Raw genomic sequence first — 72,089 nt, 5'->3', positions numbered from 1 at the left:
GAGGGAGAAGAAGGGCGGGCGCGACATTAATCTGGGGAAGATAGCAGGAGCTGAAGCTGGCGCGGCGCAACGTTGGCGTGAAGCGGAGCGCGGACGGCGGCTGATACGTCTCCAACGTATCTATAATTTTTGATTGCTCCATGCTATATTATCTACTGTTTTGGACCTTATTGGGCTTTATTATCCACTTTTATATTATTTTTGGGATTAACCTATTAACCGGAGGCCCAGCCCAGAATTGCTGTTTTTTTTGCCTATTTTAGGGTTTCAAAGAAAAGGAATATCAAACAGAGTCCAAACGGAATGAAACCTTCGGGAACGTGATTTTCTCACCGAACATGATCCAGGAGACTTGGACACTATGTCAAGCAACCAACAGGGAGGCCACGAGGTAGGGGCGCGCTTACCCCCCAGGCGCGCCCTCCACCCTCGTGGGCCCCCTGTTGCTCCACCGACATACTTCTTCCTCCTATATATACCTACATACCCCCAAACGATCAGATACGGAGCCAAAACCCTAATACCACCGCCGTAACTTTCTGTATCCACGTGATCCCATCTTGGGGCCTGTTCCGGAGCTCCACCGGAGGGGGCATCGATCACGCAGGGCTTCTACATCAACACCATAGCCTCTCCGATGAAGTGTGAGTAGTTTACCTCAGACCTACGGGTCCATAGTTATTAGCTAGATGGCTTCTTCTCTCTTTTTGGATCTCAATACAAAGCTCTCCCCCTCTGTTGTGGAGATCTATTCGATGTAATCTTCTTTTGCGGTGTGTTTGTTGAGATCGATGAATTGTGGGTTTATGATCAAGTTTATCTATGAACAATATTTGAATCTTATATGAATTCTTTTATGTATGATTGGTTATCTTTGCAAGTCTCTTCGAATTATCAGTTTGGTTTGGCCTACTAGATTGATCTTTCTTGCAATGGGAAAAGTGCTTAGCTTTGGGTTCAATCTTGCGGTGTCCTTTCCCAGTGACAGTAGGGGCAGCAAGGCACGTATTGTATTGTTGCCATCAAGGATAACAAGATGGGGTTTTTATCATATTGCATGAATTTATCCCTCTACATCATGTCATCTTGCTTAAGGCGTTACTCTGTTCTTATGAACTTAATACTCTAGATGCATGCTGGATAGCGGTCGATGTGTGGAGTAATAGTAGTAGATCCAGGCAGGAGTCGGTCTACTTGTCTTGGACGTGATGCCTATATACATGATCATACCTAGATATTCTCATAATTATGCTCAATTCTGTCAATTGCTCAACAGTAATTCGTTGACCCACCGTAAAATACCTATGCTCTTGAGAGAAGCCACTAGTGAAACCTATGGCCCCCGGGTCTATCTTCATCATATTATCTTCCAATACTTAGTTATTTTCATTGCTTTTATTTTACTTTGCATCTTTATCATAAAAATACCAAAAATATTATCTTATCATATCTATCAGATCTCACTCTCGTAAGTGACCATGTAGGGATTGACAACCCCTTATCACGTTGGTTGCGAGGATTTATTTGTTTTGTGTAGGTGCGAGGGACTCGCGCGTAGCCTCCTACTGGATTGATACCTTGGTTCTCAAAAACTGAGGGAAATACTTAAGCTACTTTGCTCCACCACCCTTTCCTCTTCAAGGGAAAACCAACGCAAGTGCTCAAGAGGTAGCAAGAAGGATTTCTGGCGCCGCTGCCGGGGAGGTCTACACAAAAGTCAACATACCAAGTACCCATCACATACCCTTATCTCCCGCATTACATTATTTGCCATTTGCCTCTCGTTTTCCTCTCCCCCACTTCACCCTTGCCATTTTATTCTCCCTCTCTCTCTCTCTATCCTCCCTCTCTTTCTCTATTTGCCTCTTTTGCCCATTTCTTGTTTACTTGTGTGTTGGATTGCTTGCTTGTCACGCTGGCTCAAGATAATACTAAATTGTGTGACTTTACCAATAGCAACAACAGTGATTTTATTAGCACTCCAATTGCCCCTCTTACAGATGCTGAATCTTGTGAAATTAATGTTGCCTTGCTGAATCTTGTCATGAAAGATCCGTTTTCCAGCCTTCCTAGTGAAGATGCCACTACCCATCTAAATAGCTTCGTTGATTTGTGTGATATGCAAAAGAAGAAAGATGTGGATAATGATATTGTTAAATTGAAGCTATTTCCTTTTTCGCTTAGAGATCGTGCTAAAGCTTGGTTTTCGTCTTTGCCTAAAAATAGTATTGATTCATGGAATAAGTGCAAAGATGCTTTTATCTCTAAGTATTTTCCTCCTGCTAAGATCATCTCTCTTAGAAACGATATTATGAATTTTAAGCAACTTGATCATGAACATGTTGCACAAGCTTGGGAGAGGATGAAATTAATTGTACATAATTGCCCTACTCATGGTTTGAATTTGTGGATGATTATACGAAATTTTATGCCGGATTGAATTTTGCTTCTAGAAATCTTTTAGATTCGGCCGCAGGAGGAACTTTTATGGAAATCACTTTAGGAGAAGCTACTAAACTCCTAGATAATATTATGGTTAATTATTCTCAATGGCACACTGAAAGATCTACTAATAAGAAAGTGCATGCGATAGAAGAAATTAATGTTTTGAGTGGAAAGATGGATGAACTTATGAAATTATTTGCTAATAAGAGTGTTTCTTCTGATCCTAATGATATGCCTTTGTCTACTTTGATTGAGAATAATAATGAATCTATGGATGTGAATTTTGTTGGTAGGAACAATTTTGGTAACAACGCGTATAGAGGAAATTTTAACCCTAGGCCTTATCCTAGTAATCCCTCTAATAATTATGGTAATTCCTACAACAATTCTTATGGAAATTATAATAAGATGCCCTCTGATTTTTAATCTAATATTAAATAATTTATTACTTCGCAAAAGAATTTCAATGCTTTGATTGAAGAAAAATTGCTTAAGATTGATGAGTTGGCTAGGAACGTTGTTAGAATTTCTCTTGATATTGATTCTTTGAAACTTAGATCTGTTCCACCTAAGCATGATATCAATGAGTCTCTCAAAGCCATGATAATTTCCATTGATGAGTGCAAAGAAAGAACCGCTAGGATGTGTGCTAAGAAAGATTCCTTTATAAGAGCGTGTTCTTCTAGTTTCCATGATAATAAAGATGAAGATCTAAAAGTTATTGATGTGTCCCCTATTAAATATTTGTTTTGCAATATTAATCTTGATAATGACGGGACTGAATATGATCCACCCTTACCTAGAAGGCGTTCCAAGAATTCAGAGTTTTTAGATCTTGATGCTAAAATTGATAAAAGTGGGACTAAAGAGATCAAAACTTTAAATATTGATGAACCTACTATTTTGGATTTCAAGGAATTTAATTATGATAATTGCTCTTTTATAGATTGTATTTCCTTGTTGCAATCCGTGCTAAATTCTCCTCATGTATAGTCAAAATAAAGCTTTTACCGAACATATCGTTGATGCTTTGATGCAATCTTATGAAGAAAAACTCGAGTTGGAAGTCTCTATCCCTAGAAAACTTTATGATGAGTGGGAACCTACTATTAAAATTAAAATTAAATATCATGAATTCTATGCTTTGTGTGATTTGGGTGCTTGTGTTTCCACGATTCCAAAGACTTTATGTGATTTGTTAGGATTCTGTGATTTTGATGATTTCTCTCTAAACTTGCACCTTGCGGATTCCACTATTAAGAAACATATGGGAAGAATTAATGATGTTCTTATTGTTGCAAATAGGAATTATGTGCCCGTAGATTTTATCGTTCTTGATATAGATTGCAATCCTTCATGTCCTATTATTCTTGGTAGACCTTTCCTTAGAACGATTGGTGCAATTATTGATATGAAGGAAGGAAATATTAGATTCCAAAATCCGTTAAGGAAAGGAATGGAACACTTTCCTAGAAAGAAAATTAAATTACCTTTTGAATCTATTATGAGAGCCACTTATGGATTGCCTACCAAAGAAGGCAATACCTAGATCTATCCTTGCTTTTTATACCTAGCTAGGGGCGTTAAACGATAGCGCTTGTTGGGAGGCAACCCAATTTTATTTTTATTCCTTATTTTTTTTCTCCTGTTTAGTAATAAATAATTTATCTAGCCTCTGTTTTGGTTGTGTTTTTTGTGCTTAATTAGTGTTTGTGCCAAGTAGAACCGTTGGGAAGACTTGGGGAAAGTCTTGTTAATCCGGCTGTAAAAAACAGAAACTTTAGCGCTCACGAGAACTGCTTCCATTTTTATTTGGAAAGTGATATTTACTTAATTATTTTTGAAGATGATTAATAGATATATTCCTCACGTCCAGAAATTTATTTTAGAATTTTTGGGGTTCCATATCTTGCGCTAGCTACAGATTACTAGAGATTGTTCTGTTTTTGACAGATTCTGTTTTTCGTGTGTTGTTTGCTTATTTTGATGAATCTATGGCTAGTAAAATAGTTTATAAACCATAGAGAAGTTGGAATACAGTAGGTTTAACACCAATATAAATAAAGAATGAGTTAATTACAGTACCTTGAAGTGGTCTTTTGTTTTCTTTCGCTAACGGAGCTCACGAGATTTTCTACTTTAAGTTTTGTGTTGTGAAGTTTTCAAGTTTGGGGTAAAGATTTGATGGATTATGGAACAAGGAGTGGAAACATCCTAAGCTTGGGGATGCCCATGGCACCCCCAAGATAATCTAAGGACACCTAAAATCCAAAGCTTGGGGATGCCCCGGAAGGCATCCCCTCTTTCGTCTACTTCTATCGGTAACTTTACTTGGAGCTATATTTTTATTCACCACATGATATGTGTTTTGCTTGGAGCATCTTGTATGATTTGAATCTGTATTTGTTAGTTTACCACAATCATCCTTGCTGTACACACCTTTTGAGAGAGACACACATGATTCGGAAATTACTAGAATACTCTATGTGCTTCACTTATATCTTTTGAGTTATATAGTTTTGCTCTAGTGCTTCACTTATATCTTTTAGAGCAGAGTGGTGGATTTGTTTTATAGAAACTATTTAGATCTCTCATGCTTCACTTAGATTATTTTGAGAGTCTTAAATAGCATGGTAATTTGCTTAAATAATCCTAATATGCTAGGTATACAAGATTAACAATAAAATTCTCTTATGAGTGTGTTGAATACTATGAGAAGTTTGATACTTGATAATTGTTTTGAGATATGGAGATGGTGATATTAGAGTCATGCTAGTTGAGTAGTTGTGAATTAGAGAAATACTTGTGTTAAAGTTTTTGATTCCCGTAGCATGCACGTATGGTGAACCGTTATGTGATGAAGTCGGAACATGATTTATTTATTGATTGTCTTCCTTATGAGTGGCGGTCCGGGATGAGCGATGGTCTTTTCCTACCAATCTATCCCCCTAGGAGCATGCGCGTAATACTTTGCTTTGATAACTTGTAGGTTTTTGCAATAAGTATATGAGTTCTTTATGACTAATGTTGAGTCCAAGGATCATACGCACTCTCACCCTTCCACCGTTGCTAGCCTCTGTAATACCGCGCACCTTTCGCCGGTATCATACACCCACCATATACCTTCCTCAAAACAGCCACCATACCTACCTATCATGGCATTTCCATAGCCATTCCGAGATATATTGCCATGCAACTTTCCACCGTCCCGCTTCATCATTGTCATATTGCTTTGCATGATCATGTAGTTGACATCGTATTTGTGGCAAAGCCACCGTGCATAATTCTTTCATACATGTCGCTCATGAGTCATTGCATATCCCGGTACACCGCCGGAGGCATTCACATAGAGTCATGTCTTGTTCTAAGTATCGAGTTGTAATTCTTGAGTTGTAAGAAAATAAAAGTGTGATGATCATCATTATTAGAGCATTGTCCCAAGTGAGGAAATGATGATGGAGACTATGATTCCCCCATAAGTCGGGATGAGACTCCGGACGAAAAAAAAGAGGCCATAAAAAAAGAGAAAATGCCCAAATAGAAAAAATGAGAGAAAAGGGAGAAGGGACAATGCTACTATCCTTTTACCACACTTGTGCATCAAAGTAGCACCATGATCTTCATGATAGAGAGTCTCCTATGTTGTCACTTTCATATACTAGTGGGAATATTTCATTATAGAACTTGGCTTGTATATTCCAATGACGGGTTTCCTCAAAATGCCCTAGGTCTTCGTGAGCAAGCGAGTTAGATGCACACCCACTTAGTTTCTTTTTGAGCTTTCATATACTTATAGCTCTAGTGCATCCGTTGCATGGCAATCCCTACTCACTCACATTGATATCTATTGATGGGCATCTCCATAGCCCGTTGATACTCCTAGTTGATGTGAGACTATCTTCTCCTTTTTGTCTCCTCCACAACCACCACTCTATTCCACCTAAAAGTGCTATGTCCATGGCTCACGCTCATGTATTGCGTGAACATTGAAAAAGTTTTGAGAATATCAAAAGTATGAAACAATTGCTTGGCTTGTCATCGGGGTTGTGCATGATTTAAATACTTTGTGTGGTGAAGATAGAGCATAGCCAGACTATATGATTTTGTAGGGATAACTTTCTTTGGCCAAGTTATTTTGAAGAGACATAATTGCTTACTTAGTATGCTTGAAGTATTATTATTTTTATGTCAATATTAAACTTTTGTCTTGAATCTTTTGGATCTGAATATTCATGCCACAATTAAGAAGAATTACATTGAAAATATGCCAAGTAGCATTCCACATCAAAAATTCTGTTTTTATCATTAACCTACTCGAGGACGAGCAGGAATTAAGCTTGGATATGCTTGATACGTCTCCAACGTATCTATAATTTTTTATTGCTCCATGCTATATTATCTACTGTTTTGGACCTTATTGGGCTTTATTATCCACTTTTATATTATTTTTGGGACTAACCTATTAACCAGAGGCCCAGCCCAGAATTGTTGTTTTTTGCCTATTTTAGGGTTTCGAAGAAAAGGAATATCAAACGGAGTCCAAACGGAATAAAACCTTCGGGAACATGATTTTCTCACCGAACATGATCCAGAAGACTTGGACCCTACGTCAAGCAACCAACAGGGAGGCCACGAGGTAGGGGGCGCGCCTACCCCCTCCCCCCAGGCGCGCCCTCCACCCTCGTGGGCCCCCTGTTCCTCCACCGACGTACTTCTTCCTCCTATATATACCTACGTACCCCCAAACGATCAGATACGGAGCCAAAACCTTAATTCCACCGTCGTAACTTTCTGTATCCACGAGATCCCATCTTGGGGCCTGTTCCGGAGCTCCGCCGGAGGGGGCATCGATCATGGAGGGCTTCTACATCAACACCATAGCCTCTCCGATGAAGTGTGAGTAGTTTACCTCAGACCTACAGGTCCATAGTTATTAGCTAGATGGCTTCTTCTCTCTTTTTGGATCTCAATACAAAGTTCTCCCCCTCTCTTGTGGAGATCTATTCGATGTAATCTTCTTTTGCGGTGTGTTTGTTGAGACCGATGAATTGTGGGTTTATGATCAAGTTTATCTATGAACAATATTTGAATCTTCTCTGAATTCTTTTATGTATGATTGGTTATCTTTGCAAGTCTCTTCGAATTATCAGTTTGGTTTGGCCTACTAGATTGATCTTTCTTGCAATGGGAGAAGTGCTTAGCTTTGGGTTCAATCTTGCGGTGTCCTTTCCCAGTGATAGTAGGGGCAGCAAGGAACGTATTGTATTGTTGCCATCGAGGATAACAAGATGGGGGTTTTATCATATTGCATGAATTTATCCCTCTACATCATGTCATCTTGCTTAAGGTGTTGCTCTGTTCTTGTGAACTTAATACTCTAGATGCATGCTGGATAGCGGTCGATGTGTGGAGTAATAGTAGTAGATGCAGGCAGGAGTTGGTTTACTTGTCTTGGATGTGATGCCTATATACATGATCATACCTAGATATTCTCATAACTATGCTCAATTCTGTCAATTGCTCAACAGTAATTCGTTCACCCACCGCAAAATACCTATGCTCTTGAGAGAAGCCACTAGTGAAACCTATGGCCCCCGGGTCTATCTTCATCATATTATCTTCCAATACTTAGTTATTTTCATTGCTTTTATTTTACTTTGCATCTTTATCATAAAAATACCAAAAATATTATCTTATCATATCTATCAAATCTCACTCTCGTAAGTGTCCGTGTAGGGATTGACAACCCCTTATCGTGTTGGCTGCAAGGATTTATTTATTTTGTGTAGGTGCGAGGGACTCGCGCGTAGCCTCCTACTGGATTGATACCTTGGTTCTCAAAAACTGAGGGAAATACTGACGCTACTTTTCTACACCACCCTTTCCTCTTCAAGGTAAAACCAACGCAAGTGCTCAAGAGGTAGCAGCGGCAGAGATCGACATCGTCCAGCTTCAAAGCTAAGCTCCTCGAGCTCATCTAGGGCGGGGCATAAGAACCACTCGTTGAACTTGGCTTGGACCTAGCAGTTGGTACTGAACATGTGGATGTCAAGGCGTCTAGCTGGCCCAGGGTGCGATGAAAGGATCTTGGAGACTGCGGCCATGCGTTTGCAATCCCCGTCGCAGAGGCAGCTGTCAACGGTGAGGTTGAGGAAGACGCGGCGCCAAAGGGGGCACCACCGCCGGGAGAGCAGGGTGGTCCGCACGGCAGATTTGGTGGGGATGAGGTCGATGATGATGAGCAGCATGTCGTCGGGGAGGTTGCTGATGAAGTCCAGGCTCGCCGGATGCGGTTTTGGCTCGAGCCGCCTCCACTTGTTGGCTGCCTCGCCGTCCATCTCAACCGGCGGCGACGCCGGTGTACACGTGTGCTGGTGTGTGTTGTGTGCTGGCCTGTTGGGTGTGCGCGAGTGTGTCCTTCTGTGCATGCCGTCGAGCAGTGGTGAATTGTGAGTGAGTGCGTCCTTCACGCGGAAGAAGTGTGTCCTCAATGCGCCCTCAATTTACTAGCGTGTGGGGTGCTACCCCGAGTGGTTTCAACTTTGTTACTTCACCGCGTGTCAGATGGGCCTCTAGTTTACTTATTTTCACCCACTTCCACATGGGCCAGCACATGAAGATAGAGAACACGAGCTGACAAGGCGGCATGTGGACTGGTTGACCGGTCAACTAAACAATATATGGAGCTATACGCTAACACAATGAGCGTATAATACGTCAGTATAGAGAGTTCGAGTGAGAGGGGAGGCCCATGAGAAATAGCAGAGAGAGAGAAAGAGCTACTCCCTCCGTTCGATAATGTAGTGCCAACATTTTTTTAAAGTCAAACTTTTGAAACTTTGACCAAGTTTATAAAGAAATTACTTATATCTACAATACCAAAGATAAATGATAGTATGAAGTAAGTACATGTTGTGATGAATCTAATGATCGTTTCAGATGTAAATGTTTTTCTCCACATATACCTGGTCAAACTTTTATGAGGTTTGACTTTTCAAAACATCCATATGCTTATGGACGTGAGAGAGTCGCTAACTAGAGAGAGAGAGAGAAAAATAGAAAGAGTGAGTGAAAAAAGTGTGTGTGCGTGTGTGAAAGAGACATGGACAACACACGATAAAAGTAGAGAAAAGGCGTGTGTGTCTTATGCAAACATATCACACATGCATCTTCGACAACGGAAGCAAGGCGAGGAGATAGTGTGTGGTTGTGTGCAACCGAGAGAGAAAGATCCCTAGCACGTGGCCAAGAGGGGTCTGACAAACAAGGGAGAGAGGTCGAGAGAGACGTACGGAGAAAATGCAGACATGGGGAGGAGAGAGTGTATGTTAGTCATAGAGAGATACCCTGGAGAACGTTATGGGACTAAATGGGTGGGAGATCGAGTGACAAGGTGTGTGCGCGATAGAAGATACCCTAAGAGATATCAAGATAGACGTATGGATGGAAGGAGACAATACGTGTGTTCCAGATGGCTTGTGAGAGATAATCATACTTAGGGGGAGTGCGTGCGCCTATGATGGAATGAGGGATTATGGTACTTAGGGGGTGCGTGTCACATAGAGAGAGAACAAGGGTGGAGAGTGTTGGATGGGTCTATATGTAGCGCGAGCGAGACATGTGTATGTGTGAACCAGGGAGATATAAAGTTTGAGAAAGATAGAGGAGCCCCGATAATGCTGAGTGGTGCGTCGGATAGCTAAGAGGGGGAAAGAGATATTCCATCCGCTCGATAATGCAGTGCATGTAAAAAATTTAGAAGTCGAACTTTGGAAACTTTGATCAGGTTTATGCAAATGTTATTTATATCTACAATAGCAAAGATACATCATACAAAACTACATCTCATGATGAATCTAATGGTATATGTTTGTCGTTCTAGATGTAAATGTTTTTCTCCACGTACATGATCCAACTTTGTGATGTTTGACTTTTCAATAAATCTATATGCTATGGACCGAAGAGAGTGCCTAAGTCGAGAGAGATCAAGTGCATGTGAATGAGAATGAGTGAGTGTGCAAAAAGAGTATGTGTGTGAAAGAGAAAGGGACAACAAACGATAAATTAGAGAAAGAATGTGTGTTTTCGTTTCTTATGCAAACATATCACGCATGCATCTCCGAGATAGAAAAGCGAGGTGAGGAGATACACGAAGATAGCTAGTGCGTGATTGTTTGCAACGGAGAGAGACACCCCTATAGCACATGTCAAATAGAGGTCTGGCCAACAAGGAACAAAGGTCGAGAGGGACACATGGAGAACATGGACGCATGGGGAGGGAGGGAGAGGGTGTGTTTGCGATAGAGAGATCCCCTCGAGATCGTGAGGGGACTATATGGTTGGGAGATCGAGGGAGGTGCGTGCGCGATAGAAAGATGCCCCGAGAGAAATCGAGGACCATGCACATGTTTGTGATGGAGACTAAGATTAGCTAGTCATACACATATAGGGGGGACTGCGTGTGCCTACATTTGAGTGAGAGGCCATCATACTTGGCTAGGCATGAGAATGTGTGTGTGTGTGTGTGCATGTGAGATGGAGAGAGAATGAGGGAGAGAGATAGATTTTTAGATGGGTCTATCGAGTGCGAGTGAGATATGCATGTGTATGTGTGACCCAGGTAGATGGAGAGTTTGAGAGAGAGAGGGAAGAGCTCCGAGACGACAGAGTGGTGCGTGAGAGAGTTACGGGCAACGAGCCAAGGAATTTGTGTGCGTACGATGAGTGCACCCAAGATATTTAGCTTGGACTAGAGAATCATACATAGTGTGCGAGAGAGACCTAAAGATGGAGTATATATGCATGTGAACTAGAAAGACCCCCCCCCACACACACACAAAGAGAGAGACACACAGAGAGAGAGGGATATGGACCAAAAAGGTTTGTGTGTTGGATGCGTGCGACAGAATTGAAGATTGTCTCAGAGAGAGAGAGAGAGAGAGAGAGCAGGAGTCCGGAAGAGGGGGAGGTCGTGTTTTAATAAAAGATTGATATAAACCATGTTTTGATATATACTTGCATTCAAATATTTAAATTAGAGAACATGTTGTCTACAATCCACACATGAACGGAGATATGCGTATATCAAACAAGTTCATTAATTTGACTTCCAACATGTTCATGGAGTACTATAATACTGTACAACATGCTACTCGATTGAGGTGTTCAATTTTGGATTTAGTTCACTATTTTGACCTGGTGAACGAGCTATTTCATTGAATCGAGATATTTCATTTTGGGTTTGATTCACGTTTTTGAGTGAGTCAACTATTTGTCATATAGTAAATCACTAGAAACGAGCATGTAAAAACACATTACTCCCGAGCATCATCTCTCCATCTAAAAAAGAAGTGGCAAGCTAATATTTCAAAATTTGAATCGAATCGACTTGGTAAGGTAGACGTGGATGCTCGTTCTCCCAAAATTTGAACGAACCGTTAAACATGCTTTGCTCGGTGGAATTCGCCTGGGCAAATAAATGGGAGACGTGGAATTACCGGCCTATGTGGGACACGCATCAATTGACCCCTTGTACATTGAGGGTAGGTTCGTAACTTCATCCAAGCGCGCCTTCTCCTCGGCCGAAATGACATGTGCCGAAAATTCATAAACCATGGTCGTCAAAACACCCTCTCCTCGCCCGAAATAGCTCGCGCCCACTATTTCAAAATACGCTCCCCTCGCCCGAAATCGCTCGCGCGCACTATATTTTAAAACATGCCCTCCTCGCCCGAAATTGCTCGCGCCCACTATATTTCACAACACGCCCTCCTCGCCCAAAATCGCCCGCGCCCACTATTTGGGAGAAGCAAAATTACTCTACTATCCCCGACCCTCAGTACACAGACCCAAGCCGAGAAGCCTAAAGGCAGGGGTAGAACTGTAACTCCCCCCCACATTTCAGACAAATGCGTCCGTAAGACATGGTTCCCCCTCCCAATTCCCCATTCATACCTCGTGGGCGCCAAATCACCTTGTCCCCGGAAGCTCCCTTCTCCCGAGTCGCGAAACCTCAGCCCCTCCTCCCTGGCGCCCCCACCGCACCAAATTCACAGTCGCCCTCCTCTCTAATACCGAAGACGCTGCCCATTTACCGTCGTGCACTGGGTCGTGTGCCTCTTACTCCATGCTGCCGGAGCTGCCTCGACGACGGCCGCGTGAACCGTACCGGAGTCGATTCACCCCCGCCGTTGTTCACGGTGCCGGAGCGGCTCCAACTTTGGACCCGTCCAGAGCCCCGACGCTGCTTCCCCGTAGCCATCGACCATCGCGACATCTCTGCTTCCCTGCCGCCGGTAGCCACTGCAACCGCGCCGGCCTCACCGACTAGGCAGCTGGAGCTGCCTACTTCACTGGGCCACCAGATAGGTCGCACCCTCATCTCAAATCACTTTATTTAGGCGTCAGTTGTCTGAATTTTTATTCTGGGCCAATCGATTCCCAATGGGAAGCAGCACCCCTCGAGCCGGCGGAGCTCCTAGGCTACTGGTTGGCTGGTGTCTAATGCAGGGGTGCGGGGGCGCAAGTCCGCCGCGGAAGCAGCGCTTAGATGGCTATCTTAGAGTTGCGTGGGTTGAAGGTAATGCCGCCGCCGGATCTGGATGACGGCGAGTCTTTGTGGATTGGCCTGGGGGCAACGCAACCACGGTAGTGCAGTGGGGCAAGGAGCGGAGTTTTGGTCGGGGCCATAGACGGCGGAGGCAGGCTGCTTTGCCGGTGGTCGCTGGCTCTTCGGGGAAGATTTCAAACAGTGTCAGCCGGGAGGCACAAGACGGCCATCAAGCCATCCGGCGTAGATCGGACAGTACCAAAATAAAATAAAATCATGTGACCCCAATTTAGTCTTCAGCCAACAGACGTGTGACCGCTCTCGTACCATGTTGTTGATCTCTTAGGGTATTTCTTCAGATCAGGGAGATGTGTCGTTCTTAACATTATGCGTTTTTTGCATCTTCAGCCACACCGTCTTCTGACTCACCACAGCTGCTCCAACAAGGGAAGCATACACCAGAAGGGAGCTATAGTCCCCACTCAATAGTTCCCTGCATCGAATGTGAGTGCTCGACATGGACAGCCACAACAACTACAGGGCCATCGAAAAGTCAGCACATGATGCTCACTCCTATGGATGGCGGCCAGATAGGTTGTACCCTCATCTTACTTGTGTGCAACATTTATGACTTTGTTATTCATCTAAGCATGGAAAATAGATTATCACATTTCACTGTATATTCATGTTGATCTCTTACGGGTCTTTTTCAGGAGTTAACGGTGTTCCATAGTTCAGCTAAGAGACTTGTTCTTTAGGGAACGTTGTTCCATAGTTATCATCCATCAGCCAATGCTATCCCACATGCTGGTGATTATAGTATTATACCACTTCTAGTATAACCTATGTTGTTCCTTAATACTTTTGTGTGCCATCAAGTTAATCTCGAGTACAAACGATACATATTATGTATCTTTCATCTGTGTTCTCCCTTTAGTTTTTGAGACCTATTGCTGCTAGTTAACCCTAGTCCTACTATTTATGTCGTCTCCTACAGGCACTCATTACATAAATCTAACTACTAGTTGTCTTCCATGCATGTCAGATATAATTGCACACACTGATTTATCGACAAGAACCTCATGGAGCAATGTAACGGCCAACAAACTTGACATCAATGATACCCAATATGATGGAACATGTAAAGGCAGTTCTTCACAAGACTTGCAGAAAGATGATGAATCCTATTCACCCCATAAGGTCCTTGCTCTAACTTGGCCCTTGATATGGGTACATCATGCATATAATGTCCTGGAGTGCATCTACTCTGTTGCAATGCCTTGTGCTTAGCCTGCTGATCATGCATGTAAATATGGCATGCCTTCCTGTTTTTCAGTATCTATTCCATTCATGATAACATGTTTTCAAATTCAAGTACTGTCATTCTACTCTATCGCAATGCCATCTGCTTAGTTTGGACATCATGCTTCTCAATATCTTATGCATTGTTATTCATCAGTATGTACTTCATCTGTCTTTCATACCATGTTTTTTACATTGAAGTGATGTTCTAGTGGTCTCTTGCAATGCCATCTTAGTTTCCCAATCATACACGCATATGTTGCCTTAGTGTTTTTCTGTATGTATTCCGCTAGCATACAATTTTACATTCAAGTAGTGTTTTTTACACTGTTGTCCTGTCGTATCCCTAGCTCTTACATCATACTCCCTTCGCCCGGATTACAAGTCGCGGAAATGGATAAAACTGAATGTACCTAGAACTGAAATATGCCTAGAACCATCCATTTATTTCCGAATAGAGGGAATACATGTCAATATGTCATGCCTTTCTATTCTTCGGTACCTATTCCATCTCTGTTGTAGCATGTTTTATAATTGAAGCACCATTCTTCTATATAAAGCATGCAAGGGGAATACGTCTATGTTAGAATCTGAAGGGTTACAAACCAGGTCTTTGCAAAAGATCTAAACGCCAGGAGATAATAAACCAACTCCAGTTTTCACAGATACTGCTCCAGCACAGAGAAACCCAACTCCCACTGATTATAAGCAGATTCCAGTCACCAAAGAACTAGTCCGCTCCAGTCCAGCAAAAATATGTCAACTCCATTCTAAGAAGTGTGTGTGTATCCTCGCATCATGAAATTTTATAGCATTCTGATCATATTTTCTACATGTTTCTTACACATATCTCTTTTAGAAAATAAGGTTAAACAATAGAAGACTTCCTCCATTGGGATCGTATTCGAGAAAAATATCTTGCGGGAATTCTCTATGCTCCAATGCTGATGTAACTACCTATTGTATATCACTATATTTTTACATCATCATGTATTTTGTTAATCTGCGTGAATCCAACCTTTATCTGATCTAAAATTAGTTGTAGCAAAATGTTAAAGGCGCCAATGTTGATTTTTGTAAGGAAAACTGCCTTGTAGTTTTGCATACTGAGCTGCATGAGTGTACTATCTCATATCATGCACATTACTGAATTTTAGTGCTGCTCTGGTTGCCCATTCATTCATTTTGTCAATGTTGCTTTCGTATTACCTTACCTGGCTGGTGATAGTTGTGCCATATTGTGTTAATTTGATGTAGGCTAGTTCCCCAAACGTTCTTTGTGTCAACGTTGCTTTCCTATTATCTGACCTAGCCAATGATATCAATGCTAGTGTGTTAATTTGGTGCAGGCTGCTGAAGATAAGAAGACAAACTCTGAAAACAGCAAGGCAACCCCATTGTTTCTTTCCAATAAATCTAGGCCAGGTAATATGGCAATAACTCATGATTAATTTGTTCGGTTCCCCTCCTAATTTATGTTATGATGCAGTGGTCGAGACACTCTCCACTATCAATAATACAAGCCTGCCAAAATCGCCATCTGAATCTGTTCAGTTTCCTCTGTCTCGAATGCAACAGAAAAAATTTATGTTTGTGAACCAATTAATGGCTGAAGCAATGATGGAAATGGTGGAGGAATCAGAGGTGCACATTCGTGCGCAACAACAACTGATCAATGTTTTCAGAGACAGTGTAGCAAAGCAGCAAGAACTTGCCCACATGCTTATGGGCATCATCCGCGCTGAGGTTGCAGATTGTGACGTTGTAGATCGTTAGGTTATGTTCATTTATTTGCACTGGCATCAATGTTTGATTGCCTAGTGGATGTAATTTCCTGTAGTATATGCTGGATGTGCAACGTTTTTCCTTGTATGCCATACCTTTGCTTGATCGGTTTTGGTTCTGTGCATAATTGCTCGTCGTAATGGGCTCAAATTATCTAATTGGGCCTAAAGACATGTACGAACTTTAGTAGGCCCATTAAGTTAATGGGTCGTTACCAGGCCGAAAGTTAATGGTCGGCCCTCTTACCTCCCGAGTCGTTAACAGGCCGACATCGAAGCGGGCGACAGGTGGGCCCATTTGATTTCACGGGCCGTTAACAGGCCGTTACTAAGGTTGGGCTACATATGGCCCAACTATACTGTTTGCCTTTAGCAGGCCGAAAGAGACAGCGGGCTCGTACTGGACCATGAAGAGCATGTGCCGCTAAGAGGCCAAAAGGTAGGTCGTATAGTAAATGGCCCAACTGTGTTGTGGGCCTTTAGCAGGCCGAAAGAGAAACTGGGCTGGTATTGGACCATGAAGAGAATGGGCCGTTAAAAGGCCAAAACTTAGGTCTGACTACAAATGGCCCAACTCATTTATGGGTCCTCAACAGGCTGAAAGACACACCGGGCCGGGAATTGTCCCAACACTTAAACGGGTCACTAAAAGGCCAAAACTAAGGTCCGACTACAAATGGCCCAACTCATTCATGGACCGTCAACAGGCTGAAAACACACCGGGCCAGAAATTGGCCCAACACTTAAATGGGTCGCTAAAAGGCCGAAAGATGTACATCCTGAAAATTGACCCATCCCTTGAATGGGCCGTTAACAGGCCGAAATCACATCAGGCCGATATTGAGCCCAAATATATAGCGGGCTGTTAACGGGCTCGAACTGACGATGGGCTGCAATGGTGTCAAATCTTTAACGGGCCGTTGATGGGCCAAATTGGCACATCTCGTATGGGCCATGGGCTTAAATGGACCTAACACAAGTAGGCCTTATATGGGCCGGCCTGCTAATTTTTACTGGGGTGGCCTTTTTCACCGGAATGGGCCACTGTTGGGCCGTGCCACGTGTCGACCTATCATAGGCGCCTCCTGTCCAATGAGTGGATGACATCTGTCCTAAAGATGAGCCAACACGTGTTTCCTCCGACCAATGAGAATTTTACACGTGGAAAATCCTCATTGGTCCTGGCTGTTAACAGGTTATCGGATCCGAAACCGAACCCGATAGCTTAACGGCGAATCGTTACGGTGGATGCCACGTGTCGGTCACCCTTGACAAAAGCACTTTCATGACGCGCCATTTATCGTCATGGAAGTGGACACTTCTGTGATGATAATTTTGGTAATGTCATGAAACACTTCTATGACAGCACAGGTGACTATCTTGATTCTGTCATAAAATCATCATGGATGTACATGCATGACAGAAAACGTGACCTGCTGTGACAAACACGTATCATCACGGAAGTGTCTTTTTTTGTAGTGCATGCTAAGCGGGTTATTCTCACGATGGGTGTTTACTCTCTTGTCATTACACGAGAGAGGCTGGTAATTGGTATGCTCAGTCCTATAATCTAAAAAGGGAAAATATAATGAAACAAACTCTCCCGGAAAGTTGATTGTATGGAGGGCACCCGAGCATTCGGCTAGCCATGGCTTGTGTTTTTATGGTTGAGGGGGAGTAAACTTTACCTTTCTGCTTGGGAGCATGGAAGATATTGAAAATCCTCGGTTATAACATTGACAGGAAAAAGCACACCTCTCAAAATGTATTCATCTCTGTTTTAAGCTTCGAGATCTCACACCTCTGCAAATCTCTGCTTCCCTATGCGAAGGGCCTATCTTTTTTACTTTTATGTTATTTACTTTTATTGTTGAGTCATCACCTTCTTATTCAAGCATCAATTTGGAGAGCACTATTGTCATTTCTATTCATTGAGTATACTTAATGTCGGGTGTGACATGACTGGATCTCTTCTACCATGAATTACAATGTTTAGTCGTTGCTTGAACTTCAGAGGTGCTCAGCATTTATGTGTGTTGCGGTCTCACAAAGGGCTAGTGAGATACCATGTTATCATATTATATCATGATTGTTTTGACAAATTATTAGCATCCGAGATATGTTCTCATTGCTCACTAGTTGGTTATGTTATTGTCATTAGTAAATATGAGACCTAAGTATTATCCTTCACATGATTAGTTCATAATCTTTGCTGAAAACTTGAACACTAGTTAAGCATATATACAACAACGAGAACAAAAGAGTTTGTAAAAGTTTTTCTTTATCACTTTCAGTTTGTCAACTGAATTGTTTGAGGAAAAGCAATGAGTTAAGCTTGGGAGAGTTGATATGTCCCAAACGTATCTACTTTTCCAAACACTTCTGCTTTTGTTTTGGACTCTAATTTGCACGATTTGAATGGAACTAATCAGATTGACGTTGTTTTCGTCAGAATTGCAATGGTGTTATTTTTGTACAAAAATAAAAGTTCTCAGATTGGGCTGAAATTTTATGGAGATTATTTCCAGAATATATAAAAAATATTGGCGAAGAGAACTACTGGAGGGGGCCACCCAGGAGCCACAAGCTCAGGGGGCGCACCCTGTGAGCTAGTGGATCCCACGAGCCTCTGTTTACCCTAAGACCAATTATATAAGTATCGTCTCATGGAGAAAAAATCAGAGAGAAGGAATCATCGCGTTTTACGATACGGAGCCGCCGCCGTCTCCCGTTCTTCATCGGGAGGGCTGATCTGGAGTCCATTTGGTTCTTCGTATGGCGGAATTCGTCGTCGTCGTCATCAACCCTTCTCCATCAACAATTCCATGATGCTCACCATCAGGAGTGAGTAATTCCTTCGTAGGCTTGCTGGACGGTGATGGAATTGGATGAGATTTGTCATGTAATCGAGTCAATTTGTTAGGGCTTAATCCCTAGTATCCACTATGTTCTGAGATTGATGTTGTGATGACTTTGCTATGCTTAATGTTTGTCATGGGGCCCGAGTGCCATGATTTCAGATCTGAACCCTCTATGTTTTCATGAATATATTTGAGTTCTTGTTCCTATATGCTAGTTATATGCACTTGTTATTGTTCTGATCTGTAGACCCCAAAGTGACAATAGTTGGGATACTCTTTAGGGATGATTGTATTTTGAAGAGTTCATGTATTCACCATATGTTAATGATTTGTTCTGGTTCTCTATTAAAAGGAGGCCTTAATATCCCTTAGTTTCCTTATGGACCCCGCCACAGGAGGGTAGGACAAAAGATGTCATGCAAGTTTTTATTATACGCATGTATGACTATATACGAAATACATGCCTACATTACATTGATGAATTGGAGCTATTGTGTATCGCTCTAGGTTGTGACCGTTATATGATGAATATCATCCAACACAAACATCCATCGTTGATCCAATGCCTACGTTTTTCTCATATTGGTCTTTGCTAAGTTACTTTCATTGTTGCTACTGTTACAATCATCACAAACTGCTACTATTACTGTTACTAGTACTATTGCTACTGTGCTAGTAAACACTTTGCTGCAGAAATATAATTTCTCAGATGTGGTTAAATTGACAACTCAACTGCAAAGGCTCATAAATATTCTTTGACTTCCCTTGTGTTGAATCAATAAAGTTGGGTGAAATACTACCCTCGAAGATTGCTGTGATTGCCTGTACTTGTGGGTTAGCAACTCACAACATGCCGTCCTTTGCACCTTGAGGGAGTTATCCTCCATGCATGCCTCAGGCGAGGAAGACGGCGAGGATGAGAAGGGTGAGTGATCCAAGTCAGAGGGCGACAAGGAGGCAGCGGCCCAGGTCTTCTTTATCGGGTTGTTCGAGCACAATGGCACACTACGAGGATACTATGAGCAGAGATACCCGCCAGCTACCCTCCCTTGCTCCACCCGAGCCATGGAGCCTCCCCTTGCGTCACCTAACTATATGACCTGAGGATTACTCGTGTGATAGTGTTTCTTCTTTTTCCTCCAACTAGTACAAGAATCTCTTGCCTCCAGGTGGGAAGCTCTTTTTATCTTGTTTTTGTGCCTCTGTTGGTTCACGAAGAGCATATGAACTATATGTCATTTTTTGACAAAGAGTGGACTTTATTAGCTCAAATACAACATCAAGGGGATACAAACAGAATGAACACACACCCGTCCTCTGTATAGTTAGGATGCACATAGCCAAACACCGCACGGCCACACAAAAATCACATTGGCAACTTGCAAAGTCAACAAGACCGAAGCCATGCTTTGGTGGAGTAAATTTTAAAACAAAATCTCTTAAGCAATCAAAACAATGATCAACAATCTACAACAACAAACATATCCTCACCAACCATCTCTTGACATCGCCAGTACAGCGAGAAGGATTGTCCAACAACAACGCCTTCAGGAAGGGAACGGAGATCAAGCGTCACCATTGCTGGATCTAACCACCGAAGGCCAGATCATGGCTTTGCACCTTGAAGAAACAGTTCAACAATGCCTTCAACAAAGTAATAAGAAACATCGCCATTTCCAGATATGGCCAATAAGGGCCAAACCTTGGGTTTTCACCCCGGAGCTCGAGACCGATACTTGAGAAGCATCACCAAATCAAATCATCCAGTCGCCACCACCTTCCATGATCCCGACAACTACATGCATAGCACGGTATGACGTGAGATGCCACACAATGAATATCATGCTCGCACAAGCAGCAGTCGAGCCACGACAAGAGCCGGCCGTCACTAATAGCTCTGAACAACAAAGGTCGCTGCCACATTTTGCAATGGAGATTAAAGGAGGAAAGTTGTAAGCAACCCTAAATCCCAATTCAAGATGCTCTGGCAGTCCCGTGCCGTCCACCTGCTCTCCCCTCCTTGTTCGTGGCAACAGTATTAGGCAGTAGAACATACTCGTCGTTGCTTGAATCTAAAGACCCGCGATCCTTGGTCCCATCTTAGTAATCACCTAGTAGCACGTGACCACACCATCACCTATAGGCCCGAGCGAGAACCGCCATATCAGGACGAAGCAGGTCGATGGGTCACCTGCACCCTTTAGATGGGATAGTGGCCACAGATGTTTCACCACCAAAGACTACCGATTTGGCCAGAAGATCCATTGATGTTGCTGCACATCCATGCCATCTACTGTTAGAATAAATCTGAGACGCACAGTCAATCTATCGAAGACCAAGCAATCATACAAGCATGGCACCGAGATTTGTTAACAAGGTTCACCGATATGGCTACATCCCCGGGGCTTGACTACGAGCGCTCCTTCCCATGACACCGCTACAATATCGCACCCCAGCCGTTCGGGTGCTGGCACACGCCGCCGGCTCCCCCTCGTGCATGTGCTATTATGTTGGCATAGGTTATATCGTGTGTCTACCCTCTCATTATATAAGAGGCCTAGGATAGTAGTGTCCTATTAGGACACGACTCTCTATCCTATCTACACACCGTACGACTCATGGTCCAACTATAACCTACCTTGTACAAAATATTCGACACAATTCTAACATCTACATCAAGCCGTCCATAGATTACACTCTGGATCAACTCAGCCAAATGCCGGATTGGGACTGATCCACGTCGCTGCACCACCGAGTGCCCCCTTCCTCGCCGAGCACTGTCAGCTCCCGACGAGCATGGCCGCGGCCACCCCTACCCGGGATGGCGACCCAGGCCCTACCCCAGATCTGGTCAGGGGCAGCACCGAGTTGCTCTCCCTGTCCAAGAGAAGGACGAGATGGCCCTTGGACCTCCTACCCTCGTCCACCCCGCCCCAGGCCGACGAGCAGACTAGTGGCAGTGGAGTACTAATGCTCGGTGACGTCACATCTAGCAAGGGTTGAAGAAGCCCTAGGGTAACTGAGGGTGGATGAAGACGACCCCGCCGCCGCCAGTAGCCGCACGAGGCCTTGCCCGCCGACTCCGGCTGGGAAGAGGGACGGGGAGGAGGGGTCCCTGAGGTGGAGGCGGAGGCGCCGCACGTGTCGTCCCGGGAGAGCGACGCGGGGGCACGCGGGGGCCATGGTCTTTTTTTTCTTTGTATATCATAGTAGTATGTTGCGAGGATTTGTAATAGATGTTTTGTTGCATCACATAAAGTCGTATATGTATTTTTCTAAATATAAATAGCTGTGTGTGCCATCGTTGCCATTGAAATAAAGAAAAAAAATATGAGGTTGGACTCAGTGATCCTTTTTTTTCACTAGAGTTGAATAGTTGTACATGTATTTTTCTAAATATAAAGGTGACGGGAGAATTGTGATTCAGAGTCGACGGGGGTACCGTTTCTGTTGAAAGAGGTGACGGGAGAATTATGATCCACAGGCGTCCGTTGCCTTTCTTTGTACGAGCGCACTGCAGTGACCACCGCCGAGCGAGTGCGAGTGGCATCGTCGGTTCAGCGGAAAGTGGAACGCACACAAAGGGCGCGCTTTAGTCGTTGTCGTCACTTGTCATTGACGTATGGAAGAACGCCGGTGTCTGGTGGATCGGCGGTGGTGGTCAAGGAGGCCAAGTGAGGTCGTTCGTGTTTGGTGGGATGTTGTTGGCTTTCTTCCTCCGTCGGCTCCCTTTGCGAAGCCGCGGCCGCGACCGCGACGGCGCACCGGCAGGTCGGTAGCGTGCAACCGCGGCAGAGGAAGCGCCCGGCCGTACGTCCGGTGTGGAGGACGAGGTGAGAGAGACTATTGTCGATCGATGACCTTGAGCGCACGCGACGCCCGCGCAGTGCAGTGCAGGGGAGCTACCCGTGGCACACCATCTGAAGAGCAAAATTGGGAAGGAGGCCATGTTTAACGATTTCCTGGTGTGCCAAAATTTTCTGCCTCGTTTGTCGGCGGCTTATTATCGGATCTGGCAACTCGGAAAAAGAAAGGAAATGATTGCAGTGCTGATAAAGGAACAAGTATGTTGCCAACCCTCGACAGAAAAGCTAGAATGTTGGCATGTGCTGTGGTGTGCAGCTTCCTCTCTCTCTCTCTCTCTCTCTCTCTCTCTCTCTCTCTCTCTCTCTCTCGTGTGTGTGTGTGTGTGTGTGCAGCACGGGGCGTATGAACAACTGAAAGCTCCTCAACCATGCACAGGCGTCAGCTGACATTATTTACGTGGAAAAAAAAGGTCATGATGAGGTTGCCGAAAAGCCAGTACCAGTAACATATTACCGCATCATGGCGATGGTGGTAGCAGTTGGTGGCAGTGAGCAAAGCAGATCAGTAGTAGGAAAAGCGTGACAGCCTTGAGCGCTTTCACGCCCGGATACAATACGACTCAAAACAAAGAGAACCTGACCAGATAATTCATTGACCTGTAAAGCAACGTCCCAACGGCATTGCCGGATGGATCATCGATCCATCTATCTCAGTCCAGTTCGTTAGCACCTAATGAACGCTCTGTTGTTCGTGCCTGCAAATGGGAACCAGGTTTGGTAATTGGTGCTACAAGAGTGGTTGGCACTTGATGGATGGTTTCAGCTTTTGTGTGGTTGTTTAACCCAGGTTAAGTTGTAGTACAAGGTTGGATAGATGCGTACGCACAGCACAGAGATGCATAGATAATGAAAACCTGCCAGATGCTAGCATTGTTTTCTCATTCATGAGCGGTGGTTCGACCAAAGACGATGATAGTCACCAGCACAAGAAAAGAGAATGCTGCATCTTTAGGTTAGGTGGTTGACACTACCTTCCTAGAGCATGCAGGCTTAATATTGTACAAAATGCACCACCAACCAACCTAATCCAAGTTCTCACTGACAGCTAGCTCCATGATGCATGCACACACAACCCAACAGGACTCAAGGATACTAGATATTTGATGGAATCGAGTAGAAAAAACGGGTCGGACAAAGTTGAAATAAATTTACTGGGGAAAACCTCAATGAGCAACAGAAAGTTCGTGCATCGTTACCAAGATGTTTAATTTAACGCATCACTACTTGCATATTTCCTTTCCAGATAGTCGGTAGACTGTAGGCCCAAAAAAGGATCCTGAAAAGCATGAAAGCCTCTGTCCCTGAGCCTAAAATCCAGGCTGCCCTACTTATATTAAGCTGAAGAACGTTTACTCCCACGGTTACCAAGCAAGTCAGAACCCAAAAGAGAACCCTCCTATCAACGAGCAAGACCACGGCTCCGGCTGACAGGAGGAAGGTTTTCGAATCTTTTAGTTGGGCATCTTCATCGGGACCAGCATCGAACCAATGCGCAGAACATCACCAATCAAGCAACTTGAGCAGGCTTCACTCATAGGAGGACTGACTGCTCGAGCACAGTGTTCCCCAATGATCTTCTTTTCTTCATAAATCGTCTCTGGAGTTGATGATGATGCACTGTGCACCAAGGCATTGTTAACTTCAGTTGGATTCTCTTCAGGTGCTTTTGATGAGATGTTGGCAGCAGTTTGTGGGCGGTCTTTTTCAACTGGCCCGACTTCAACCTTCTCCCAGGTTAGTTGTCCTCCAGCCGGAGCAGCCGGCATGTTTGAAGCTAGGGGCTGCTGGTATATTATAGCTTTCACCACATCCTCACGAGCCGGTTTTCCATAGCTACGGTTTTCTTTCTGTGCAGATGCCGTGGCAGAATATCTAGCCAGGTTCCCAGATTCTTCCCATGAGCTCTGCTGCATTCCCTTGCCTGCCAGATCGTGCGTCTCCCTGATAATTCTGTCCATCAGTATTCTGTCAGCTTTGGGCTGCCGAGGAACGTAGGCATGGCGCAGAGACAGCTTAGGGACAGGTATGAAACGTGGAGCATCACGCCTAAGCTTGGACATCCTGCATTTTCTGCCTCTTGCTTCTTCCGCCTCATACATTGTGAAGCAATCAAGCAGACATCCATTTGTTTTTGAACCTTTGAAGATCCTGAGCATACTAGTTCCGGGAACATAGTGTACCTGCAAGTAAAACAGTGGGAGGTTGCAGAGTGAGATCAAGGGAAATGGCAGTAAAAGATACGCCCCAAGCTTAAAACAAAGCTATGCATGAATTCTCATTGATGAATACATCATCCAAGAAACGAAGCTATCCAGTCATATTGATTCAGCATCATGCTTTCATTTTCTGTTTGTTTGTGAAAGCAGCGTGCAGGGCCAGTACCGAAATACCCCCTCCGTTCCGAAATAATTGAAGCTCCAAGTTTGACCCAAATCAAACTTCATTAAGTTTGATCAAGTCTATGTAAAAATATATCAACATTTACAACACCGAAGTTGCTTCATTAGATTCATTATGACATATATTTTCATATTATATATACATTTGATATTCTAGAGCTTAGCAGATTTTTCTAAACTTGGTCAAAACTTTAAAAAGCTTGACTTAAGACAAGAACTTCAATTATTTTGGTACGGAGGGAGTAGCAAGCAAACAACAAACTCTACATTAGACCAACACAAACATGTACAGACATGCAGAGTGAATAATCATTATTAAGTTACAGCTGTTTTCTGTGCAAGAAAACTAGTGAGATATCTCAGAAACGTGCCTCTTGTGTATTTTTGCTGGAGGTGACAGGCTTATCTTCATTGTTCCGCAGCAAGATACATTTCAAGGCGACGTTTGGTATATTCTTTATAATGTGCCACCTCACAGGAAAGCTTCCAACCCACCTATCCATGCTCCAAAAGTCCATGTCTTTTTGAAAATCAACAGGACCAACCATCTCAGCAACACCACAGAAATGGTTACTTTCATTGACCTGTTAGGACAATGATTTAGGTTCAGCATTCAAGATCAAAAACAGGAAATAGAATAGAACAGGCCATACACCTTAAATTAACATAAACTCACCGAAAAGAACAGAAAAACTGGACACAAGGTAGAACTGCTTGCAGCTATCATTTGAGCATCTCTAAATGCACTATCCAGCTTCTTGTTTCCCTGAAGACCACTCGACCAGACACCATATTTGATGGATTTGTGAACATTTGCCTCGCCCCAAGACTTGATAACAAAGAATTTTGCATTGGGATACACCACCTCGAAATCGTCTCTGTTATATTGATCAGTCTTAATGATGATTTTCCCCTCTGGATTGCCAATATGCAGCTTTGATGTATAGGATGTGGCAACTATTTCTGACGACGTCGAACCTCTTGGCTGTTTTTCTTTACTTAAGTTCGGCCAACACACTGAACTCAACTTTCCAGTTAAACCATTTACATGGCTTCTTGGCTTTGAGCTTGGTTGGAATTTCTCAGCCATGGCCATCTTACGGAGGTCTGATCCAACATGTGAAGCATTATAGTTGTATGATGGATTAGTCTGCGGCGAGGACTTGACAGGAGGAACTCCCCCATGTAGAGAGTGCCGTGATGCCTAACCATAAGGAGATTTGTCATCAAAGCATGGAAAATTATAAGATGGCTTTTTTTTTGCACATGGAAACGGAGGTTTGGAAGATATGGTCATGGCATCAGAATGTCCAACCGGGGCATGAGTAATACATGCATCCGGTAGTAAGCACATTTCTTCTGCATTTACCGTCATAAATGTAAAAATTATCAACACTTGACTTGCAACTACAAATATATTATGTAACCTCTTCTTATAAATGTTTACTATAGAAGGGCCAAAGAAAACCACTAGCTTGTACAGTTGTACTTACAACATGGAATGACAGGCATAAGGGCGTTAACAGGACCTGGCTATTTAAGTTTAACACTAACATAAATAGAAGGATAACTCAACAATTACAAGTGTGAGGGCATTTGGCATACCTGTAGAGCACGGCGAAGTTTAGCAGGTACCATAGTTCGACTTCCAGCTGCTAGATTTTGCTTCCATGAATCTGTACTATGCAGTTGTACTGTTGATAGCATAGCATGGTTTTCGAATTTCTTTGAAGAAACACTAGTTGATTGTAGAGACGGATTCCATGTAATACCCTTTTTTGGAACAACAGGGAAACTTTGGCCTTGATCAGTGGGGATGAACAGACTATCATTGAACGTAAGAGTTTGCGACGTGCTAGCTGGGCCCCACTGTGCAGCAGGTGGAAGAACATCATAGTGGGGTATAGGAACTGGTTGGTGGCATGCGATGTCAGCAGTCTTAGCAAGATACTCTCGGGATCTAGCAAACCTGCCATCAGCTATGGTACAATGTTCTGAAGGGTAAGGGCCACGGGGAGAATGTGCAATCCCATAGTCAGGGACAACATAATACGAGTATGATGTGCCTTCAGCCTGTTGGCCCTGTCGAGGGACAAGTACATACCTAATCAAACACATTGGAGAACAATTGAATCAAGAACGAAACTAGCATTCTGCACTTCTGCAGTACTAACCAAGTAATGTAGATCTTGATCACCACATCTCCAAATTGCCTGGTGCTCATACAACTCAGCAGGCAGAGTAATTCCTGCAACCAAGAGAATAAAGTCAGGTGATACATTAAGTAATTAACTATGCAACTCAACCAGCAAGACTAATCACTTAATTAAGAAGTCATCAACTATTACCAGTTGGACCATATGGAGTCGGATAGTAAGTTGCGTTAGCAGGAAAGCAGAATTCCTCTCCAAATATGAGCTCAGAGTTTGCCTCAAGATCCATCGAATGCAGTCACTCTGAAAGACGGGCACTGGTGCGATCTACAACTGAAACATCTCACGATCAGTTCATCACCATAATTAGGAAATTAGCTTCTGAACATACAAGGCAACCCATGCAACCAACAGTTCCAACATTCCGAATCATCTATTAGCATCGCTTGGTAATAAAAATTGACCTTTGAACAGTAGTTCTGATCCATCCGTTAAAAGTAAAACAGAACTTAGTTCATTAACTCCAAAACCTGCTAATGTTGCATCATTTCAAAACCATTGGGAAACAAGTGAAAAGCTATACCCGAACAAGCATAGGCACAACCCCCAAACAGCGCGATAGCAGAAATACAAGATCATGGTATTTGCAGCAAGCCCATTTAGTTAGCCATGTAACTACACAAAAACATGGAACAAAGTAACAAACACATGCATCAAACCAGCCAACCAGCAAAGCACACCAAACATTCAGCTATGAATTGGTCATTGCAAAATTGACAGACCCATTTGCCTATCCCTAACAACCACAGTAAAAAATTCCGATCCATCCATTAAAAGTAAAACAGAACTTGCTCCAAAACCTGCTAATGCTGCATCATTTCAAAACCATTGGGAAACAAGTGAAAGGCTATACCCCAAACAAACACAGGGCAAAATCCCATCCCAAAACCCCCCAAACAGTGCGATGACAGAAACAAGATCGTGGTATTTGCAACAAGTCCATTTAGTTAGCTATGCAACTACACAAGCAATTGCAATAATTGTAACCGCCAATCCAGGGCAATTCGAACATGTGTAACTCGCCTATCCGTGGCTAGCTAAACCGCATGCTATCAATCTGAGCCTACGCAGAGCTAAACTCTTCACACCCCCATTTCCTCTATTCCTACAAACCCCAAGAACGAACTCATGGATCGAACCAGCCAACCAGCAAAGCACAGCACACCGAACATTCAGCTTTATTTGTTTGAGCAAACATTGAGCCATGGCTTTGTTATTGCAAAATTGACAGCCCAATTCGCCTCTCTCTCATAAGCCCAATAAAACAATGCCAAGCGAGCGGCAAAAGGAGTCCCTTGATCACAAATGCACCTCCATTTCACCCCAACGGGCAAGCCGAACCAGCACAACGGGCCCAGGCTACGCTACGGCCACCCAAGCAGAGCACGAAACCCTAGATCGTTCGACACCGATCCGCGGAAACTCCCCCAACCCCGGGGCACACGATCCGACCGCACCACCGCGAAACCAAACCTTCTCTACAGCACCGAATGCAGAAACCCCAAAAACCCCTGCCTCCAGCCAGCGAGCAGAAAACCGTACGGCAAAGCAGCGCGGACAAGGGGTTCGAGCCGGGCGAGAGAGCTCGCTCGCCGGCACCGAACCCCCGTCGCACATGATCGGAGCACGCCACCGCGGGACAAAACCCTCGCTGCGCCGTACGTACACCGTACACCCGAAGCGGAAACGGACACGACCAGCCCCAGCAAGCTAGCAGCACGCGGTACGGGTTATACGAGAGAGCTCACCGGCACTGAGGCGGCGTGCACCCGCTGGCCTTCGTCGTCGGCGGCCGAGGCGGAAACCCTAGCGGGCGGGACGGAGGCGGGGGCGGCGAGGAGGAGGAGCGGAAGCGAAAAGCGGGAAAAGGAAGCGTGGGAGGGGAAGAGGCCAGTGCGGTGCGGATGCGGCGGTGCTGTGCAAGTACGCTGGCAGGCGCCATCTGGCTTGTTTCGCTGTCACTGACATGTGGGGCGCCCTCGTGGGACCGCGCTCGGAGCGGGAGAGAGGGGGGCTGGCTGTAGAGGGACTGACGGCGGCCATTCTGTTTCCGACGGAGAGAACGGAGTTATCCGTTTTTGGTCCCGCTCACTGACATGTGGGCGCGTGCGTCCTCAGGGACCCAGATGGTGGTGGCGAACTGGCGATGCGAAGCGTTGGCTGTGGTCTGTGGATGTCCTGGTCCGCTGACACGTGGGCGACAACACATATAAGGGCATCTCCAACACCTTAACATACAACAACTTCAATGGGTTGTATATAGTTTGCCCAATAGAATGTGACATAATAAATAAGGTGTTCTCTTATTCTATATTGGAGCTTGTACAAAGGGTGTTGGTTCATGTACATACAACATTTTTCTTTTTCCTCATTTATTGTATGACACATCATCAAAAATCTTATGTGGCAAAATCTATCAACAATTATCTTACAACCATTGGAGATGCCCTAAAGACAAGTGGTTTGGTTCATCTAGTACTACTACATCCGGCTTTATTAGCCACTCATATTTTGGGTCGAACTTTAATCTTTCGTTAACAGAAAATAAGTTAAATATCACGAAAATAGTAGTATTGGAAATCTTGTTTCGAAGATGAATCCAACAATGTAAGTTTTGCGACATAAAACTTATATGATCAAAAATTAATTAAGCACAAAATACGAAGGGGACAAATACATCAAAGACATAAACAAAAGACATGTATTGATGAAATTCATATCTTAAACTGGATATCTGAAACAAACAACATGAAACCCCTAAGCAAGAGAAGTCTTGCTACCTCAACACCAATATCTCGAACATATTAATACACGGGGCGTCTCCAACGCTGGTTGCTAAAACAGATATTGTATTCGTCCGTGGACGCGTACGGTCACTTTTACGGACAGTGATACGGGAGCCGACCATCCAACCATGTCGGCATACATTTCAAAGAAGATTTTAACAACCCCGGTGAATTACATGCAAACCAGATGTTTTTCATCTATATTGGAGCACATTCATTAGATTTTTGACACATTTCAACTAAACCTTAGCGGACTAACCTAGTCTAAATGATCGTCGACCGCGACAGGGCCCCTTTCCCACAACATGTCTTCCCTGTGTCCAGCAGAAAGCTCACCCGACAGTCGTGAACCCCGGGAAATGAAACTTCAGCAGAAGGGGGGAATAATGGCCTTCGCCTCCGCGAAGTTGTGGACAGGCTCACAGGTTGTGAGGCCCGGCAAGGCGGTGGGCCTTCCAACGACCCAAGCGACAATGGTCGCCCATGTTCCACGGTTCCTTGCTATCGATGACGGCAGTCGTGGACATGTCAGCCTAGTCATCGTGGCGGCGGGGCACGAACGGTAGTTGCGTTGGTGGCGTCCTCGATCTCGTCGTCAAATTCCTTCGTGGTTGCATCGATGCCCGCAAACAAAGCTTCTTTCTCCGCCCGCGGGACGCACAGCCGCCTTCAATCACGGCGGATCTCGTGAGCACCGCGGTAGGACAGAAGCAACGCCCGCTGCTCGTCTAGGAATCCCAGACCGCCCGCTGCTCGTCCAGGAATCCCAGACTGCATGCTACGATAACCATGACGACATTGTCGTTCTCCTGATCGCCGGTGATTTGTTCCTCCGCAAGCCAGTGTTCGTCGAGGAGTCAATAGTTGTCCCTTCGGTCCTCCGATGCTTGTCGTAACGTCGTCTCCCGCTCTTCCGTCATCATGTCGGTGAAATGCATCTGCGCATTGATATGTCTCAACCGTATCTATAATTTTTGATTATTCCATGTTGTTATATTATCATTCTTGGATATTTTACAACCATTTTATAGCAACTTTATATCATTTTTTGGGACTAACCTATTGACATAGTGCCCAATGTCAGTTGCTGTTTTTTTTCTTGTTTTTTTACTTCGCAGAAAATCAATACCAAATGCAACAAAACTTTTTGGAGAATTTTTCTGGACCATAAGACACCTGATGGGCCAAAGAAGTGCCAGAGGGGGGCTCCGAGGGGAGCACAACCCACCAGGGCACGTCCGGGTGGGTTGTGCCCACCTCGTTGGCCTCCCGCACCGCCTCTTCGCCCTATAAATATCCAAATATTTCAGAAACCCCAGGGGAGTCGATGAAACACAATTCCAGCCACCGCAAGTTCCAGAACCACGAGATCCAATCTAAATTCCAGCCGTCTACATCATGTCATCGTTCTTATTGCATTACTATGTTTCCCCATGAACTTAATACACTAGATGCATGATAACCCACAAGTGTAGGGGATCGCAATAGTTTTTGAGGGTAGAGTATTCAACCCAAATTTATTGATTCGACACAATGGGAGCCAAAGAATATTCTCAAGTATTAGCAGCTGAGTTGTCAGTTCAACCACACCTGGATAACTTAATATCTGCAGCAAAGTGTTTAGTAGCAAAGTAATATGACAATAGTGGTAACGGTGGCAAAAGGTAAAGGTGGAAAAAGTAATATTTTTGGGTTTTGTAGTGACTGTAACAGTAGCAACGGAAAAGTAAATAAGCGAAGAACAATATAGAAAAAGCTCGTAGGCATTGGATCGGTGATGGAGAATTATGCCGGATGCGATCGATCATGTAATAGTCATAACCTAAGGTGACACAGAACTAGCTCCAATCAATGTAATGTAGGCATGTATTCTGAATACAGTCATACGTGCTTATGGAAAAGAACTTGCATGACATCTTTTGTCCTACCCTCCCGTGGCAGCGGGGTCCTATTGGAAACTAAGGGATATTAAGGCATCCTTTTAATAGAGTACCGGACCAAAGCATTAACACATAGTGAATACATGAACTCCTCGAACTACGGTCATCAACGGTAAGTATCCCGATTATTGTCACTTCAGGGTTAACGAATCATAACACATAATAGGTGACTATAGACTTGCAAGATAGGATCAAGAATTCTCATATATTGATGAAAACATAATAGGTTCAGATCTGAAATCATGGCACTCGGGCCCTAGTGACAAGCATTAAGCATAGCAAAGTCATAGCAACATCAATCTCAGAACATAGTGGATACTAGGGATCAAACCCTAACAAAACTAACTCAATTACATGATAAATCTCATCCAACCCATCACCGTCCAGCAAGCCTACGATGGAATTACTCACGCACGGCGGTGAGCATCATGAAATTGGTAATGGAGGAAGGTTGATGATGACGATGGCGACGGATTCCCCTCTCCGGAGCCCCGAACGGACTCCAAATCAGCCCTCCCGAGAGAGTTTAGGGCTTGACGGGGGCTCCGTATCGTAAAACGCGATGAATCCTTCTCTCTAATTTTTTTCTCCCCGAAAGTGAATATATGAAGTCAAGGTTGAGGTCGGTGGAGCGTCAGGGGGCCCACGAGGCAGGGGGCGCGCCCAGGGGGGTAGGGCGCGCCCCCCACCCTCGTGGACTGGGTGTGAGCCCCCTGACGTGGATCTTTCTTCCAGTATTTTTTTATATATTCCAAAATAATTCTCTGTTGATTTTCAGGTCATTCCGAGAACTTTTATTTCTGCACAAAAATAACACCATGGCAGTTCTGCTGAAAACAGCGCCAGTCCGGGTTGGTTCCATTCAAATCATGCAAGTTAGAGTCCAAAACAAGGGAAAAAGTTTTTGGAAAAGTAGATACGTCGGAGACGTATCAACTCCCCCAAGCTTAAACGTTTGCTTGTCCTCAAGCAATTCAGTTGATAAACTGAAAGTGATAAAGAAAAACTTTTACAAACTCTGTTTGCTCTTGTTGTTGTAAATATGTAAAGTCAGCATTAAGGTTTTCAGCAAAGATTATGAACTAACCATATTCACAATAACACTTAGGTCTCATGTTTACTCATATCAATGACATAATCAGCTAGCGAGCAATAATAACAAATCTCGGATGACAACACTTTCTCAAAATAATCATGATATGATATGACAAGATGGTATCTCGCTAGCCCTTTGAGACCGCAAAACATAAATGCAGAGCACCTTTAAAGATCAAGAACTGACTAGACATTGTAATTCATAGTAAAAGAGATCCAGTCAAGTCATACTTAGTGTAAACTAATAGTAATGGATGCAAATGACAGCGGTGCTCTCCAACTAGTGCTTTTTAATAAGAGGATGATAACTCAACATAAAAGTAAATGGATAGGCCCTTCGCAGAGGGGAGCAGGGATTTGTAGAGGTGCCAGAGCTCGGTTTTGAAATAGATATGAATAATATTTTGAGCGGTATACTTTCATTGTCAACATAACAACCGAGAGATCTCGATATCTTCCATGCTACACACATTATAGGCGGTTCTCAAATAAAATGGTAAAGTTTATACCCCCCTCCACCAACAAGCATCAATCCATGACTTGCTCGAAACAATGAGTGCCTCCAACTAACAAGAGTCCCGGGGGAGTTTTGTTTGCAGTTATTTTGATTTGATTTGCATAAAGCATGGGACTGGGCATCACGGTGACCAGCCATTTTCTCGTGAGTGAGGAGCGGAGTCCACTCCTCTTGAGAATAATCCGCCTAGCATGGAAGATACAGACAGCCCTAGTTGATACATGAGCTATTCGAGCATACAAAACAGAATATTTATTTGAAGGTTTAGAGTTTGGCACATACAAATTTACTTGGAACGACAGGTAGATACCGTATATAGGTAGGTATGGTGGACTCATATGGAACAACTTTGGGGTTTATGGAATTGGATGCACAAGCAGTATTCCCGCTTAGTACAAGTGAAGGCTAGAAAAGACTGGGAAGCGACCAGCTAGAGAGCGACAACAGTCATGAACATGCATTAAAATTAATCAACACCGAATGCAAGCATGAGTAGGATATAATGCACCATGAACATAAATATCGTAGAGGCTATGTTGATTTTGTTTCAACTACATGCGTGAACATGTGCCAAGTCAAGCCACTCGAATCGTTCAAAAGAGAATACCACCCTATCATACCACATCACAACCATTTTAATAGCATGTTGGCACGCAAGGTAAACCATTATAAACTCCTAGCTAATTAAGCATGTCATAAGCAACTACAATCTCTAATTGTCATTGCAAACATGTTTATTCATAACTGGCTGAATCAGGAACGATGAACTAATCATATTTATAAAAAAAAGAGAGGTCGAGTTCATACCAGCTTTTCTCATCTCAATAAGTTCATCATATAATCATCATTATTGCCTTTCACTTGCATGACCGAATAGTGTGGATAATAATAATAGTGCACGTGCATTGGACTAAGCTGGATTCTGCAAGCATTCAATTCAAGAGAGAAGACAAGGTAATATGGGCTCTTTGTTAGATCAACAATAATGCATATAAGAGTCACTCAACATTTTCATTATGGTCTTCTCCTCTCAACCCCCAAAGAACACGGAAAGAAAAAAAAACTATTTACACAGGAAAGCTCCCAACAAGCAAAACAAGAACGAGAAATCTTTTTGGGTTTTCTTTTTAATTACTACCACTACAGGCACGAAAAGTAAACTAGCTAAAAGCTACAACTAATTTTTTTGTTTTTCTAAGGTTTATCAAACACACAAGAAGAAAGCATAAAAAGGAAAATAAACTAGCATGGATATTACAATGAAAAAGTATGAGCACCAACAACTAGCATGAGTGCGTGAACATGAATGTAATGTCGGTGAGAGGTACGTACTCCCCCAAGCTTAGGCTTTTCGCCTAAGTTGGTCTATGGCCACGGCTGGCCTGGCGGATATCCAAAGTTATAATTGGGGTCGTACTGAGAAGATCCCCCTGGTGCCACTGGTTGGCGATCTCTTCCGGATTCCACCGATAAATCGACTGCATGTGAGGATCAAATTGTGATTCCGGCTCTGGCTCTGTAGCTGGTGTGGGGTTTCGGTAGGCGTGAATTGCCTCCGGCGGAACAAGGTACTTGCCTGCAGATAAGTCAAACAAAGAAGGAGCAGGCAAAGTAATAGTCTCAGGGTGATTTTTATCAAATATCAGCTTGTACTTAAGCATCTTTTCCTTATTCTTAACGATAAAATCATGTGCTGCCATACTCTTATAGTCTAGAAAAATAGGAGGCAACAACTTTTCTTCTTTATCATAATACCTAATAGGTATGTTAAAATATGCAGCGAGGCGCGAGGCAAAGATAACTCCCAAAATGGGGCCCTTAGCACGGTTAAGATTTAACCGCTTTGCAACAATAGCACCCATACTAAACGTGTCATCACGGAACAAGGCATGGCACAAAAAAACAATATCAGGGGCACTAAGGTTGCCACAGTTTCCGCGACCAATTAAGCATCTACTAGCAAATATTGCGAAGTAACGTAAAACAGGAAAATGTATGCTAGTAATTCTTGCATCAAAAACTTTCCTCATTTCCCCTACAACAATTGTATCAATAAACCCTTCCACATCATCACGATGTGGTTCCTCTACACTGCCCTCAAAAGGTATCAAACAAACCCGACAAAAATCACGAAGTGACATCTTCTTATGCTCATCATATAAATAAAATTCCACCGTAGGTGGTGAGCTCCTAGCATGGAAATGGAAGTTTTGCACAAAGATATTGGTGAGTAAGAGATACTATTCGCGTTGGTCGTGGAGGAAGGCGGTGAGGCCTGCATTCTCAGCCAATTCATAGAAATCATCATAAATCCCGGCTGCTCTCAAGAAATCATCACGAGGCCATTCACACAGCCGAACCTCCATGGTGCGAGGGAGATTATACTTGGGTTTCTTATTCTCTTCACTCTGTTTATCCTACGAGCTTCGGCTCGATGAGCCCCTCAAAAATCTCTTCATCTTTTTCTGAATTTTTTTGAAATTTTTAGTAACATCAAAAATAAAAGTGAACCAAACTCAACAAAATTGATAGTAACTACTCCTACAAGTGCCTAGAGGCATTATCATGCATAAAAACTACTTTTGACCATATAAATTTGACATGCAAGCTCAAGAACAGGGTCACCTAAGCAGCAAAAATTTGCAATGAATAAAGCACTAAAACAAAAACTAATTGGACCATTGGAGTAGTCACATACCAAGGAACAATCCCCCAAAGCAGTTTTGTGAATGAAGCTTTGAGCAAGGAGATCGAAAATGGCAGCAAGATGAGCTTGGTCTCGGGTTTGAGCTGGCTAGTGATTTTTTTGGGAGGAAGAAGGAGTGTGTGGTAGCTGGAATAAGTGGAGGGGAGCCACCATGGGCCCACGAGGCAGGTGGACGCGCCCTGGACCCTCATGGCCAGGTGCTTGCTCCCCCTGGTGTGTTCTCAATGCCAGATATTCTTAAATATTCTAGAAAAAATCATATTTAATTTTCAGACATTTGGAGAACTTTTATTTTTGGGGTAATTTTTATTGCATGGATAATTCAGAAAACAGATAGAAAAATATTATTTTTGCTTTATTAATATAAATAACAGAAAGTAAAAAGAGGGTGCAGAAGGTTGTGCCTTCTAAATTCATCTATCTCATGCTCATAAAAAAGAATCCACTAACAAGGTTGATCAAGTCTTGTTAACAAACTCATCCCGAATTGCATGAAACCGGAGAATTTTCGAATAACACTAGGTTACCTCAACGAGGATATGCATGTACCCAACAATAAGAATATCATATTTCTTTTTGACAGTAGGAAGAGGAAATTCAAAACCTCCAATAGTAATTGTTGAAATTTTTTCAATAGAATTGATACTATGGACTTGAGGTTGTTTCCTCGGAAAGTGTACCGTATGCTCATTACCATTAAGATGGAAAGTGGCATTGCCTTTGGTGCAATCAATAACAGCCCCTGCAGTATTCAAAAAGGGTCTTCCAAGAATAATAGACATACTATCGTCCTCGGGAATATCAAGAATAACAAAGTCTGTTAAAATAGTAACGTTTGCAACCACAATAGGCACATCCTCACAAATACCGATAGGTATAGCAATTGATTTATTAGCCATTTTCAAAGATATTTCAGTAGGTGTCAACTTATTCAAATCAAGTCTACGATATAAAGAGAGAGGCATAACACTAACACCGGCTCCAAGATCACATAAAGCAGTTTTAGCATAGTTTCTTTTAATAGAGCATGGTATATTGGTATTCCTGGATCTCCAAGTTTCTTTGGTATTTCACCCTTCAAAGCATAATTAGCATGCATGGTGGAAATTTCAGCTTCCGGAATCTTTCTTTTATTTGTAACAATATCCTTCATATACTTAGCATAAGGATTAATTTTAAGCATATCAGTCAAACGCATACGCAAAAAGATAGGTCTAATCATTTCAGCAAAGCGCTCAAAATCCTCATCATCCTTTTTCTTGGATGGTTTAGGAGGAAAAGGCATGGGTTTTCTGAACCCAGGGTTCTCTTTCTTTACTGTGCTTCCTAGCAACAAAGTCTTTCTTATCATAACGTTGATTCTTTGGTTGTGGGTTATCAAGATCAACAGGAGGTTCAATTTCTACATCATTATTATTGCTAGGTTGAGCATCAACATGAACATCATCATTAACATTATCACTAGGTTCATGTTCATTACCAGGTTGTGTTTCAGCATCAGAAATAGAAATTTCATTGGGATTCTCAGGTGTGTCTACAACAGGTTCACTAGAAGCAGGCAAAGTCCTATCATTTTTCTTTTTCTTCTTTTTAGAAGGACTAGGTGCATCTACATTAGCTCTCTGAGAATCTTGCTCAATTCTCTTAGGGTGGCCCTCAGGATACAAAGGTTCCCGAGTCACTTTACCATCTCTAGTTGCAACTCTAACAGCAAAGTCATTATTTTTACTATTCAATTCATTGAGCAAATAATTCTGAGCTTTAAGTACTTGTTCTACTTGAGTGATAACCATAGACGCATGTTTACTAATAAGTTTAAGTTCACCTTTAACACTAGCCATATAATTACTCAAGTGTTCAATCTTATAAGCATTATATTTCAATTGTCTACCAACGTAAGCATTAAAATCTTCTTGCTTAACCATAAAGTTATCAAATTCATCCAAACATTGGCTAGCAAACTTAGCAGGAGGGATTTCAGCTTTATCATATCTATAGAGAGAATTTACCTTTACTACCGGTGTCGGGTTATCAAGACCGTGTGTTTCTTCAATAGGTGATGAATTAAGACCATGTATTTCTTCAATAGGTGGTAAATTCTTAACATCTTCATCTTTTATACCTTTTTCTTTCATAGATTTCTTTGCCTCTTGCATATCTTCAGGACTGAGAAATAGAATACCCCTTTTCTTCGGAGTTGGCTTAGGAGTTGGTTCAGGAAGTGTTCAATTATTTTCATTGGTCAACATATTATTCAATAAAATTTCAGCTTGATCAACTGTTCTTTCCCTGAAAACACAACCAACACAACTATCCAGGTAATCTCTGGAAGCATCGGTTAGTCCATTATAAAAGATATCAAGTATTTCATTTTTCTTAAGAGGATGATCAGGCAAAGCATTAAGTAATTGGAGAAGCCTCCCCCAAGCTTGTGGGAGACTCTCTTCTTCAATTTGCACAAAATTATATATTTCCCTTAAGGCAGCTTGTTTCTTATGAGTGGGGAAATATTTAGCAGAGAAGTAGTAAATCATATCCTAGGGACTACGCACACAACCAGGATCAAGAGAATTAAACCATATCTTAGCATCACCCTTTAATGAGAACGGAAATAATTTAAGGATATAATAGTAGCAAGTTTTCTCATCATTAGTGAATAGGGTAGCTATATCATTTAATTTAGTAAGATGTGCCACAACAGTTTCAGATTCATAGCCATAGAAAGGATCAGATTCAACCAAAGTAATTAACTCAGGATCAACAGAGAAATCATAATCCTTATTAGTAATAAAGATAGGTGAAGTAGCATAAGCAGGATCATATTTCATTCTAGCATTCAGAGTTTTTTTAGCTTAGCTAATAATTTCTTAAGATCACTTCTATCATTGCAGGCAAGAAAGTCTCTAGCAGTTTCTTCATCCATAACATAACCCTCCGGAACAACAGGCAATTCATATCTAGGGGAGAATCTTCATCATCACTTTCATCAATATTATCAGTTTCAATAATTTCATTCTCTCTAGCCCTAGCAAGTTGTTCATCAAGAAATTCACCAAGTGGCACAGTAGTATCAAGCATAGAAGTAGTTTCATCATAAGTATCATGCATAAAAGAAGTGGCATCATCAATAACATGTGACATATCGGAATGAATAGCAGAAGCAGGTTTAGGTGTCGCGAGCTTACTCAAAACAGAAGGTGAATCAAGTGCAGAGCTAGATGGCAGTTCCTTACCTCCCCTCGTAGTTGATGGAAAAATATTGGTTCTTTGATCTTTCAAGTTCTTCATAATGATAAGCAGATATAAATCCCAAGTGACTCAAAGAATAGAGCTATGCTCCCCGGCAACGGCGCTAGAAAATGTTCTTCATAACCCACAAGTATAGGGGATCGCAACAGTTTTTGAGGGTAGAGTATTCAACCCAAATTTATTGATTCGACACAAGGGGAGCCAAAGAATATTCTCAAGTATTACCAGCTGAGTTGTCAGTTCGACCACACCTGGATAACTCAATATCTGCAGCAAAGTGTTTAGTAGCAAAGTAATATGATAATATTGGTAACAGTGGCAAAAGGTAACAGTAGCAAAAGTAATATTTTTGGTTTTTGTAGTGATTGTAAGAGTAGTAACGGAAAAGTAAATAAGCGAAGAACAATATAGGAAAAGCTCGTAGGCATTGGATCGGTGATGGAGAATTATGCCGGATGCGATCGATCATGTAACAGTCATAACCTAGGGTGACACAGAACTAGCTCTAGTTCATCAATGTAATGTAGGCATGTATTTCGAATATAGTCATACGTGCTTATGGAAAAGAACTTGCATGACATCTTTTGTCCTACCCTCCCATGGCAGCAGGGTCCTACTGGAAACTAAGGGATATTAAGGCCTTCTTTTAATAGAGTACTGGACCAAAGCATTAACACATAGTGAATACATGAACTCCTCAAATTACGACCATCACCGGTAAGTATCCCGATTATTGTCACTTCGGGGTTAACGGATTATAACACATAATAGGTGACTATAGACTTGCAAGATAGGATCAAGAACTCTCATATATTGATGAAAACATAATAGGTTCAGATTTGAAATCATGGCACTCGGGCCCTAGTGACAAGCATTAAGCATAGCAAAGTCATAGCAACATCAATCTCAGAACATAGTGGATACTAGGGATCAAACCCTAACAAAACTAACTCGATTACATGATAAATCTCATCCAACCCATCACTGTCCAGCAAGCCTACGATGGAATTACTCACGCACGGCGGTGAGCATCATGAAATTGGTGATGGAGGAAGGTTGATGATGACGATGGCGACGGATTCCCCTCTCCGGAGCCCCGAATAGACTCCTGATCAGCCCTCCCGAGAGAGTTTAGGGCTTGGCGGCGGCTCCGTATCGTAAAACGCGATGAATCCTTCTCTCTGGTTTTTTTCTCTCCAAAAGTGAATATATGGAGTCAAGGTTGAGGTCGATGGAGCGTCAGGGGGCCCACGAGGCAGGGGGGCGCGCCCCCACCCTCGTGGATAGGGTGTGGGCCCCCTGACATGGATCTTTCTTCCAGTATTTTTTATATATTCCAAAATAATTCTCTGTTGATTTTCAGGTCATTCCGAGAACTTTTATTTCTGCACAAAAATAACACCATGGCAATTCTGCTGAAAACAGCGTCAGTCCGGGTTAGTTCCATTCAAATCATGCAAGTTAGAGTCCAAAACAAGGGCAAAAGTGTTTGGAAAAGTAGATACGTCGGAGACGTATCAATGCATGCTGGATAGCGGTCGATGTGAGGAGTAATAGTAGTAGATGTAGGCAGGAATTGGTCAACTAATCTTGGACGTGATGCCTATATATTGATTATTGCCTTGGATATCGTCATAACTATTCGATTTTCTATCAATCGCCCAACAGTAATTTGTTTACCCATCGTGTGCTATTTCTTTAGAGAAGCCATTAGTGAAATCTATGGCCCCTGGATCTATTCTTTATCATATTTGCTTTGCGATCTATTTTCATTCGCTTTTATTTTTAGATCTATTATTCCCAAAACCCAAAAATACTTTGTTGCAATTTTTATTTGCATCTTTTATTTCGCGTTTTATCGAGATCTATTTATCCAAACTATCACAATTTTTATCTCGTCAACTTGACAACTTCTGGTGCCGTTACCCGAAGAGGGATTAACAACCCCTCATACGCGTCGGGTTGCAAGTATTTGTTATTTGTTTGCAGGTACCGTTTACATAATGTTTCTTGGTTCTCCTACTGGATTGATACCTTAGTTTCATAACTAAGAGAAATACCTATCGTAACTATACTGCATCATCCCTTCCTCTTTGGGGAAATACCGACGTAGTTTCAAGCGACATCAAAAGGATTTTCTGGTGTCGTTGCCAGGGAGGATCAAGTCAAGATAGTCTCCTGACAACTCACCAATTTCTGGCACCGTTGTCGGGGAGGATCAAGTCAAGATAGTCTCCCGACAACTCGCTAATTTCCGGCATCGTTACCGAGGAGACATCATCAACATCTATCAGGTTCCTAATCACAAATCTCATCTCCTTGCAATTTACATTAGTTTTCATTTGCCTCTCGTTTTCATTTCCTCCACTTCACAAAAATTTGTCGTTTTATTCGCTCTCTTTTTCGTTCACCGTTTTCTCGTCAGACCTATTTTTGTTTGCAATCTTGCTTTCGTAGTCACGATGTCTCAAGAAAATACTAAGCTGTGTGATTTTTCCAATACCAATAATAATGATTTTATTAGCACTCCGATTGCTCCTCCCGCCACCAGTGCGGAGTCTTGTGATATTAATGCCGCTTTGTTGAATCTTGTTATGAAAGAGCAACTTTTCGGTATTCCTAATGAGGATGTCGTGTCCCATATAAACACATTCGTAGAATTGTGTGATATGCAAAAAAAATATGTGGACAATGATATTGTGAAGTTGAAATTATTTCCGTTCTCTTAGTGGGATCGTTCAAAAAATTGGTTTTCTTTCCTTGCATCATAATAGTATCGATTCTTGGGATAAGTGCAAAGATGCTTTTGTTACTAAGTATTTTCCGCCCACAAAAATTATTTCCCTTAGGACTCAAATCATGAATTTTAAGCAACATGAGCATGAACATGTTGCACAATCTTGGGAAAGAATGAAATTAATGCTAAAAAATTGTCCTGCTCATGATTTAAATCTTTGGATGATTATACAAAAAAATATGCGAAATTGAGTTTTGTTTCTAGGAATCTTCTGGATTCTACCGTGGGTGGTACTTCTATGGAATTACTTTGGGTGAAGCTACTAAATTGCTAGATAATATTATGGCAAATTATTCACAATGGCATACCGAAAGAGCACATACTAGTAAAAAAGTTAATTCGGTTGAAGAAATTTCTACTTTGAGTGCAAAGGTTGATGCTCTTATGAAATTGGTTGCTAATAAAAGTGCTCCTATTGATCTTAATGGTGTGGCTTTGTCTACTTTGATTGAGCAAAATAGTGATCCCATGTATGTGAATTTTGTTTCGCGAAACAATTTTAATAACAATGCTTATAGAGGTAATTTTAATCCTAGGCCTTTCCTAGGAAATTCCTCTAATAATTATGGTAATTCTTCTTACAATAATATTAGGAACACCTCTGATCTTGAGAATAATATTAAAGAATTTATCAATGCTCAAAAAGTTTTCAATTTTAGGATAGAAGAAGAGTTGAATAAGATTGATGATATCTCTAGAAGCATTGATAGAATTTCTCATGATGTAGAAAATCTCAAGTTGATTTTTTACCCAAGGTTCATGAATCAATTAAAGCTTTATATGTTTCTATGGATTAAAGAAAGGAAAAAAATTATGCTTAGAGCTAAAAGAGAATTTTTAGAAAGAGTGTTTTCTAGTGATTGCTTCCATAAAAAAGATGAAGATCTTAAAATGATTGGTGTTTCTTCCATTGATTCCTTGTTTAGTAAAATCAAAATTGATGATAAAGGGACTGAATAAGAGTCAACTTTAGCTAGAAGGCGTCCCGATAATTCGGAGGGTGAAAATCTTGATGAGAAAATTGATAAAAGTGGGTTTGGAGAGGTCAAAACTTTAACTAGTGATGTGCCCACTCTTTTGGATTACAAAGACTTTAATTATGATAATTGTTCTTTGATTGATTGTATTTCTTTGTTGCAGTCCATGATTAATTCACCGCATGTTTATCAACAAAATAAAGCTTTTACTAAACATATCTTAAATGCCATGATGAAAGCTTTAGAAGAAAAGTTGGAATTAGAGATTTCAATTCGTAGAAAAATACATGATGAATGAGAACCTACTATCAAAGTCAATATTAAAAATTATGAATGTTTTGCTTTATGTGATTTGGGTGCTAGTGTTTCCACAATTCCGAAATCTTTATGTGATGTGCTTGGTCTTACTGATATTGAAGAATGTTCTCTTAATTTGCACTTGGCTGATTCTACTATTAAAAAGCCTATGGGAAGAATTGATACTTCTCCATCATATCTATAATTTTTTATTGTTTCGTGCCATGTTTTACAACTTTCATATACTTTTGGCAATAGTTTATATCATTTTTAGGGACTAACATATTGATCCAATGCCCAATGCCAGTTCCTGTTTGTTGCATGCTTTTTGTTTTGCAGAAAATCCATATCAAATGGAGTCCAAACGCGATAAAAATTTACAGAGATTTTTTTGGAATATATGTGATTTTTTGGGAAGCGAAATCAGCATGAGACGCTGCCCGAGGGGCCCACAAGCCCTTGAGGCACGACCCCCTACCCAGGGCGCGGCCAGGGAGCTTGTGGCCACCTCAAAGGTCGGTTGGAGGTGCCCTTTGGACGCAAGGAAGCTTATATCCAGATAAAACTCATGTTAAAATTTCAGCCCAATCGGAGTTAGGGATCTCTGGGAATTTAAGAAACGGTGAAAGGCCAGAAACTGGGAGCATAGAAACAGAATGAAACAAAGACAGAGAGAGATCCAATCTCTGAGGGGCTCTCACCCCTCCGCCGCCATGGAGGCCATGGACCAGAGGAGAAACCCTCCTCCCATCTAGGGGGAGGTTAAGGAAGAATAAGAAGAAGGAGGGGGGCTGTGATAGCATGGCTTAATAGGGATGATAGACTACTCATATTAATAAGGAATTCCTTCTTTTCCGGAAGCCCATTCGGACAAAAGTCCAAAGTTAAGCGTGTTCAGCTTGGAGTAATTTCAGGATGGGTGACCGACCGGGAAGTTGCTCCCGGGTGCGCACAAGTGAGGACAAAGTGCACAGAAAAGACTAGTATTGATCTATGGGGCCAGTCTAGATCCCGCCAGGAGTAACGACCACCGGCGGGTGTGTCCGGGGCGTTACACGTGCGGACCCTATGGGTTCAAGAACTATGTAGACATGACCGAGACTCACTTCCAGTCAATAACCGATAGCGGAACCTGGATGCTCATATTGGTTCCTACATATTCTGCGAAGATCTTTATCGGTCAAACCGCATAACAACATACGTTGTTCCCTTTGTCATCGGTATGTTACTTGCCCGAGATTCGATCGTCGGTATCTCAATACCTAGTTCAATCTCGTTACCGGCAAGTCTCCTTACTCGTTCCGTAATGTATCATCCCGCAACTAACTCATTAGTCACATTGCTTGCAAGGCTTATAATGATGTGCATTACCGAGAGGGCCCAGAGATACTTGTCCGACAATCGGAGTGACAAATCCTAATCTCAATCTATGCCAACTCAATAAACACCATTGAAGACACGTGTAGAGCATCTTTATAATCACCCAGTTACGTTGTGACGTTTGATAGCACACTAAGTGTTCCTCCGGTATTCGGGAGTTGCATAATCTCATAGTAATAGGAACATGTATAAGTTATGAAGAAAGCAATAGCAATAAACTAAACAATCATAGTGCTAAGCTAACGGATGGGTGAAGTCAATCACATCATTCTCTAATGATGTGGTCCCGTTTATCAAATGACAACTCTTGTCCATGGCTAGGAAACTTAACCATCTTTGATTAACGAGCTAGTCAAGTAGAGGCATACTAGTGACACTCTGTTTGTCTATGTATTCACACATGTACTAAGTTTCCGGTTAATACAATTCTATCATGAATAATAAACATTTGTCATGATATAAGGAAATATAAATAACAACTTTATTATTGACTCTAGGGCATATTTCCTTCAGCATGGTGTACCAAGTGGCACCCGGATGGTGGGCTTGGGAACCGTGCTCACATCATTTGGGGCCATGATGGAAACCTCGGCCGGACTCCCTTGCGGATGGAACCCGAATAGGTGATATACTTGGACTAGAGTCTTGCATGGTTAGTCAGGTCATGGCCGACACCCTCGCCAGGCTTCCGCTTGAAGGTTGCTGAGATACATGACGTGTACATGGTGGTAAGTGGCGAGAGCGTGTGTGAAGAAGTACACCCCTGCAGGGTTAACATGATCTATTCGAATAGTTGCGTCCACGGTAATGGACTACTATGTTGCTTATGCAGTTCATAGACAAGTGAAAGTGGATACTCTAAAATGCGCAAGATAAGCGTGAGTGCTATGGATGGCCTTCTCGTAGGGAGACGGGAGCGGATCCATATTGATGTATTGATATGGTGAATATGTGGACTTGTGTGCGCCACCTCAGAGAGTTACCAACAGTCATAGTATAGGATAGCCACTGAGTTAGAGCTAGCTTGTTGCAGTTAAACTCCACCACCTCTTTGTTGATCCTGATGCATATGTAGCTAGTTCTGATGTAAGTCTTGTTGGGTACATTTGTACTCACATTTGCTTATTTATGTTTTTGATGAGAGACTTAAGTCTCACTAGTAATTCTGCATGGACTTTGATGTTTAGCTTGTTACCTCAGCTACGATCTTGTACCCTTGGGAGGGTCTTGTAGATAGTCAGGCTTCTCATCCTTTTTCATTTGTAGTTGTCTGTACTCAGACATGTTATGCTTCCATTGTTGTATGCTCTGTATTGTTGGGTCATGTGACCCATGATTGCAATTCTTACTATGTATGACTCTTCAGAGCCTTCTGAATAATTACTTTGAGTTGTAGAGTTTTGTTGTGATGCCATATTGTATTTGCACATATCAAGCATATTGTGTGTATGATTTTGAAATGCTTGGTATGTGTGGGATTCGACAATCTAGTTGTTTATTCTTGGCAGCCTCTCTTATGGGGAAATGTCTCCTAGTGCTTCCATTGAGCCATGGTAGCTTGCTACTGCTCCGAAACACATGGGATGATCGGCATGTGTCCTTCTTTGCTCCTGTGTCCGTCCCTTCAGGGAAATGTCATGCGTTGTTCATTTAAGTCCTTGTAGCTTGCTACGACTTGGGTTCATACGTTGATGACCGACACGTGCATTGCTGGGTCATGTATGCCTGTCCCTGTAAGTTAGTGCCACCTTGGGTTTATGACTACTCATGTCGGCCTGGGTTCTCTGTCATATGGATGCTAGCGACACTATCATATACGTGAGCCAAAAGGCGCAAATGGTCCCGGGCCAGGTAAGGTGGCACCCGTGGGGATACCGTGCGTGAGGCCGCAAAGTGATATGATGTGTTACATGCTAGATCGCTGTGACTTAGGATCAGGGCCCCGATAGCTTTGGTATCAGAGCGTGACTGCCTGTAGGATTACCAAGCCAAACTGGTCGAAGCCGAGTCTAGAAATGCTTTAGTTATATAAGGGAATTGATTGTGGAAAGGAATGTAAGGCTCTTTTTACTCCTTTACCTTATGCCCTTCTGATCTGAGTCAATCTCTTCTTTTCTACGGGGACTAAGAACTAGGCTTCTTGTCTTTCTATCAGGATCACGTGTTACTAATCCATAGACTTATATGATTGATGGTTTCAAGCCTCATTTTAGTACCTAGTACTTCCGTGTGTTCATAGCTGGCCTCAGAACCTTGATATTGCGATGTTAAGTGGTTATGCCACCATTTTGCAGGATGCCTCAAATATTTTTGAGCATTTACAATCGTTATGCTGTCCGAGTCATCCCAGGTTTCTAAACAATCTGATGCATTTGCAAATCTTTCCTCCTTGTTCTCGATGTTCCTTTTGGGCCAGATTACCCACACTAATATAGCACTGAGTTGATGTACTAATACATCTCCAATGTATCTATAATTTTTTATTGTTCCATGCTGTTATATTATCAATCTTGGATGTTTTATAATCATTTTATATCATTTTTTGGTACTAACCTATTAACATAGTGCCAAGTGCTAGTTGCTGTTTTCCGATGTTTTTTACATCGTAGAAAATCAATACCAAACGGAGTCCAAATGCCACCTAATAGGCCAAGGTTGTGCCTGGTGGGTGCTCCGAGGAGAGCACAACCCACCAGGGCGCGCCAGGAGGCTCAGGCACGCCCTGGTGGGTTGTGCCCACCTCGGGTGCCCCCGGGACTGCCTCTTTGCTCTATAAATACCCCAATATTCCAGAAACCCTAGGGGAGTTGACAAAAATCAATTTCAGTTGCCACAGAGTCCAAAACCACCTGATCCAATCTAGACACCATCTCGGATGGGGTTCACCACCTCCATTGGTGCCTCTCCGATGATGCGTGAGTAGTTCTTTGTAGACCTTCGGGTCCGTAGTTAGTAGCTAGATGGCTTCCTCTCTCTCGTTTGATTGTCAATACAATGGTCTCTTGGAGATCCATATGATGTAACTCTTTTTGCGGTGTGTTTGTTGGGATCGATGAACTTTGAGTTCATGATCAGATCTATATTTTCATATCCATGAAAGTATTTGAGTTTCTTTGATCTCTTTTATGCATGATTGCTTATAGCCTCGTATTTCTTCTCCGATATTTGGGTTTTGTTTGGCCAACTTGATCAATTTATCTTGCAATGGGAAGAGATGCTTTGTAGTGGGTTCGATCTTACGTAGCTTGATTCCAGTGACAGAAGGGGAACCGACACGTATGTATCATTGCTACTAAGGATAAAACGACGGGGTCTATCTCTACATAGATAGATCTTATCTACATCATGTCATCGTTCTTATTGCATTACTTTGTTTCCCCATGAACTTAATACACTAGATGCATGCTGGATAGTGGGTCGATGTGTGGAGTAATAGTAGTAGATGCAGGCAGGAGTCGGTCTACTAATCTTGGACGTGATGCCTATGTAATGATCATTGCCTGGATATCGTCATGAGTATTTGAAGTTCTATCAATTGCCCAACAGGAATTTGTTCACCCACCATTTGCTATTTTTCTCGAGAGAAGCCACTAGTGAAACCTACGGCCCCCGGGTCTCTTTCTCATATTATTTGCCTTTGCAATCTATTTGCCTTTGCTTTTATTTTAAGATCTATTAAACCAAAAATCCAAAAATACCTTGCTGCAATTTATTTTATTTGGTGTTTGATCTATCAATATTTACAACTCTCTCACGTCTGTTTACCTATCTTGAGGCACCGCTACCTGAAAGGGATTGACAACCCCTTTTACACGCCGGGTTGCGAGTATTTGTTATTTGTGTGCAGGTGATGTTTATGTTGTGTTGCTTGGTTCTCCTACTGGTTTGATAACCTTGGTTTCATATCTAAGGGAAATACCTACCGCCGCTGTGCTGCATCATCCCTTCCTCTTTGGGGAAATACCGACGTAACTTCAAGCGACATCAAAAGGAATTTCTGGAGCCGTTGCCGGGGAGGATCTTCAACATATACCAGGTTCCTAATCACAAATCTCATCTCCTTGCAATTTACATTATTTGCCATTTGCCTCTCTTTTTCCTCTCCCCCACTTCACCAAAATTTGTCGTTTTATTCCCCCTCTTTTTTGTCCGCTTTAGCTCTTTTCTTTTGTCGCCATGGCCGACCCCAAAAAGGCTAAGGGTTTTCTCACGAGTGTCAATGCTTTGGATAGCCCCTCTGTCCTCTCTAAGCTCATAAACAATGATGATATGGAAAGGCTTACCGGGATTGTTAGGGAAAAATTTAACAATCTTGATGAAGATGATCCCGGAATTTTTCATTATTTGCTTGATGAATCTTTGAAAGATGCTTGGGATAGGCTATTGAGAATCCGAGCTAGCTATGTGCCCCAATATCAGATAGAGATATACTTGAAAGGTTTTTATGTTGGTTTACCTTCTTCCTTTAAGCAAGTTTTGGATTCTATTTTTGAAAACGATTTTCTTGGAGGGGATGCCATTGATACTTATGGAAGGATGAAAACCATATTTGGGCACCCCAAGGAAAAGAATGATGAACCCACTACACTCTTGTGTTTTTTTATCAAAATGAAATAATCAAAGAGATGAAGGCTAGTTTAGATACGAATTTTCGCAACGTACTTAATCTTACCTCCACAATTAATGGTCACGTGCTTTCACAAAATAGAAAAATAAATGCCATTGATAAGAAGTTTTCTCTTTGCTTTGAAAATGGGGGAGATGACAAAACTTAGATCCTTGCTTTATGCCTAGCTAAGGGTGTAAAACTATAGCGCTTGTTGGGAGGCAACCCAATGAATACAATTTATTTTTGCTTTTTTGCTTCCTGTTTTTGAGTGTTAGAACAATTATGCTACTGTTATGATTGTGTTTTTTATGTTTTAATTAGTGTTTGTGCCAAGTAAAGCCTTTAGGATCTTCTTGGTGATAGTTGTTTGATCTTGCTGAAAAAATAGAAATGTTTGCACTCGCGAAAATAATTTTCATTTTTAACCAGAGGGCGATAAAATACCCATTCCTTTTGCAGTAGATCAATATACAAATTGCTCAGGCCATCCTAATTTTTCAAAATTTCTAGAGTTACAAAAGTATTCAAAACACCCAGATTACTACAGACTGTTATGTTTTTGACAGATTCTGTTTTCTTTGCGTTGTGTGCTTGTTTTGATGGCTCTATGGTTTTTTTGATGAGTTTTTGCCATATAAAAGTTGGAATACAGTAGATATAATGCAAGAACAAAATATGAATTGGTTTGATACATCACTTACAGTAGTGATTTATTTTCTTATACTAACGGATCTCACGAAGGTTTTGTTGAGTTTTGTGTGATTGAAGTTTTCAAGTTTTGGGTTATCTTACGATGGATGAAGGAATAAGGAGTAAGAAGAGCCTAAGCTTGGGGATGCCCCTGCATCCCCCTCTATTATCCAAAAGAGAGTAAGCAACTAAGCTTGGGGATGCCCCCGAGTGGCATCCCCTCTTTCTTCTAACGACCATCGGTATTTTACTCGAAGCTATATTTTTATTCGTCACATACTACGTGTTTTGCTTGGAGCGTCTTGTATGATATGAGTCTTTGGTTGTTTTATTTTGTGTTTTAAGTCTTGATTCCTTGCTGGACACACCTATTTGAGATAGCCAAAATTATGTCATGACTTGTTAGAATTTCTCTCTATGCTTCACTTAAATTTTTATGAGCTATGGACTTGCTCTAGTGCTTCAATTATATCTTTTTGAGCACGGTGTGCGTTAGTATTCTTGAAGAAATGCTCTCTTGCTTCACATAGATTTATTTGATAGTTAGTAAAATTTTCAAGTAATTCTCTCTTGCTTCACTTCAATTATTTTGAGAGAAAGAAATATTATGCTCATGATCTTCACTTATATTTGTTTGAGCTTATCAAAAGCAACATATGAAAATTAGTCCCAAAGTGATAGATATCCAATAAGGATATAATAAAAGCTTTCATGAAGATCATTGGACAAAATAAACTTGATTCTTAGTAATAGTTTTGAGATATGATGATGTGATGTGTGAGTTATGTTGATGAGTAATTATGCTTTAGTAAGAATATTGGTGTTAAGGTTTGTGATTCCCTATGCAAGCACGAAAGTCAATAATTATGCAATGAAATTATATCCTACTTGTGGTGCATTATTTGGTGTTAGTTATGATTAATGCTCATTTATAGGATTATTCGTTTCTTGGTTGGTCGCTTCTCAATCTTTTGCTAGCCTTCATTTTGCACTAAGTATGATCACTACTTGTGAATCCAAAAACCTTTAAACCAGTTTTGCCACATGAGTCCACTATATCTACCTATATGCAGTATTATTTTGCCGTTCTAAGCAAATTTGTATGTGCCATCTCTAATTTTCAAAATAAACTTCTCTTTTGTGTGTTCTTTTCGCTCGCGGGGCGGTGAGGGGTGGCTAATATTTTCCATGCTAGATGTGTTATTCTCACGATGAGTGTTTATTCACTTGTCATTGCACGAGAGTAAGGCAAAGGTATTAGGGATGCCTAGTCCCGAAATGAAAAATGAATTTACTTTATGTTGTCAAATAATAAATTCCTTGGAAAGTGTTGGTATGGAAGGCACCCGTGGACCCGGTTAGCCACGGAAAGTGAAAGTATTGTGGAAAGGAATAAACTTTATTTTCTGTTTGGGAACCGCCTATGATATATCTAGCATGTAAAGTGTTGGGAAATCTAAGTCGTTTTCGTTGGTGGGAAGGATACACCTCCCAAAATGTTTTTATCTCTAAGTTTTTCACTATGAGCTCTAGCACCTCTACGAATCCCTACTTCCCTCTGCGAAGGGCCTTTCTTTTACTTTATGCAATTTTTATTTTGAACTTGAGCCTCCATCTTCTCTTATAAAGCACCAACTAGGAGGCACTATGATCGTACTTGAGCATTGGGTGTAGTTAATATGCGAGTGTGTTTCATGAATGGATCAATGATTGAGCATGATGGGCTAGGGATAGCTTATTTTAGCATTGATATTTCGAAAGACATGGTTGCTTGTTAATATGCTTGAGTATTTAAGTTATCATGTCAAAACTAGACTATTGCTTTGAACAATATAAAAGTCCAAATGTCCATGCTATGAAGAAAAGAATATGATATGACATGATAGGCAGCATTCCACATCAAAAATTCTGTTTTTATCACTTACCTACTCGAGGACGAGTAGGAGTTAAGCTTGGGGATGCTGATATGTCTCCAACGTATCTATACTTTTTTATTGTTCCATGCTGTTATATTATCAATCTTGGATGTTTTATAATCATTTTATAGTCATTTTATATCATTTTTTGGTACTAACCAATTGACATAGTGCCAAGTGGCAGTTGCTGTTTTTTGCATGTTTTTTACATCGCAGAAAATTAGTACTAAACGGAGTCCAAATGCCATGAAACATTACGGAGATTTTTTATGCACCAGAAGACACCTAATGGTCCAAGGCTGTGCCTGGGGGGTGCTCCAAGGAGAGCACAACCCACCAGGGCGCGCCTGGGGGCCCAAGCGCGCCCTGGTGGGTTGTGCCCACCTCGGGTACCCTCCGGGCCACCTCTTTGCTCTATATATACCCCAATATTCCAGAAACCCTAAGGGAGTCGACGAAAATCAATTCCAGCCGCCGCAGAGTCCAGAACCACCAGTTCCAATCTAGACACCATCTCGGATGGGATTCACCACCTCCATTGGTGCCTCTCCGATAATGCGTGAGTAGTTCTTTGTAGACCTTCGGGTCCGTAATTAGTAGCTAGATGGCTTCCTCTCTCTCGTTTGATTCTCAATTGTAACATCCCAAATTTTCAATTTGGAATGTTATACATTAGATCATCACTGCACATCATATTTTATTTGCTTTTGGTTTGATCCTAGAAATTCTACGCAACTCAAGGACCCTTGGAGAGAGTTGGAGATTTCGTTATTTTCATATTTGAGTTTTCTCAAATTTTGAAAATAGGATCATTTGATTTGATTTATTTTATCTTCAATTATTTCTATTATAAAAATATGAGAGAGGGAATAAAATGACTTTCCCAAATTAAAGAAATATTGAAGATTCAATAATAAAATCAAATAAGATTTTATTTCGGAGTTTTCTTGCTATTTTATTTTGAATTTAGAAAAAATGCGCGTTTTTCAAAATTGCATTTAGGCCCCAAATAAATGTTCATCTAGACCGGCTTGCTTTTAGAAGTCAGGGAAAAATTTATTTCGGGATTTTTGGAGTCCGTTTAGTATTTATTTTATTTGTTTTTCTGCGCGTAATTATTTATATATATAAAAAACGCGAAACCGACTTTGGGCCGTGTTCGGCTAGGACTCTATCCGGCCGGCCTTTATAGTGCACCGCCCCGAGCCCGTTAGCCCGTAAGCCGCACCGCGCCTAACCCTAACCCTAGCCGATCCGCCGCCGCCGCATGCCGCCGCCGCCGCTTCCGCGTGGCGCCGCCGCCGCCGCCCGAGCCGCCGCCGCTGACACCGGAGCCGCCGCCGCCGGCCCCGCTGCCCCACCGAGGTTGACCCCGCCCCGCCGCCGGCGGTTTTCCTCGAGAAAACCGTTCGGTTTTCCGCCGGTTTTTCGTTTGTTTTTTAAGATCCGTTTTTTTCCGGTTTAGTTTATTTAGCGAGTGTTCGCTCGTTCGTTCATTTTAACGAACGTGTTCACCATTTAGTTACAGAAAACGAACATTCATTCATTAATCTGTTCGTCGTTTTTCTTTTTCTCGGATTTTCCGCGATTATTTCTGATCGCGATTTCTGATCCGATTTTCGTTCTAGTATAACTTTTCGCTCGTTTATCGGAATCAGGCGATTCAAGCACCTGGAGTTTCATTTCGAAACCCTCTTTCCATTAACCAACTCAAACAAGTTTTTGCTTCTGTAAAATTTGACCTAGGTCCAGATTAGTAAACAAAGTTTGTTTCTTTCGCCGTTTGATTTTCGTTGCTTCATTCGATTTGATTCTTTTTGCAAACCTGAGTTCTTAAGTTGAACTTTCTGGTTAGTTCTCTTATTTGAGTTTTACCTGTGCATTAGATGAGTACTTATTGTATGCTTGTTTGTTTGCGATAGAGTACCCAGAGTGTGCCGCTTGCTACTTTGAATCTCCAGGTTTCGCGGATCATCAGCAAGGCAAGTGACACTTTGATCATACCTCTTACTACCCAGTTTTATTGCATTAGATCAATCCTCAAACATTGCATGATTAGGATCTAATTAAATTGTGGGTTTTGGAAAGTAGATGAGGTAGTACCTATTACCTGTTTTATTATCAAACCTTTGGGAGTTACTTCTACGTTTGCTTATACTGCCATGCTATGCTAGTAGACGTGGATTGGGTGAGTGTATCCATGACAGATGTGAGATTGTTAAATTAATGGTTTATTTAAGGTGGCAACTTAAACACACATCTGGGTGGATTGAGGCACCTGGGTATTCCAGCGATTGCCTGTTTTCTTTATGGACCGCCACCTAGGCTCAAAGGGACCACGAGATTATTCGTACTAGAAACTTCCGTGTGCAGCCACAAGCTACTATGGGCTCTAGCATAGTTGATTAAGTCGTGCGAACTCTTACAGTGGTAGACTAGCAGATGTAGGGGAAAGTAGGTGTAACGGTCTACCCGATCGTAAGGTGCTAGCGCTTCTCAAAGACTATGTCTCGGTCATCCGTTTCTCAAACATCATGTAGTGCGAGAATCCCAACGGAGGAGATCGAGTCTTGTGGGGAAAAGTGCGCAAACCTCTGCAGAGTGTATAAACTAATCATGGTTAGCCGTGTCCCCGGTTATGGACGTCTTGAGTATCTAGTACTTGGATTATCATGTGAATCTCATCATGTTACTTTAATTAATATTGTTGGGTTTAATGATGATTGTTAATTGGGATTGAGAGGGTGTCTACACTCTCAATGTTTAACAACTACCATGATAGTTACATAAAAATTTATTCCTTTTGCAGTAGGAAAAAATTGGCTTTACGCAAAACTGTAACCATAGAGCTTTCCACCAGCCATATATACATGTAGTATAGCCTTATTCTTCCATTACTCTCTATGTGTTACTTTGCCAGCATATTCCATGTGCTGACCCGTTTCGGGCTGCAATGTTCATGTTGCAGACTTTTCAGACGATGAGTAAGGTGCCTTTAGGTTGTGGTTCTATACTTAGTGATGCCGTTGGAGTTGATGGACTCACTTATCTTCCAAGCGTTTCGCTGTTATCGTTATTAGATGGCCTTAAGCCATATTTATTGTAACAAGTTCTCTTTTGAGACATTTGATGTAATAAGTGTGTGATTTGCTACTCTGTTATAAATCCTTCAAGTACTGTGCGTGTCAGCATTACTGATCCAGGGATGACACTGAAGCACAGAGATCAGACTGGTTGAGGTCTGGTCGCTACATCAATACAATGGTCTCTTGGAGATCCATATGATGTAAATCTTTTTGCGATGTGTTTGTTGGGATCGATGAAGTTTGAGTTTATAATCAGATCTATCTTTCTATATCCATGAAAGTATTTGAGTTGCTTTGATCTCTTTTATGCATGATTGCTTATAGCCTCGTATTTCTTCTCCGATATTTGGGTTTTGTTTGGCCAACTTGATCAATCTATCTTGCAATGGGAAGAGGTGCTTTGTAGTGGGTTCGATCTTACGTTGCTTGATCCCAGTGACAGAAGGGGAACCAACACGTATGTATCATTGCTACTAAGGATAAAACGATGGGGTCTATCTCTACATAGATAGATCTTTTCTACATCATGTCATTGTTCTTATTGCATTACTTCGTTTCCCCATGAACTTAATACACTAGATGCATGCTGAATAGCGGTCGATGTGTGGAGTAACAGTAGTAGATGCAGGCAGGAGTCAGTCTACTAATCTTGGACGTGATGCCTATGTAATGATCATTGCCTGGATATCGTCATGAGTATTTGAAGTTCTATCAATTGCCCAACATGAATTTGTTCACCACTGTTTGCTATTTTTCTCGAGAGAAGCCACTAGTGAAACCTACGGCCCCCGGGTCTCTTTCTCATATTATTTGCCTTTGTGATCTATTTTCCTTTGCTTTTTATTTTCAGATCTATTAAACCAAAAACTCAAAAGTACCTTGCTGCAATTTATTTTATTTGGCGTTCGATCTATCAATATTTACAACTCTCTCACGTCTGTTTGCCTATCTTGAGGCACCGCTATCTGAAAGGGATTGACAACCCCTTTTACACATCGGGTTGCGAGTATTTGTTATTTGTGTGCATGTGTTGTTTACGTTGTGTTGCTTGGTTCTCCTACTGGTTCAATAACCTTGGTTTCATATCTAAGGGAAATACCTACCGCCGCTGTGCTGCATCATCCCTTCCTCTTTGGGGAAATACCGACGTAGCTTCAAGTGACATCAGGTACTACGTTGCCTCGACGTATTTGTTAAAGCTATCAAGAAACTAGGATATTTCAGAGAACCACCTAGTGATCCAACCTTGTATTGTGTTCCCAGTGTGATGATTCTGGCCACCATTCCTGAGAGCATCTCGTGATGTTATCTAGTATGTAGGTATTCCATTTCTGGGTTCCTAAACCCAAGATTCACTCTACTTACTTCGTGTTGATAATGTTTGATCGTTCCTTTAGGATATTAGTAACCTTGTGATAGTCTTCAAGGTCCGTGGTATATCATTCTTCCAAATACCATGAACCATCCTTGGCGGAAGTTCTTTGAACCAAAAGATCACAATAAGAGTTCTCTTGATGAGTTCTCGATTCTATATTGTGAATCTGCCAGTCCTACCCTTCTGCATGGGTTATTCGGAAGAAAGATGTTGAGTTTATTCAACGTGCTAACTGATGCATCTGCAACTTAAAGAAATTATATGTTCCTTTGAGTTGTCCCTCTTCAATTGTATTTCGGTCTTTGTCCATCAGTTGATAGTGAAGGGTATGTGTGCATTCGTGTTCATCGATGCCTTTTACTCTTGTGGTCCATCAAGTCATTCCATTTCAGAATGGATTAGGAGAAACAAACTCCAGCACCTCATCCATTTCTTGGATTGGGTCAAAGCAGTTGTATTCCGCAGATCAAAATGCCAATCCAGATTTTGTTCTGTTCTACCTTGGAGTATTACCCCCTTTATGTCAGGATTGTCATGAGAATTGCACCACCTCTCATGAATTCTTGACGCGATGATACTTCTTGCCATCATTATTCATTCCTTGGTCCCCGTGTTGTTGCAACCGGAATACCGACAAATGAAACGTGATGTGTGAAATCAATATCCTAGCAACCCCGTTGATTGTTAGTTAATGGATGATAAACTTCATTCTTAGCATGATGGTTATTGAATCACCATCCTAAGATTGATCGTGCTACCTAGTCCATATTTCTGGTGCACTCTTCGATCAATGAGTTAGGATTGTGTCAATCCCTCGCTCTTTTGGTCATGTCTTCTTGCCCTGAAAAGCAAGATTGTCATCGGGCTTAATAACATATTGGTGGTTCATGATTTTCCAAATATCTTCTCGAAGGTATTACCAGGTTGTTCCCTGACCACTATGTTGAGTTTGTGATCATGTTGGTTTTCCTCTAAATCACCCTTCTCCAAGAATCGGTGTTGGATACCCCTGAGCTAGTTGGTTAAGCCAAACAATAACTTGGAGGGTTGGAGGATAAAGCTTTGCCTACGTTAGTTCGCTTCAAAGGGATATCCATGCTTGTGTGTGTTGAAGAAAGACGATATCTTCATTGGTTGATCTTCGTGATCAATTGTTGGACCTATTGTCTTATCCAATCGTTGATTTGAGTATGGGCTATCATCAAATCAAATCAGAACCAACGATACCCATAATGTTGTCTTACTCGTGGTTGATTCCTCGGGCATACACCATTATATCTTTTGGGTCTGACCAATACTATCACCTTGCTCACTTTATTATGGAATTCCATCCATATGGAAACTTAGATGAATTATTGTTGATCCCATCGGCAACATTTTTATCTTCTCCATGATTCATGTTGAACATTAAGCTAGTGTTGGAAACTTGTGTAAGCATTTACTTCATGTCTCGTGCATGATGCATATGTTTGGATGAAAAAAGTTACTTCCTCTAATTCATGTGCATGCAAGTTGCCGTCGTGATTCAAGAAAGTTTGTTTTTTCTTCCTCTGGAATCGTCCCAAGTTAGTCACACATGTGCGAAGTACTCTATGGTTTGATAGGTTGCCCGCCTCCATTCTACATTTGTTTCCTAGCACACCAAGCCACTGATTGACTTGATCAAGGAGCAGAAGTTCCTTCTTAAGAGCTATACTTAGGTAAGGACCTCGATATCCTCAATGATGGTTCCCCACCTGAACTCGATAGTGTTTTGTTGTAAGACTTCTATGTGATCATGCTTGTCTTGGACAACGTGTTCACATGTATGTAGCAGAACCAGCTCATGTTTTGGAGCTTACTATCGTAGTTCATTTCCCGAGAATCTCGCAACGGCATCTTGTTGGTTTGTGTTGCAAACTTTCCTTTTCAGACAAGCTAAGTCTGGAATATCCTGACACCAACCAGATCTGAATCTTAGGCAGATATGATGGTTGGGACGTTCGCAAGAATTATAATATTGGTCTTTTGAACCGATAAGTGGATGTCATGGCTAACACACTTATCCGGGAGATCTCTTCTTGTAGTATCTTGAGTCAACAATTTGGCCGTTCTTCCATGAGGAGTTGGTATGATTTAGTCCATAAGTTGTTCCTTATGGGTTCCTTGAGCTCCCGAAGCCAGACCTTTACTTGATGTTCCAGATACTGAATGATATTTGGTTAAGCTAGTACATCAAGGAGAACATTAGAAGCGGAGTGCTAAATGTCTCTCGGTCGATCATCCAGATTTTGTTTCCTTGGCATCGCTAAGGTGAAATTTGAGAAAGTGTTATCTTCCTTTGCATCTGCATCGTCCATCACTATTCAACATGGTAGTATGATGTGTTGCCAGGATCCTCGGCACGGATGTTGGTAAGACCCTGATGAATATGGAAATGCTCAAGTTCTTGAGAGCACACTCAGGCACTAGGTTATATCCTCGGTATCATTTGGAATATGCCTTTCGTCTACGAGTTGTTCGATAACAATAGTTTTCCTTTCCAAACTGAGTATGCCATTTCTTCAAACTCCTTCAAACGATCGTTTATGAACTGCTTAGCCTGGTATGAAGAGTTTCAATGATCTTTGTATCAAAAGTAATTCTTTTTGCCACTTAAGGGAATAATTATACGAGCCACCTCTCCTAAGGTGTCCTGTTATGGAATCATGGCAATTATCTCCTAGCTACTTGAAAACCCATGCACCATCTTCCTAAGTGTGGAATTGTTGCCTACCAACTTGAACGTTCATCATCTGATTTTATTCCATCGCCCTCGATATGTGTTTTGTGTTGGCTTACAATCGCCACTTCACACAATACAAGAATAAAGCATTACATCATCCCGATACAATCAAGGTCCGACTATGGAACCAAATAAAAGAAGACTACCCCTAATGCTACAGATCCCCGATTGTCCCAACAGGGCTCCACTACTGATCAACTGAAACGAAACAACACAAGCGCGAGATCTTCAACGAGCTCCTCCTTGAGCTCGGTTGCGTCACCTGCATGGTATCATCGGCACCTGCAAACTGGTTTTGGAAGTAATCTGTGAGTCACAGGGACTCAGCAATCTCACACCCTCGCGATCAAGACTATTTAAGCTTATGGGTAGGTAAAAGGTATGAGGTGGAGCTGCAGCAAGCACTAGCATATATGGTGGCTAACATATGCAAATGAGAGCGAGAAGAGAAGGCAAAGCACGTTCGAGAAACTATGATCAAGAAGTGATCCTAGACTACTTATGATCAAGCATAACTCCAACACCGTGTTCACTTCCCGGACCCCGCCGAGAAGAGACCATCACGGCTACACACGTGGTTGATGCATTTTAATTACGATAAGTTTTAGGTTTTCTACAACCGGACATTAACAAATTCCCATCTGCCCATAACCGCGGGCACGGCTTTCGAAAGTTCATAACCCTGCAGGGGTGTCCCAACTTAGCCCATCACAAGCTCTCACGGTCAACGAAGGACATTCCTTCTCCCAGGAAGACCCGATCAGGCTCGGAATCCCGGTTACAAGACATTTCGACAATGGTAAAACAAGACCAGCAAAGCCACCCGAATGTGCTGAAAAATCCCGATAGGAGCTGCACATATCTCGTTCTCAGGGCACACCGGATTGTCCAAGGTTCCGGTAGGCCAGCCCAGAGTTGCCCCTGGTGGCCACCGGCAGCTGACAGGTTGGACCAACACTCAGAGGAGCACTGGCCCGGGGGGGTTAAAATAAAGATGACCCTTGGGTTGGCCGACCCAAGGGAAAAAAGCTAGGTGGCAAATGGTAAAACCAATGTTGGGCCTTGCTGGAGGAGTTTTATTCAAGGCGAACTGTCAAGGGGTTCCCATTATAACCCAACCGCGTAAGGAACGCAAAATCAAGGAACATAACACCGGTATGACGGAAACTAGGGCGGAAAGAGTGGAACAAAACACCAGGCATAAGGCCGAGCCTTCCACCCTTTACCAAGTATATAGATGCATTAATTAAATAAGAGATGTTGTGATATCCCAACAAATATCCATGTTCCAACAAGGAACAAACTCCGTCTTCACCTGCAACTAACAACGCTATAAGAGGGGCTGAGCAAAGCGGTAACATAGCCAAACAACGGTTTGCTAGGACAAGGTGGGTTAGAGGCTTGGTTTAACAATATGGGAGGCATGATAAATCATGTGGTAGGTATCGCAGCATAGGCATAGCAAAAGAGCGAGCATCTAGCAAGCAAAGATAGAAGTGATTTCGTGGGTATGGTCATCTTGCCTGCAAAGTTCTCCGAGAAGACGAAAGCTTGATCATCGTAAGCGTACTCAATGGGTACCTCAAACACGAACTCGTCTCCCGGCTCTACCCAAGGCAAGAACAAAATCAAAGGAGACAACAATCAACCACGGTGCAATGCGCAAACAACATGATGCAAAACATGGCATGATATGCGGGATGTGATATGCAATGCATATGCATGCTTCGGAAGGGAAAGATTGAACCAGGCCTCAACTTGGAAAACCAAGAGTGCCGCTGGAGAGATGAGATGATTTCGGTCGAAATCGATATAAAGATCACCGGAATCGGATGCACGGTTTGCAAATGGCAAGCAAAACAAATATGGCACCGATCTGCGATTAACAACACGAAGCCCTCTAAATGCATCAAGAACAACAAGCTACTGCTCTCTAACATAACAACAAAGCACATGGAAAGGATCCACTCAAGATGCTTGACAAAAGATGAACACTGAGCTACGGCTAATTCACTCAATAGCAGGTTCAAACAAGCATGGCAAAAGTGCAAAAGATATCAGGTTGCAGACTTAATGAAATTAACATGTCAGGAATTTAACATCAGGAAGCAATTGTTAGAGCAAGATAACAACATGCTACAGGAACATATCATGGCAAAGCAAGGCATGTCATGAAGCTACTCATAGCACACAAAAAAAGTCCCTTACTGACCATAAGCCAAAAGGGATCAGAAAATACAATGGCAAGCATGTGAACATAGAAACTATCATTAACAGATTCAGACTTAGTAGAAAACTGGAACATGTCAAAACAGATATTAAGTAGGTATGTTTACGAGCTCGATGCACTCACCACAAGGCAGTACATGACAAACTAAGCATACACCCAGCAAGTAGACATGGCATAGAAGCTAAACATGGCAAGAACAACAACATAGCATGCATGGAACAACTACAACAAGCTCGGCAAAATTTCTTAACATGTAAACAATCTGCCAGGAACATTTTATAGCAAAAGTAAAGCAAGATTGAGACATGCTAGGGTACTCCATAAATGCAAACAAAGACATGGATGGATAGAGCACCACAATATCTACAAAACATCCTTACTGATCATGCTCAAAAGAGGCATGGATCACTCTGTAGCAGCAAGAATACATGGCATAAAAATATTAACAGGACAAAGACTTAGAAGATTTCTAAGTCCTTGAAATCAGCAACATTATGAGAGCTACTTTGCATGCTTGTGCTAGTCACCACAGAGATCACAAAAATACATGGCATACACCCCTGTAAAGATGGTATGGCATACTTCAAAACTCATGTAGGGCTCAAGTTCATAGGAGGCACACATCAATCATGGCAAAAATGACAAAAGAGCAATTGCCGATAAGAATCTGAAACTATTATAACTAGCACTCTTGCAACAGCATTTAGGGCATCAAGATAACCTCAAATGAACATGGTGCAATGGAATGAAATGAAGTACTCGTCGAGACGAACAATTCTATATGCTACACGCTCAAAACGGAGCCACAGATACAAAGTTATGACGCGATGAATATGGCATGAAAATATGCAGATCTGGGACTTAGCAGATTTCACCTCATGGGAAACGGGACGGGGAGGACCCGGGACAGAGGGATCCGGGGCTCGGGGCGGTGTTTGGTTGGGAGCGGATTCCGGTGACGAACGGCGGCGGAGGGCGGCGGCGGCGTCCGGCGGCTCGCCGGAGCGAGGCGACGCCGGCTAGCGGCGCAACACCGAGGAGGCGGCGGGCGGCTCGGCAGCGGGGCGCGGCGTGACACGGTGCGGATGGCGAGGCGGCGGAGAACGGCGGAGGCGGCGGCGGCGGGGCGCGCCTCGGCGGACGGCGCGTGCCTTGGTGGCGCGCGGGCGCGACGTCGGCTGGATGGGCCCCGCGGGCCCGATTCGGGCCCGGCGGGCCTGGCGCGGAGGGAAGGAGAGAGACGCCGGCGGCGGTGATGTGGCGAGGCCGGATTGGTTCGGCACGGCGGCGCGGACATGTCCGGCGTGGGGAAATTTGTCCGGTGGCGCGAGGTGGGAGGAGCTAGGGTTTCATCCGCGAGATTTTGGGAGGGGATCACATATATATAGGTAGAGGGAGCTAGGAGACTCCAAATTGAGCATGGTTTGCGGCCACGCGATCGTGATCGAATGACCAAGATGATGGAGGGGGTTTAGGTGGGTTTTGGGCCACTTTGGAGGGGTGTTGGGCTGCAACACACACAAGGCCTTTACGGTTCCTCGGTTAACCGTTGGAGTATCAAACGAAGTCCAAATGGCACGAAACTTGACAGGCGGTCTACCGGTAGTAAACCAAGGCTGCTTGACAAGTCTTGTTCCAATCCAAGAACGTTTAACACCCGCACACGAAAAGAGACAAAAGGGGACGCCGGAGGACATAGGAGCGCCGGATTTGCAAAACGGACAACGGGGAAAATGCTCGGATGCATGAGACGAACACGTATGCAAATGCGATGCACATGATGACATGATATGAAATGCATGGAACACAAACAAATAACAAGGCAACAACAGCGAATAGCTGGAAGACACCTGGCACATCGGTCTCAGGGCGTTACAGCCAAGCCCTAAAACCTCTCGGGAGGGCTGATCTGGAGTCCGTTCGGGGCTCCGGAGAGGGGGATTCATCGCCGTCGTCATCATCAACCATCCTCCATCACCAATTTCATGATGCTCACCACCGTGCGTGAGTAATTCCATCGTAGGCTTGCTGGACGGTGATGGGTTGGATGAGATTTACCATGTAATCGAGTTAGTTTTGTTTGGGTTTGATCCCTAGTATCCACTATGTTCTGAGATTGATGTTGCTATGACTTTGCTATGCTTAATGCTTGTCACTAGGGTCCGAGTGCCATGATTCCAGATCTGAACCTATTATGTTTTCATCAATATATGAGAGTTCTTGATCCTATCTTGCAAGTCTATAGTCACCTATTATGTGTTATGATCCGTTAACCCCGAAGTGACAATAATCGAGATACTTACCGGTGATGACCGTAGTTTGAGGGGTTCATGTATTCACTATGTGCTAATGCTTTGTTCCGGTTCTCTATTAAAAGGAGGCCTTAATATCCCTTAGTTTCCATTAGGACCCCGCTGCCACGGGAGGGTAGGACAAAAGATGTCATGCAAGTTCTTTTCCATAAGCACGTATGACTATATTTGGAATACATGCCTACATTACATTGATGAATTGGAGCTAGTTCTGTGTCACCCTATGTTATGACTATTACATGATGAACCACATCCGGCATAATTATCCATCACTGATCCGATGCCTACGAGCTTTCCATATACTGGTTTACGCTTATTTATTTTCCCGTTGCTATTGTTACAATCACTACATAATACCAAAAATATTACTTTGCTTTCATTACTCTTTTGTTACCTTTACCACCACTATCGTATTACTTTGCTACTAAACACTCTGCTGCAGATACTAAGTTTCCAGGTGTGGTTGAATTGACAACTCAGCTGCTAATACTTGAGAATATTATTTGGCTCCCCTTGTGTCGAATCAATAAATTTGGGTTGAATACTCTACCCTCGAAAGTTGTTGCGATCCCCTATACTTATGGGTTATCACCACACCCGTCCCCTCGCCCCTCGGACGTGCCCCCGAGCACTGCATCCTCGCATAGCTTCTCCAAGCCGAAGGAACCAAGCCTGGACGGCCGCCCGAGATCGTCGTCAATGCCCCGTCGCTGTTCGTCCTTCCGCGAGCTCGCTGAGCACGCCCGCCGACCCGCCGTGAGCTATCCTCCGTTTCCCCTCCTTCCTCGTGCTCATTTTCGCACCATAGCCATAGGCCGCAAGTGCCCGTGAGCTCATCGCCGGCGACCATGGTGATAATCCTCAAGTGCAAGGAATCATCGTTGCACTTTCCAAAGATGGAAGTGATAAGTATGCAGTGTCGAACCCACAAGGAGCTAAAGGTAAGATCAATATTCTCTCAAGTCCTATTTGCCACTGATACGACTCTATGTACACCGAACGTTTGCTTCCAACTAGAAACGAGAAATAAAACTACGTTGTGGGTATGAAGAGGATAACTTCGCATAATATCGGAGAACTAATATATAAAAGTAGGTGCTATTAATATAATGTTAGAATATATTACTATATACTATAAATAGCGAGTGTAGAATAATGATGGATCAGTGTGCGGAATTATCCTAGGAAATTTTTAACAAGATAGGTAATCATTATTGCAATTTCATATGAGGGAGAGGCATAAGCTAACATACTTTCTCTTCTTGGATCATATGCACTTATGATTGGAACTCTAGCAAGCAACCGCAACTACTGAAGGTCAGTAAGGTAAAACCCAACCATAGCATTAAAGCATCAAGTCCCCTTTATCCCATACGCAACAACCCCCTTACTCGGGTTTAAGCTTCTGTCACTCTAGCAACCCACTATAAGCAAATCATGAACGTATTGCAACACCCTACAACGGGAATCCTTCACGTGTGCACGGCATGGAAAGCACCATAGGACAACACCAAAGTAAAACATACAACTCAAACCAATCTATATCATCAATCAACCCAAAGGACAAAAGAAATCTACTCAAAACATCATAGGATGGCAACACATCATTGGATCATAATATGTGGCATAAAGCACCATGTTCAAGTAGGGGGTTACAGCGGGGTGCGGGAGTGGACCACATAAAAGAGATGAGGATGGTGATGATGAAGGTGATGTTGATGAAGAAGATCACTGCAGCGATGATTCCCCCAGTGGCACTCCGATGCCACCGAGAGAGAGGGGGAGAGGTTCTCCCCCTTATGCTTTCTCCTCCATGCCCCCCTAGATGGGGAGAGGTTCCCCCTCTGGTCCTTGGCCTTCACGGCAACGATGGACCCTCCGGGATCCTCCTCCATGGCCTTTGGTGATGATGGCCCCCTCCGTCAGGGTGCCAGAGAGGGCCTACATTGATTTTTCGTGGCTACAGAGGCTAGAGAGGAACACCCAATCTCTCTTCTATTATGGGTTTATTAGGATTTATAGGAAGGGTTGATGTCGGTTTCACGTTAGGGGCCCCACGAGGCGATCACAAGGACAGGTGGCGTGCCCTAGGGGGGTGCCCCCACCCATGTGGTTAGCCCAGGACTCTTCTCTGGTATATTTTCGCTCCAGTATTTTTTATATTTTCCAAAAATATTCTCCGTAAATTTTCAGCCCATTCCGCAAACTTTTATTTCTGCACAAAAACAACACCATGGTAGTTCTGCTGGAAACAGTGTCAGTTTGGGTTGGTTCTAATCAAATCGTACCAAAATCATATTGAATTGTTGTAAACATGGCATGCATACTTCATAAATTATAGATACGTCGGAGATGTATCAGCATCCCCAAGCTTAATTCCCGCTCGTCCTCGAGTAGGTAAATGATAAAAGAAATAATTTATGAAGTGTGAATGCTATCCAGTGCACAAGTTTGATCAATGAAAGTTCCAAGCACTTTTTCTAGCATTATTCTTTATCAAAAACAATAGCTCATCTTCATAAAACTTCTCATGCTCAAGTAATGAGCTATTCACATGTTAAAGTATAGACCATAAGCTTTCTTGAAAATTAACAAACCATGCTCTTAGTCACCAAACAATTGCAATTCATCTTATTTTCAAGAAGGGTCTATGTAAGAGATTTGATTTAGAAAATTCCACATACTCAACCAGCATTTAATCTTTCGCAATTGCTAACACTCACGTGATATTTATGGGTTCAAAGTTTTAATCGGACACAGAGAAAGATAGGGTCTTATAGTTTCGCCTCCCAACCTTTTACCTCAAGGGTAATGTCAACAATAATAGTTTATGAAAACCTACATCCGAGTGGATATATATATATATCCGGATTTCTCCAACACACAGTGCTTGCCAAAGGAAAAAGTGTAAAAAGGAAATGTGAAGATCACCCTGACTCTTGCATAGGGGTAGAAGATAAAAGTAAAAGATAGGCCCTTCGCATAGGGAAGCAGAGGTTGTCATGCGCTTTTATGGTTGGATGCACAAAATCTTAATGCAAAAGAACGTCACTTTATATTGCCGCTTGTGATAAAGACCTTTATTATGCAGTCCATCACTTTTATTTATTCGATATCACAAGTTCATATAAAGCTTATTTTATTGACACTAATAGATCATACATATTTAGAGAGCAATTTTTATTGCTTGCACCTATGACAACTTACTTGAAGGATCTTACTCAATCCATAGGTATGTATGGTGGACTCTCATGGCAAAACTGGTTTAAGGGATGTTTGGAAGCAGAAGTAGTATCTCTACTTGGTGCAAAGAATTTGGTTAGCATGAGAGGGAAAGGCAAACTCAACATGTTGGAGGATCCATGACAATATAACTTCTATTCAGATATAAGAAAACATAACTCATTATGTTGTCTTCCTTGTCCAATGTCAACTTTTTAGCATGTCTTATTTTAATGAGTGCTCACAATTACAAAAGATGTCCAAGGTAGTATATTTATATGTGAAATCTCTCTTCCTTCAATATTCTTCCATGAATTGTTCAAGTGACCAATACTATGTTTGCTAGCTTTCAATAAATTTACCACCTATACTTATTATATGTGATGTCATAACTACCCATGGTATAAGCATATGAAACATATATAAATTCAGATTTATGGTATTCAATTCATTCAACCATTTACTCATAGGATATAAGTGAAGCACTTGCATAAATGAAAAACTACTCCAAAAAGATATAAGTGAAGAACAATGAGTAGTCAAGTAATTAACTAGCCATGGGAGGACTCTCTCTAATTCAAGATTTCATATCCAATGATTTTATTCAAACAACAAGTAAAATGAAAATACGCTCCAAGCAAAACACATATCATGTAACGAATAAAAATATAGCTCCGAGTAAGGTATACCGATGGTTTTGAAGACGAAAGAGGGGATGCCTTCTGGGGCATCCCCAAGCTTAGGCGCTTGAGTATTCCTTGGATATTACCTTGCGGTGCCTTGGGCATCCCCAAGCTTAGGTCTTTCCACTCCTTATTCTCATCGTATCGATATCTCACCCAAAACTTGAAAACTTCAATCACACAAAACTTAACGGAACTTCGTGAGATGGGTTAGTATGATAAAGAGTAAATCATTCACTTTGGTACTGTCCAAGACAAGATTCATAATTGTTCTCACACAATTCCTACTGTACCATATCATTTCCACAATTTATATTGAGCAATATAAGCCATATAAACTAGAAAACAAGCAAACTATGCATTGAAAAAAGAATCTGCCAGAAATAGAACAATCTGTAATGATCTGAACAACAACCATACTTCTGCTACTCCAAAAATTCTAAAAAATTAGGAAAACCTAAGAAATTTGTTTGCTAATCTTCTGAAAGAAGAACCAATATTTTATCGTGCTTCTGTTAAAAATGAGAATTGTTTTCCTGAGTGAAAAAGTTTCTGTTTTTCAGCAAGATCAAATCAACTATCACCGTAAGCCATCCCAAAGGTCTTACTTGGCACTTTATTGAAACAAAAGCTATAAAACATGATTACTACAGTAGCTTAATCATGTTAACACACAAAAATAGTAAGGACAAATATTGGGTTGTCTCCCAACGAGCGATTTTCTTTAATGCCTTTTCAGCTAGGCATGATGATTTCAATGATGCTCACATAAAAGATAAGAATTGAAAAATAATGGGAGCATCATGAAGAATATGACTAGCACATTTAAGTCTAACACACTTCCTATGAATAGGGATTTTGTGAGCAAACAACTTATGGGAACACGAATCAACTAGCATAGGAAACAAGCATAACTTCAAGATTTTCAACACATAGAGAGGAAACTTGATATTATTGCAACAAGCATGTGTTCCTCCCTCGTAATAATTTTCAGTAGCATCATGAATGAATTCGACAATATAGATCTCACACAAAGCATTCTTTTCATGATCCACAAGCATAGAAATTTTACCACTCTACACATAAGCAAAATTTATTCTCATGAATAGTAGTGGGTGCAAACTCAACAAAATGACTATCATATGAGGCATAATCCAATTGAAAATAAAAATCAAGATGACAAGTTTCATGGTTATCATTATTATTTTTAGCATACATGTCATCACAATAATCATCATAGATAGCAACTTTGTTCTCATAATCAATTGGAACCTCTTCCGAAATAGTGGAATCATCATTAAATAAAGTCATGACCTCTCCAAATCCAGTTTCATAAATATTATAAGATCCAACACCCTCCAAAATAGTGGGATCATTACCTAGAGTTAACACTCTTACAAACTCACTTTCAATGATAATTTTATTCATACTCTAAAAGATATAAGTGAAGTCATATAGCATTCTACAAATAATATATATTTATCAATATCCAAGCTCAAAATATATAAGTGAAGCACACGAAGCATTCTATAAAACCGCACTCAAAAGATTTAAGTGAAGCACAAAGAGCATTATATAAAGCAATGAAGGGCTATCTCAAACTAGCATGGTTCATAAAGTAAAAAGAAAGGGGAAATAAACTCAAGAGACACATATCATGTGAACAAAACAAAAACTGAGGTATATCAATAATTGTTGAAGAAGAAAGATGGGATGCCAACCGGGGCATCCCCAAGCTTAGATGCTTGAGTATCCTTTAAATATTTACTTGGCGTGCCTTGGGCATCCCCAAGCTTGAACTCTTGCCTCTCCTTATTCTTTTCATATCGGTAACTCCTCATTCTTTGAACACTTCATCCACACAAAACTCAACAAAAACTTTGTGAGATCCGTTAGTATAATAAAGCAAATCACTACCTCTAGGTACTGTTGTAAACTCATTCCATTTTCATATCAGCATTATATCTACTGCATTCCAACTTTACCATGGTTCATACCCCCCGATACAACCCATAGATTCATCAAAATAAGTGAATAACACATAGAAAACATAATATGTCAAGAACAGGATAGTTTGGAGCCATCTGGAACTTTGGTATACTTCTGTAACTTCAAAAACTCTAACAAATTAGGACAATCTATTTTTTTGCAAAGCAGTAATGTTTCGAAATTTCAAGATATTATCATACACCAGTAAAAAACAAAAATTAAAAGACTACGGCAAAAGTTTCTGTTTTTCTGCTGCACAAACCAAACAAGCAATTTAAACATCCTAAAGCCAAACCATGACACCTTATTTTTATAATACAATGAATATATACAAGGGGATACTTATTTTTGAGAAACTTCCATGAAAAATTCTATGAATATATACAAGGGGATACTTATATTTGAGAAACTTCCATGAAAAATTCTACATTGTTTCCATGAGCATGAACACAAGTGTTCAAGGTCGACCCTCACTTCTCCAATGCATAACATTCCAATCACTTCTCTTTTTGAAAAAGTTTTTAGGCATAAGAGGCAGGTAATTTTTTTGTATTTTGCAATTTTTTTTGTTTGTTTCACCCACATCTAAACAAAAACAAAAGGGAAAACAAAATCTACTTAGTGAAGAAAGCAAACAAGCATACATGATAATACCAACCCCACGCTATTGCTCGCTGGCAACGACATCAGAAAAGAGCTTTGTCGATGTACAAAAGTAGGGGCTCTCCTTTTGCACCCCTTTACTTGTGCACGGGCAGTCAGAGCCGCGCCCACGGCCACACTAAGAAGGGCAGAGGAGGGAAGCCAGAACACAAAACAGCCAGAGCAACGCCAAGACCAGGGACGCAAAGAGAGCAAGAGGGCAAGGTGGACTCCCCTGGCAAGACCCTTGCCGGGGCGGCTTCCGCAGCCCCAACAAGATCCTTCCCGGGGCAACTTGTCTGACGCCGGCAGAGCGCGCCACCCTTGAGCCCAAGGGGTTCCAACACCATCAACCACATTGGAACCAAGGCTCGGGAGGCACCTCCGTGGTGGCATGCAGATCTTTGTAGAAACCATAAATACACAAGATCAGATGAGAACAAGAAAACGATGATCCTTGGCGAGATCCTTGCCAAGGAAGTCCACGAGACCTGCGGCAAGATCCTTGCCGAGGATGACCGCGGTGCCGCGGCAAGACCCTTGCCGCCCTTGTCGAAGACACCTGCGGGGCCGCAGGCAGGCCCACGCCTGCCAAGACTCCACCGCCGCTCCCATGCAGCTGCTAGCTTGACCAGCTGAGCAGGCATCTGCGTGGCAGCGCGCGGCCTCCACACCAACTCAGCAAGCACGTGCGTGGTGGCATGCAGATCTTCGTGAAAGCTCCACCACCGCGCCAGCCCAGCAGCCAGCCAACATGGCGCTACAACGCCTTGTCAGCTTGGACGCGCGTCGGAGCCAGGCGAGGCGACGACAGCTGGGACGAGCTTCTTTGCCGTCCCCAATAAAGCAAGAGGGGCACGTCGGCAGCACATTAAATGCATTTTTCCGACGATGCCAGGGGATAGACTCAGCCCCTGTACACCTTTCCACCTCCTGTGTGCCACTATGGCTACCCCTTTTGTCTATAAAAGGAGGCCCGAGGCGTACTGGAGAGGGATTCAGATCTTTTGGACTAGACAAACACCGCAGCTAGTTCAAGAACACAAGAACACTCAAATATACATCAAAGCAGGACTAGGGTTTTATGCGTCTCCGCGGCCCGAACCTAGGTAAACGATCTGCATGCTGACCGCCAGACCCGCTCTTTGCACAACCCCGCGCCCACCAACCATAGAAGGGATCCCAGCGACCCCATAGGTGTCGTTTCCCACCGACATCTCCGGCGCGGCGACTTCCGAGGCGCCTATGCCAGCGCCCCGTGGCGCTCTTCCCAGGTTGTGCGCGACGAGCAGCGTGTCACGCTGGTGACCCCGGGCACCGTCATGGGAAGAGTCATGTGCATCATTCACGGGATGTAGAAGGCCAGCACGCACGCCGAGGCGCTGGCGAAAATGGCGTACAGCCGCT

General features: G+C 42.4%; 1 protein-coding gene across 2 annotated transcripts; it reads right to left on the bottom strand.

Annotated features, from left to right (window-relative positions):
• Positions 1-23,932: 23,932 nt before the first annotated feature.
• On the bottom strand, positions 23,933-29,339 carry LOC125551004. 2 transcript variants are annotated; one of them, XM_048714151.1, is made up of 7 exons: positions 29,168-29,339; positions 27,555-27,692; positions 27,381-27,454; positions 26,812-27,288; positions 25,883-26,410; positions 25,578-25,790; positions 23,933-24,987 (listed from the first exon to the last, which is right to left on the bottom strand). In XM_048714151.1, exons 2-7 carry the CDS (start codon positions 27,646-27,648, stop codon positions 24,259-24,261), a joined length of 2,115 nt encoding a protein of 704 aa, XP_048570108.1. In that variant the 5' UTR covers positions 27,649-27,692; positions 29,168-29,339; the 3' UTR covers positions 23,933-24,258. The 2 variants fall into 2 exon arrangements, with proteins under 2 accessions (XP_048570108.1, XP_048570115.1); XM_048714158.1 differs by having other exon boundaries at positions 27,555-27,686; positions 29,168-29,326.
• Between the last annotated feature and the right edge of the window lie 42,750 nt (positions 29,340-72,089).

The sequence above is a fragment of the Triticum urartu genome, chromosome 1 (assembly GCF_003073215.2).
Source record: "Triticum urartu cultivar G1812 chromosome 1, Tu2.1, whole genome shotgun sequence".
Taxonomy (NCBI): Eukaryota; Viridiplantae; Streptophyta; class Magnoliopsida; order Poales; family Poaceae; genus Triticum; species Triticum urartu.
Note: the sequence above shows the minus strand (reverse complement) of the source record. Positions and strands in the feature narration are given on the sequence as shown.

Coding starts and splice junctions, on each gene's coding strand:
- LOC125551004 (XM_048714151.1), bottom strand. CDS start 27,648: ATGGATCTTGAGGCAAACTCTGAGCTCATATTTGGAGAGGAATTCTGC. Junction 27,455..27,554: donor GACTCCATATGGTCCAACTG/GTAATAGTTGAT, acceptor TCTTGGTTGCAG/GAATTACTCTGCCTGCTGAG. Junction 25,791..25,882: donor CAGTTTTTCTGTTCTTTTCG/GTGAGTTTATGT, acceptor TTGTCCTAACAG/GTCAATGAAAGTAACCATTT.